Source organism: Microplitis demolitor, chromosome 5 (genome assembly GCF_026212275.2).
Source record: "Microplitis demolitor isolate Queensland-Clemson2020A chromosome 5, iyMicDemo2.1a, whole genome shotgun sequence".
Taxonomy (NCBI): Eukaryota; Metazoa; Arthropoda; class Insecta; order Hymenoptera; family Braconidae; genus Microplitis; species Microplitis demolitor.
In genome coordinates this window covers 7,753,348-7,825,436 of record NC_068549.1, presented here as the reverse complement: position 1 = coordinate 7,825,436, position 72,089 = coordinate 7,753,348, and the positions used below count along the sequence as shown (strand labels likewise).

Genomic DNA, 72,089 nt, shown 5'->3' with positions numbered 1-72,089 from the left:
ATTTATTGAAATTCAGTATTATTACAACCAATTATTTTAGAAGCTTTCACGTGTATATTTAAAACTGATCAATAAAAGCCAATTACTTTATGATAGAAATAAAACAAATAAGTGATACTTATTGAGATGAAAAACTAAGTTCCTAGATTTACAATTCTTATTTCAGAAGTTATAATTTTGATATTTAGTATTTATTAATAAATTAAGGTTCTGGTTAAAAATCAGTAAGTACACAAACTATTGTAATTTTGAGGCATACTAAAAAATATTCAAATTTTAAGTATCATTTTTTTCGTTTACAGATGCAATACTTTTCCTTGACAGTGAAAAACTATCAGCAAAAAGTTAAAAAAAAGCTATTGTTGAAAAAGAGAAATTAACGGGCTTACTCTTTACCAAAGAATAATAATCACAACACTTATTGAGTAATCATAAATAGTGACCTTGAAATAGTTAGAGCTCCTAACGTAAAGGACCATCCATTCAATTTTGCGATTGAAAGAATAAGTACCCACGCGCATTACCAAGCATGTTATCAACGTCACTGAAAAAACTTTAGAAGATTGTGGAAGTTAAAAGTTGTAGAATAGTAACTATACCTAAAGTAATTGATCATGGAGTAGATCCTAATAAAAAACACCATGATGATTATTGGTGTTGATGATATTTTCTTCTAATACAATATTACATATTAGCCATATATTCTTCAATGTATTGTTTATAGTATATTGCTTTTTTACATGAGACAGTGTTAATATAAATACTCCTTGCGCAGAATGATACTTACCTCTCTATTATATTACTAAAAAACTCCATATCGAATTTAATACATAACTTATTGTAATCTATAAGAAAATGTGGGTATTATGCACTTTATAGATTGCTGCGAAAAGATGATTTTCAAAATGAATTTGTAAGAAAAATCTTGAATACTTGGTTACATAATTCTTAAGAACCAAATCCTCATTGTTTCTACACGAAGATAAATTTATAGTAACAATAACAATATATTATAGGAATGGTTCCCATGACGTATAGTAAGCGGTTTTTTCGAATTATCGATTGTAGAAACGGCTCCCGTACAAATTATGGTAACCATTCCTATCTACATAGTTTTCATTCTTATACGATATGAGAATATTTTCTATACCATTATGGTAATACCTCCTATATAATTATAGTAATTATTCCCATCTTTTATGGTAATGATTACTATAACATGATGAATTTCTAAGTATTATGGTAACCATTACCATGGTATTATGTTAACTATTACCATATTTTAGTTATCACACAAAGATGAATAAAGACAAAAAATGTATGAATTTTTATTATGCTGTTGACGAAGCTTGAAACAAGAAGTGGTCAAAAAATTATTATGCTGCACTATAATCATTATTGTGAGCTTCTAAAAATTTTTTCTTTTCTACTACAAATCCTAATTTAGACAAATAATATTAATCACAATTTATCAATAATTTTCAAGTGAATAAAATTTTTTTCAGTGTAGGATAATATAATAATTTTTTGGCAACTCAACTTCTGTTTCAAGTTTGGTCGACAGCATAATAAAAATTCGTAGATTACTGGAGCCTATTTTTCTCCATGCATACAATATAGGAGCTATTACCATTTTAATATAGTGGAAACCTAAAACATGCAAACCTTCTCAATAAGACAATTTATAGATAAATTGAGAAAAATATAGATAGCCCGAACTGGGAATCGAACCCAGACCATGTCGGTATCGCGCCGAGTGCTCTACCAGTTAAGCTATCCGGCACTATACTATATTCCATTCAATTTGATCTATAACTTATTGAGCCACACCGTCCATCGTACGGTATTACACCATTTTAATATAGTGGAAACCTAAAACCTAATTATCGGATTTATTCTCATAGTCATGGAGGCTATTCCTAGAAATTATAAGCCTATATCCTATAATTCCTAATAACTACCACTTAAACGTTATGGGCTGATATTTCATAAACGTACTAAAAGCAGTTACTATAATGTTCTTTCCATGTAGTAACAATTTTTTATTGCTACCTAAAAAGTAGAACCAAGCCCCATACTTACACTACCGCTCGAAAGTATTTGGCCTCTCAGAAGAAAATATTTTGTAAAAGTTTGAAAAAATCAAACGACTTCAAACACGGAAAAAAAAATTCTACTAAAATTTACGATGTTAACATGGTAATCGTGGACTAGGCTTTCATTGCCATCAATTTTTAAATGTCTTATTTTAAAATTTACTGTAGTCTTTGTTAAAATTACGATGTTGAATAGTAAAGAATATAACCTACATCGTAATTTTAACAAAGATTATAGTAAATTTTAAAATAAGACATTTAAAAATTGACGCCAATGAAAGCCTAGTCCACCATTACGATGTTAACATCGAAATTTTGGTAGAACTTTCTTTCCGTGTAGTAATTTCAATTATTTATTAGCCAATTATTAGACGTAATGACAATACGTATTTTGTGCTGAGATACAAACAATGAAATCAATAATAAAATTGTTTTAATAAATGTATTGTTTGTAATATAATGAAAGTTGCAGGTGGCCAAATACTTTTAAGCGGTAATGTATGTTGAGCATACAGTTGTACATATTGAGCAAATAAGCAACTTACGAAAAAATTAATTAGGTTTTTTTTTTAAATTATAAAAACAGTATGAATAATAATTATAGTATTAATAATAATAATAATATTCTCAATAAATGGAAGTACATCTTCCGATTACATAATCTGTAGTTTAAAATGACCTAATTACTGTTACTACAATTAAAATTAATTTATTCTACTTTAACTTCAAAAATTATCAACCAACTTTTTTTAATTAATAAAAAAAATACAATTAATAACTGAGCCAATAAAAAAAATAATGTCAACTATTTAAAATTTTTAAAATCATTTATCACAAGTAACATTGTATAGATCAATCAAAATTAAATTAATTACAAACTAACAGTATATTTATGTATGTATATATTTACCATTGATCTTTGTACGGCCTTTAAAGGTATTATATGGAACTCATGCCGAAGAATACTTCGCTAATTAGCTACAGTCAGCCTCATAAAGTTCTACATTAAAATTTAATCCTTTCTGATTAGTCAAACGTTCAGTTTAATATATATTAAATCACTCATCTTTATATTAAACCACTGAATTTTAGTGAAATGGGCGGAGTATATCTTTACTTAAGAATTCAAGCCAATAACTATTACCTATCTCTCTTAACGGGTCTGGCGCATTTACCCAGTGGGTATTTTGTTAAACGTTTTTTTAAGTTGGCACATGTGGGTTCCGATCTAGAAACATCTGTGAGGTGGGGATAGACTATTAATAAAGTTGGTAAAACAGAAAATAAATTCAAATATTTAAAACATCGAAAAAATTTAAACTAATGATAAATGTATTTACATAAGAACACAACAAATAAATTTCTATACAATAAATTACGATTAATCATTTTAGTAAAATACTTTAAAGCTTAAATAAATAATGGGAAATTCGCACACTGCAAATTCCCAACCGGAAATTAAAATTTTTTTTCAAGCTCTCATCTGAGCTTTAAATATTTATCCAGCCATAAAATAAAAAATGGCGCACTTTGAGCTTGTATTTGAGAAAATTAATTTTCAAACTTAATTATTAATCACTGGGAATTTGCACAGTGCAAATTCCCAGCAATAAAATTAAAAATGGCGCACTTTGAGCTTGTATTTGAGAAAATTAATTTTCAAACTCAATTATCAATCACTGGGAATTTGCACTGTGCAAATTCCCAGCCGGAATAAAAGATGATGTACTATAATTATTAGACTTAAATCATTCATATTTGTAATGTAAAATTAAATATCGAATAATTAATATTTTCAAAAATTTTATACTTTACACAATCGAGCAATTGTAAATTAATTAAAGTAATTTAATATGTAGATAAATAAAATGTATAATTTAATATGTACAATATTATTTTTAAAAAATGGCGCAGTATCATTGGGAATTTGACCTACCTATATTCCCCATTCCATTTCGTGTAAAAACAATTTCCTATCGCCGAATAAAAATTTATAAGAAACAAATGCAAAATGATTTATTTCTTGTCACGCATTAACTTGGGTAACATGGGCCTTCCGAACAATAAAAGAAAAATTCACGCTTCTAATAATTTAAATTTTGATGGCTTTACTTTATAATCGCCATTCAAAATTAAAATCTGTTGAAAAGACGTGGTAAGTAAGACAAACATTATCCTTTATATTTAAAAGAAACTAACTCAATATGAAAAAAAGAATTATAACGAATGTGAGGGACTTTTTGATAAGTAAGTGTGCTTTTCTGTAAATATTTTTTTTCAATAATATTTAAATAATTAATCTAAAAACGGAAAACTTTCGGGCTTCTGTTGATTTCAGTATCATAGTAATTTTATTTTATAATTTAAATTATGAAAATGGTAATTAAAACATTTTACGATATTGGAGAAATACATTATTGTATAAATAATGATTAATTATGCCGAAAATATCTTTGAATATAGTTTAAAAATATTAATTTGGCTTAAAATAAAATTAAAATCTATTGTTGCCTTTCTTGAACATCTTAAATGCTGGTAACAACGGAAATTGATAACACTGGTGTTGAATTCTCATAGTTGATTTATTTTTCTTCCATTTATGAAATTGCGTACTTGAAAAAAAAAAAAAATAGGCGCTACAATTTGGATATTTCCCGTGGAAGCAATAAGATAAGGAACAACTCTCAAGTACTAATTTTTTTTTTTAAAATATAATAAAATTCTAAAATTTGAAAAAAAAATTCAAATTTCGAAAAAAATTTTAATTTTTTTTCAACTTTTGGAATTTTATTATACTAACAAAAAAATAGTATATAGAACGTATTCCTTATCCTATTGTTTCTACAAGAAAAATCCTGTTGCTGCAACTGGATTTTGTCCTGTTGCTCTTACAGGACTGCGTCCTGTTGTTGCACCTATTTTTTTTTCCGTGTAAATTTAAAAAGTTGATTTTACTTCGTTGGTATTATTATTAATATACGACTGACCGATCGTGGCCAATGGTATACAAACATATGTTATCTTTTAGGTACGTAGATTATAATCAAAAAAAAAAAAAAAGAAAAGGAGATGATCGGCAGGAAGGTTGTCGAGCTGCTGGTCACGTCTTTTATCCACCAGACGGCATTCCACCAATTTTTACATTATGTAAAAAACCTCCGAAAAATGAACACAACCACGAGCCGTTCGAATAACAAGTGGCCTTCAGAGAAAAAAACATTTTGGTTCTGGACGCACATCAGCAGCAAAGTTCCATACAAACAGAACTTGGATGGTATCCAATGCTTCTCTGCTGATGTCCTGAAACATCTAATTCCAATTGCGACGCGAGAAATGAAAATTTTTAAGTTAATATTTTCAAATTTATCTCATAAATTTTTCATATTAATATAACACAAATACGTATACCAATAACTTGTTTAAAAAACATAACTTTAATTTCTGTTATAGTTAGTGCCAAGATTGGAGGGGTTATTTTACTCGACTACCCACTTCAAGTAAAAATATCCTTCAATAAATAATTATATAAATCTTAATTATATTATTATAATAATTATAAATCTAATTTATATAAAACTTGAATGCAATATTTTAATAAATAATTATCGATGCAAGATTTGTATAAACTTTATTTGCCCGAGTCTTCCCACCCATTTTTTTACGATTCCAAACTCTTTTTGAACATATATATATATATATATATATATATATATATATATATATATATATATGTATATATATATATATATATCGCGTTTAAGTTGAGATACAGCCTCAAGATGCATTATTCTTAATTAACTGCTAGGAATTTGCACTGTGCAAATTTCCGGTGATTAATAATTGAGTTTCCAAGTTTGCCTTTTTAAATACGAACTCAAGATGCGGCATTTTAAATTTAATAGCTGGGAATTTGCACTGTGCAAATTCCCAGTGATTGATAATTGAGTTTGAAAATTAATTTTCTCAAATACAAGCTCAAAGTGCGCCATTTTTAATTTTATGGCTGGGAATTTGCACTGTGCGAATTCCAAGTGATTAATAATTGAGTTTGAAAATTAATTTTTTCAAATGCAAGCTCAAAGTGCGCCATTTTTAATTTTATGGCTGGGAATTTGCACTGTGCAAATTCCCAAGGATAGATATTTAAAGCTCAGATGTGAGCTTGAAAAAAAATTTTAATTTCCGGTTGGGAATTTGCAGTGTGCGAATTCCCCATTATTTATTTAAACTTAAAAGTATTTTACTAAAATGATTAATCGTTATTTATTGTATATAAATTTATTTGTTGTGTTCTTACGTAAATACATTTATCATTAATTTAAATGTTTTCGATGTTTTAAATATTTGAATTTATTTTCTGTTTTACCAACTTTATTAATAGTCTATCCCCACCTCACAGATGTGTTATGTCCTCAACAGCCTCAGGTGCCTCCACCTGTTAATTAATTAGTAAACTCAAGATATATAAGAAACGCGCATTTAAATTCCATTTGAAATAATGTATTAATATCCTACAACACTTATTGCGTCTTTACAATATGAAGTAAATAAATTAAATCACAAATCGTCGTGGCACATACTCATTAAATTATATATTTTTATTATAAAAAAGTTAAATAAATAGATGGATAAACTTTATTTTATATTTAGAGAAACATAAATACAGTTTGAGTGGTCTTGTAACGTTTTCCGTCACCTGATACTTAAAACCTAAACAAAACACACGCATAAAAATCATGAATAGGCCCTTGTTCTATAGTTAACAGTAAATATGGTTATAAACAAATACATACTCTATAAGCGAACAAGAAAAGGAAATATATAATAAATAAATCTTATTTATAAATGAAAACCATATCACAGGAACTTAACTATTATTGTTAATATATATATTTCTCTATTAAATAAAGAGTAATTCATATAATAAATAAATTAATAGAAATATTGAAATATAGCATTAGAATAATTATAATGATGTTTCACGATAAATGATAATGTCAATTGTAACGAATAACTAAATATAGAATAATTATAGAACACACCTCTGATAGTCTAGAATATTTAACCGAATGATTGTATCCAAGTACGGGAAAATAGAATATAAATAATATAAGTAATAAGAAGATATAGAATGGATAAAATAAAGAACGTAAATGTATAAGCTTATATCTCAAATTCGTATTAGTAGAAAGTATAAATGTATACGTATAATATTTAGTAAAGAACATAGATATATAAGTATATATACATATAAGCATGAGTGTGAACATGAGAGTAGTGGGGAGAAGTTGGAGAGTGGAGGTCCGAGATCTCTCTGCCGTCTGATGTAACTTCACTTCTCTCCGAGAACTTTTGACGAATACAACTGTTATTACTGATCAAGTTCAGTCATACTTTATAATAAAACTCAGTCTTCAGATAAAAATTATTTCATCAATTACATCTATCCTTATCTATAACTTAATTATTTCATTAAATTAATAATAATAATCATCATCATCGTAGTCAACAATAAATTTATCCACTGTTTTCAATTCAAAATTGGTCCCGCGTGACAACGAACTGCCCACTGCCCAGGAGGTGGCGTCAGCTCCGATCCTAGTAACCTCCCAGGACATAACAGATGTTTCTAGATCGGAACCTACATGTGCCAACTTAAAAAGCTTCGAGTCGTGGGTTCACAACCGCGACTGAGACGAATTTTTTTTTATTTTTTAAACTAATTAATAATTAATTATTTTCTAATTATCTTTAATTAATTCTTACAAAAAAAGCTTATTAATATTATTTAAATCAATAACAAAACGCGATTCTTAGACTTTATTTATCGCTTTTTATCATTTTTATGCTACTACACCTAATTCTAATGATTAAGTTATTATTATTAATAATGTTATATTGTTTAAAATAATTATATATTATTTATAAAAATTATTAGACTTAATTCTTACTTAAAGTCTAAAATACGATTTTTATATTACCTCACGTCTTATAACCTTAACATGGGCGAATGGACACGTGCAATCCTTTTGGCCTCACGTTCGCAGAATCGCGTGTTTGATTCCGCGGCTGGATCAGATTATTTTTTTTTTTTCTAATTCGAATTTGGTTTTCTTTGATTTGATAATTTTAATGACACATAGAGCGAACCAATGAGAACATCATAAATAAATAACGTATATCATCGTCAAATTCCGCGAAGCAACGGCTTTAAGACTGCATGGACCTTTGGCGCGCAAACATACGAAACGTCGATTGTTGATCAACATCAGTGTCGAGGATAACTTTCGCGCGCTTTTTAATATATTCGGAGATTTTAATTTCATATTAGGAAAACATTAAAATATAAATAATACGAATAGAAATACACATAACAAAATAAACAATATATTTGTAAATTTAAAAAAAAAAATCTGATCCAGCCGCGGAATCGAACACGCGATTCTGCGAACGTGAGGCTACAAGGGTTGTACGTGTCCATTCGCCCGTATTAAGATTATAAGACGTGAGGTAATATAAAAATCGTATTTTAGACTTCAAGTAAGAATTAAGTCTGATAATTATTATAAATAATATATAATTATTTTAAACAATATAACATTATTAATAATAATAACTTAATCATTAGAATTAGGTGTAGTAGCATAAAAATGATAAAAAGCGATAAATGAAGTCTAAGAATCGCGTTTTGTTATTGATTTAAATAATATTAATAAGCTTTTTTTGTAAGAATTAATTTAAGATAATTAAAAAATAATTAATTATTAATTAGTTTAAAAAATAAAAAAAAATTCGTCTCAGTCGCGGTTGTGAACCCACGACTCGAAGCTCCTGAAACAAAAACATTACCGCACGTCCACAACACCGATATACCGAGTAAATGCAACAGCTTATATAAAAATCGTATTTAAAACTTTGAGTAACAATTAACACTAATAACTAATATTAATAATAAATGACTTTTAATAATAATTATTTATTAAAATTACGATTAATAATCTAAAATTTATTATTAAATAAAATTTTAATGAGAGGATTATATTTTAACATTTATTTATCTATTTTACAGGCATTTAAATTTGTTCAAAAAATTTTTAATTATCAGTTAATTAAAAAATTTGAACAAATAAATATTTCAAAATTTATTACGTTCAAAAATAATAAAAAAAAAAAAAAAAAAAAAAAAAAAAAAAAAAAAAAAAAAAAATCAAATTCGAGTGCGGATTTGAACACGCAACTCTGAGCGGGTATGAAACGACGCATGGTGGGGACAATATTTCTCCTCCGCTTGTCTACAACGCTCGGTTTCTCTCGGCTTCTTTCGGTTTCCCGACACACTGATAGACAAAATTGCATGTGTGCACCGCGCGCATGGCGCTCGGGAAGGGGTAAAAATATCCCACGTTCTGGCAGCACTGTGTTAAATATTATAAGCACTGACAATTTGAGTTCAATCGGTAGGATACGTTTGGAGATATTTCAAAAATAAAATTTTTTCAAAAATGTTTTTTTTGAATAACTTTTAATTTGCTCCATGGATTGATTCCAAAATCTAATCAACTCTTAAACTTTGTAAGCCGCGTCGAATACCTCTTCAACCATCAAAATCGGTTCATTCGTTCAAGAGAAACCGTTAACGAAAGAATTAAAAAAAAAATTTTTTTTTAGTATTTTGGAAATTTTTCAAAAATGTCTCGATAAATCAACTTCAAAATCTGATCAGTTGTAAAACTCAACAAAACGCGTCGATTGCCACCTTAAACGTTTCAATCGGTTTAATCGTTCGAGAGATATCGTTGTAGAAAAAATGATAAACGTTATTTTTCGAAATCAAAGGCATACAAAAGTATTTTCGAGCTCGAAGAGCTCAAAAATGTATTCTCAACAATGATTTCGAGCTCAAGGAGGTCGAAAGCAGCGGGAACTTTTGGGGCTGGCCCGCAGGGTCAACTGACAACAATTTTTAACTTCCCGCTAAGAAAATCGACGATTTTCAAACATTTCGGGAAGTTATTGTTTTCACCCCGATTTTCGAAAATCGAGTTTTCATCAGATGTCGACGTTTTGAGGTCCTAGGAAGCTATTCTGACTATTTTCAGAATGATGTCCGAGTGTGTGTGTGTGTGTGTGTGTGTGTGTGTGTGTGTGTGTGTGTGTGTGTGTGTGTGTGTGTGTGTGTGTGTGTGAACTCTTTGTAACTTTTGAACTAATCAATCGATTTGGATGGTTGAGGTGGCAATCGAAAGAGCTTGTTGGCCATCAACTTTCCTGAAAATTTCAGATTATTTGATCGAATAGACTCGAAAATATTTGCGAATTACGAAAAAAAAAAAAATTTCTTTTTTAGTTTTTTATTGATTTCCCAAAAACGACTCATCCGATCAATCCCAAAATCTAATCAGCTCTAGAACTCAATAAAACGCGTCGATTGCCACCTCAAACATCAAAATCGGATAATTCGTTCGAGAGATATCGCGGGAGAAAGAAATGGTGGATAATGGTTTTTTCCAAATATTTTCGAAATGACTGACCCGATTAATTCCAAATTTTTTTTTTTTAGTATTTTGAAAATATTCCAAAAACGACTTGATGAATCAATTCGAAAATCTGATCAGTTATAGAACTCAATAAAACATGTCGATTGTCGCCTTGAACGTCTTAATCGGTTTATTTGTTCGAGAGATATCGTTTGAGAAAAAATCGTAAAAAACGTTTTCTTTCGAAAACAAAGGCATACAAAAGTATTTTCGCGCTCGAAGAGAAAATGTATCTACAACAATTTTCTGAGCTCAAGGAGCTCGAAATAGGCGGGAAGTTTTGGGGCTGGCCCGCAGGGTCAACCGACAGACCGATTTTTTTTATTTATTACAGTGCTTCCGTCTAAACTTATGATTCCAAACTTATCTATGTGGTCTCATGATATTTATCGATGTTCAAGTCAAATTAGAATGTATTTTGATTTCACAATACTGTGAATTGTGATACTTGAGTAATAAATAAATATCCATTAAAATCAATATTCGTTTTATTTACTCAAAAATGAACCTATTGAGGAAAAAAATAAAATTATGCAAAGAATAAATTATATGAAGCTATAAAAATTATAACAAAAAAAAAAAAATCGTTTTTTGAGATATTTAATTATTACAGTAGATATCAAAACTGAAAATAATCTAATTTATACAAATGAATGGAAAATTTTCTGCAAAATTCAACATATATAAATATGCACGCACAGGAAATCTTCACATACACAACCAAAAATTTGCAGACATAAAATTTTCACAAGTAAATACAATATATATGCACTCACGTTGAATGTAGAGACGTACGCTGAAATGCATGATAAATTAGATTTTCAATTATATTTTCCATCAATTAATATCTAATTTACTAACTATTCAGATTGATGCTGTATATTAAGATTATTCACAATATCAATATAGATTATTTTATATAAATTTCATAACGACAAGTACAATTAAAAGTTCATATTTTGTTTGATTGGATATTCACTTTTTTTTTGTAATAAATCTTAAATTTAAATGTTCCCGGGCATCTGGAAGGAAATCCCACTGCTACACAAGTATTAATGCGCATGCGCGACATAGCTACACTGGTAATGAGATGTTAATTAATTAAAATTGACAATAAAAGGCAATAAGACGTTAATTATGATCAAACAAACGAAGATTATGAAAGAACAAACGAAAATGAATATTTTTTTCTATAAACTTTCCAAAACTTCCATCAACAAAAATATGGCTGAAATTTATAAAAATTTTCATTGCAAAATTATTTTAGCCGGTATATTGGTAGTTTTTCGAAAAGCTACCAGATATTTTTGAATTCAGCAGGTCAAAATTTTTTAGTTAAGCCACCCAAAGAAAAAAAGAAATATATAAATTGAGAACGACAAAGAATACAATGACGAAATGATCAGTAAATACTATCATTCTAAATAGTCATTTTTTATCATTAAATTATAAATTACTACAGGATAAGTATGCAAATTTCTTGTCTATGCGGAAACAACGAATATTTGAACTTTAAAAATTGTAATTAATACTTAGAAAATTGACGACACGTATTATAAAATTTATTTTTTTCAAATGTTAAAATTCCCCATATCGACACCCGGGTTCCCGGTTATAATTTCAAACACTAATTTTTAAAGTTTATTTTTTTCCGTGCAAAATTCTCTTGTCAACCTTTTAAATCATACTGGCGTCCAAACTCTAACCCAAGAAATACACTTGAGTTTGTATTATTTATAAGATAGCAGTTTGAAAGCTTTATTTTTGGTATATTGATGATTGAAAAATATTTAAAAATTGATGCCATCATATCTGCTTAAAAAACTTAACACAAAAGATTTTGAGGAAGAAATCGCTAAGTTCAGAGAAAATCCAGACTTAGACGATTACGAAGAAGATGATAAACCGAAAGAAGATTCAGAATTTGAAGATGAAGAGGATCGACCTCCAGTTGTTAAAAAATCTGGATCAGAAGTGAGTGTACCAGATATACCGAAAATAAAGAAAGCTTCGATGCCAGATGACGATCAAAGCGAAAGTGAATCTGACTGGGGCAGTGATTCTGATAGCGATAGCGAAAGTAGTGACGATGATGGTCAGTATCAGAACATTCTCGAACGTTTCATTAAAAAAGCAACCGATAAAGATGATGATGAAGACAAAGCTAAAAAGAAGGAACAGCGTAAAGAGCGGAAAGATAAAGAACGGAAGAAGAAGCGCGATGAAGATGATGATGAAGGTGAATGGGAAACTGTCAAAGGTGGTCTTGTTGTTCCGTGTGAAAAACCTAAAATGTTTGCTAAAGATGCTGAAATAAATGTACCAGCTGTACTGAAAAAACTTAGCGAAATAATTGCAGCGCGTGGTAAAAAACGTACTGATAGACGTGAACAAATAGAGTTTTTATATGAACTACTATCCATTGCTGCATTACATAATCTTGGCCCAGCAATTACTGTAAAAATTATATTCTCAATAGTATCTTCTATTTTTGATTACAATCCAAAGGTATCAGATGCAATGAAACCTGAATACTGGTCTAAATTATTAGAGCGCATTTCAGAAATGCTGGGTATACTTCTTGCTAATCCTGATATGCAAATTGCTGAACACATTAATGAAGACGCTGAAGAATTTGAAAATCCTCCATTCAAACTTCATGGATGTGTGCTTACACTCGTTGAACGTTTGGATGAAGAATTCACGAAACTTTTGAAAGAGTGTGATCCTCATAGTAACGAATACGTTGAAAGATTGAAAGATGAAAAACAAGTTGCCAATATTATTGATAAAGTTCAAGAATATTTGGAACGTCATGGCAGCGTATCAGAACGTTGTCGTATTTACTTACGAAAAATTGAACATCTTTACTACAAATTCGATCCGAATGTATTGAAACAAAAAGACGGTGAAATTCCAGCAACCGTTGTTACATCTGTCCAGGTTATGGAAAAACTTTGCAAATATGCCTACGCTTATGATGGAACTGACCGTCTTCGTACCCGGGCTATTCTCGCCCACATATATCATCACGCTCTTCATGATAATTGGTTCCAAGCACGTGATCTTATTTTGATGTCTCATCTTCAGGAGACTATCCAACATTCTGATCCTGCAACGCAGATTCTTTATAACCGAACGATTGCACATCTTGGTCTGTGTGCATTCCGACATGCCAACATCAAAGATGCTCACAACTGTCTTGTAGATTTGATGATGACTGGTAAAGTTAAAGAATTATTAGCACAAGGTCTTTTGCCCCAACGGCAGCATGAGCGTAGCAAAGAACAGGAAAAAATTGAAAAGCAACGTCAGATGCCGTTCCATATGCACATTAATTTAGAATTACTTGAGTGTGTGTACTTAGTATCTGCAATGCTGATAGAAATTCCCTACATGGCTGGTATGTAATTAATTTTATTTTCATGTTAACAGCATCGGAACTTCAAGTTTCAGTGTCTTCAGCCAGTCGTAACAAGTTAATTTCAAATAATGCCGCGAACAAATATTAGCAAACGCGTAAATTACGAATGTATTTAGTCAGCTGGCAGAAACAAATATTTTTCTTACCATACCTGCGTTGAAAGTTAAAATTTTTACCCTATTTAGAGGGAAAAAAGTCGTTCTTTTTTTTTATGACAAAATAAATGATGCAAATTAGCGTATGCGGCAGAGGCAAAAATTTTATCTTTCAAATATTAATCTGGTGAAATAGTATATTACACACCGAGGGAGGAAAGTAGATGTCCTCCGTGGTGTGTATACAATTTTTCACCAGATTTGTACCTCAAACTTAAAACATTTTTTTATGTTTTTGGGAAGAATGGCGCATGCCCTAATTTTTATCATTTTTTTTCTTATAAAAGAAAAAAACGACTTTCTTCCCTCTGAATAGGGAAAGAATTGGAACTTTCAGTGGAAAGTAAGACCAGGTAAGATATCCCAATTCGCGTGTCTGCTATCTTTGCCTTCGGCTCAGCTAGACAATTATACATGCGGATTAAAATATCATACTTTCCTCCCTTGGTTTGAAATATATATGACATATGTATAGTTTTCTGCCCGGTGACCGAAAGCATTCACAATTTAGACTCTGATTAAGTTTTATAAAAATAATAGTATTTACAGTTTTTGCTTGATTAAAGATTGCAAATTACATTGTTCACTTCCAATCACACCATTGGTTTTAAATTAACTTGTTCTTGACTGGGCGCTAACACTAAAACTTTAAGTTCCAATGCAGGCAATCAGGAAAAATATTGTGTGTAACTCAAGATAAAACACGATTTCAAACTGTGGGTAATGTTAGCCAACTTTACTCTGGTTCGAAATCGTTTTGTTTCATCCCTTGTCACACAATATACTATTTATTTTATTTAAATTTAAATAATTATAAAAAATATAATATGAATTTATTTTTATAGCACATGAATTTGATGCAAGAAGAAGAATGATATCTAAAACTTTCTATCAACAACTGCGATCTAGTGAACGTCAATCGCTTGTAGGACCACCGGAATCAATGAGGGAGCATGTTGTAGCTGCTGCTAAAGCAATGCGTAATGGCAATTGGTCAGCTTGCAATAATTTCATTATTAATGAGAAAATGAATGCTAAGGTACTTAATTTGATAGATATTATTTTTTTTTATTCTTATACATTAAATGTTTTTATCATTCTAATACTTGAATTATTACTAAATAGGTTTGGGATCTATTTTATCAAGCTGATAAAGTTCGTGCAATGCTCACTCGACTAATTAAAGAAGAAGCTCTAAGAACTTATCTTTTCACTTATTCTCATGTTTATGATTCGATTTCTATGCCAACATTAGCTGATATGTTCCAACTAAAACGACCCGTCGTACATTCCATTATCAGTAAAATGATTATCAATGAAGAACTTATGGTAAAGTTTTTATTTTTATTTACCTTTATTTTAAATAAATATTTGTGTATTAATAATAATTTTTTATATATTATAGGCTTCTTTGGATGATCCATCTGAGACAGTTGTTATGCATAGAAGCGAACCAAGTCGTCTACAATCATTAGCTCTTCAACTTACTGATAAAGTTAACAACTTTGTTGATTCTAATGAAAGAATTTTCGAAATGAAACAAGGTAAACAATATATTCATCAAAAAACAAAAAAAAATGGAAATAAGGACACTTACACAGTAGAATTTCTGTAAGTTTAACTTCAAGAGAGACTTCAAAAATTTCGAGTTTAAGTTTTCGACTTATGGAAGATTTCGACGGACGAATTTTGTAAGGGAATATTTGACTTGTAGAAGGGTTGGAGGGACTCACTGATTATTTCGACTTATAGAGGTTTTTAATTTCATGGTACTGAAAGTTAGCCAACTTCTAATAATTTTTAGATTTTTTTAGAAATGACATTATAGTAAAAAAAATATTTTAAAAAATTGCACTTATAGTTTTGTGAATTTTCTACATGTGCATAGGTTTTTTTTTTTTTTTTTTTTTTTTTTTTTTTAAGTAATTTAATTGTTGAAAAAAAAAAAAAATCGAAAACTTGTTAATTGTTCATTAACTTCAGGAACAAAACATTTTGTCGAGTTATCGAGGTTTCGAGTTATCGAGGTTTCGAGTTATCGAGGTTCGACTTAAAGAAGTTCTCCAGTGGTCACAAATACTGATAAAACATTGGCAAAAAATAAAAAAAATAATAGCACATATATAAGTCCTCATGTCCTATTAATTAATTAGAGATACTGTGTATGGACGTAAGCAACAAAAGTACATATTATTAATCATAAATTCTTTTTTTTAGGCAATTTCTTTTCAAGAGGAAACCATGGAAACTTCCGTGACCGTCAAAATTATAATCGTCAGGGTGCAGACTGGAATCGTCAAAGACGAGACCGTGATCGTAATCGTGAAGAAAATCGTAACTATTAAGTTGTTTTTTAAAAAAAATTAAGATAGCGATGGCCTAAATTATAAATGTAACCCACAAAATTGCGAACATTGACTTTTTCACTGTAATTAGTTTTTTTATAACATAAAAAACTTATTGGCGTAAAAAAGTCAATGCTCAAAATCATGTCATTAATTAATTAACCTTTGTGTTTATTATCTATGGCTTTGTAATGTAATTCATTACCACTTTTATTATTATTTAAATGTATTTAAGCTGCATTTATTATTATTATTAAATATTTATCCATATAACTTTAAACAATTCAATCTTATAAGTTAGATTTATTATACATTATATCAATAGTGTCATTAAATCAATTAAATCAAATTTTTTTTTTTTTTTTTGTAAATATAGAATACTTTATTATTATTATTTATTTTCCTTAACTGTACAACATTATGTTTTTTACAGATTATATCTTATATATATATTATATATTTACAATATAGATTACTTTTTTAACATTAATTTTAAACATTTAAAAAAAAAAAAATAAAAACTTGAAAAATAAACAAAGTTCTTTTATAAACTTGCATTTTTTAATTTATTTACTATTTTAACTCAACATCATAATAATGAATATAATTTTTATAATTATTATTTTTAATTTACTATTATTATTATATCAGCATCACTGTGATAATGAGAAATTACTGATTGGTTTTATTTCTTTTTTTTTTTTTTTCATAAATCAAACAGTACTCTGTACTTCAACTATACACTTAAATTAATTAATGTGATTAAATAATTATAATTTAATCACTTCTTTATATAATTAATATAATATTTAATTAAATTATTAATTTATTTAATTAAAATTATGTAAATTATTACAAGCTCAGTGCTTTGGAGTAATCAGATTTTGAATTTTCACATTTACTCCAGGTCTCTTATTATAAGTTAACAATTATTTATTTATTTATTTATTGTTTTCCTTAATATTTTTCCATAATAATAACCATAATTTTTATTATTATTATTATTGTTGTTTTATCATTATTATTAATACTTATATTTTATAATATAAACTTAGTCACTATTATGAGCAAATGGTGAAATTCTTCAATTTGTAGGTTACATTTTATTCAGATATTTTATTATAGATATTATATTTTTTAGAGATATTCAAAAACAGTCGATTATTTATAGACATATTATTTTTAGAGATGTTTATTTTCACATAACTTTTTTATATACGTGTTTGGTTATGCAAATGTTGGTTTGTAGGATTTTTTATTTTTATAGTAATTTTTTTTTAGTGACTTTTTAATTTAGTTTTTTTTAATTATTCATAATTATATATATATATACACTAAAATTATTTAGTAATTTTTAAATAGTGACCATATTTTTATTAGTGATTTTCAAATATAGAGACATTTTTTATAGGGATTTTTTTTTATTTACTTATTTTACAATGCATATTTATAATTTTACATTTTATTAATTGTATATATATTTTTAATTATTGAATTTTTTTTACAACTTTTTATTTTTATATTTTTACATTTGTATGAAAGTAGTAACATACATTTTTATTTTGAGACATTTTTTTTTTCCCGATTCTATGCTACCCCTCAAGAATTATTGGCCAGTATTGTACCCACTGGGTAAATGCGCCAGACCTCTTTTAACTTAGCTGCCTTATTAACATGACCAAAATCTCTAGACTGCACATGCGCATTTAATTGAATCAACACACGCATGTGCAGATCAACGCCACGTCAACGTCAACTGAATGTGAATGTTATAACCTTAAATATCTCATTAATTGATACGACATAACACCAAAGATGACTTTTTGATGACAAAGTATTCAATTTCATAAAGTAGGGTGAGCACCAGTACCCATTCCCTAATCAGTAGCCAGCCAGTCACATACTTTAACATTAGTTAAAAATATATGTAGATATAATTTAATATAAAGTGGCTGGCTACTGGTTAAGGGCTGGGTACTGATGCTCTTACCCTAAATCTTTTTTAATAATAATAATAAAGTAAATTATTTTCATAACTTTGACTGCATGATGCTGACACTAGACATTTAACGGCGTTTTTCTTCATGCCTTCATTTTATAAACTTTTGTATAAAGTCCTCCCAGAGATCGAGTCACTGTCGGTTTTTACCCCCTCTGTTAAAAATCAAGTATATTCTCGTGTTGTTACTACACATTTATGTTAATGTTAATGTAATGTTAATTAACACTACAAGCCGAAAATTCACGACAATTCTCTATGGCGACTTACCTTCTGAGAGGACTTTACATCTAGTGACATTGAGTATAATACCGATTCCACGTGATGTATGAGATACTATTATGGTTCGAAGTTGAAAAATCAACGATTCTATTCACATAAATATTTTAGTTTGATATGATGTTAATTAAAAATTAAAACATAGAATAGAAATTTCTATAGAAGCATTTTTTACTATATTATCTCGCCCAAATAAGAACTTATTTTTATTGTGTATCTATCAAAGTAACGTTTACACCGTCGGTATTGTGATCATTCTAATTCACACAGCTAAAAATTTAACACCGTATTATATATAATACGGTGTTAAATTTTTAACATATATAGCGTAACTTTCACGCCAGCAGTGTTGAAAATTTTCACATCAAATTATTTACACCACACCGCAGACTGAATTTTTTACAGTTAACACTCAAGTAGACGCTCTGATTAAACATTCCCATAAATTCTTATAAAATTGATTTTTTATCAGAAATCAGCTTCGAAAATACGGTACTTTGTATCAGAATTTAAAAGATACCTTCAGTTAAATTTATCAAAATATTTTACACCCAATTATTGGGACTCAGTCATTTATTGGTCGAGTTACCCTATCCATTATTTTTTTTTTAACAGGAAAGACATTATTTCAATCATTTCAGCTTTGAGCATATTTTTTTATTAAATCATTTTTTAGAAAAATTGAACAATTTAATTATAAAATATGATTCAAGAGCATAAAAAATATATTTAAATATTTTATCTGAATAAAACATATAATATATATTAAAGACATTGTTTTAAAAATTATGTGACTAATAAAAAAGTGAATACTCGAAGGGTTGACAAACATTGATAGTTTAAAAATAATACGGTATTAACATTCAATCGAGTCTAATCAATACGTTATTTATTATTGTATAAATAAATGCTAATAGTCACCTGGTATTTATTATTACTATATATGTATATTCGTTTAGTGGTTTATTACCGTAAAATTACGTAATTATTTAAAAAAATATATATGCTATCACGTGACGTTTGAAGTTAGTTGAGAGTATTCGATATTATTATTACAAATGATCTTGATGTCTAGGACTATATTGAGGTGACCACGCTGGAGTAGTCGTCTGATTGAAATTAACGGATATCGTCACTGGATGAAGTACAACATCAGGTCCTGTATCAGCTACATAAGACATGTGTGGTCTAATAAAGCCAGAATCAACTGTCAGTGGAATATAAAATGATCCAGCTTCATGTAAAGCAAATATTGGTACGCCGTGTGACTTTTCTGAAGTGGGTAATGGGCTCGACTTTATTCTTTCTGCTGAAAATCTTTGTTTTATCGAACTCTTAAATTTATAATTTGACGGCCTGGGAACTGATGAAGATGCGGTATTTGAATGTGTACTGTGATTACTGTCATCACTGACTATTGTAGGAGGTGGAATAATAGGTTGAGGACGCTCTGAATCACTCAATGAACTAACTCCCGAACTTGAACCACGATCTGAATGATTGTTTGGCGGACTAAGTGTTGGAATACTTGTGTGAACGAAATTCGGAACACTTGCATCATTTAACGTTGGCATTTCTGGATGAGGAAATCCTAGTCTATCACCTATAATAATTTATAAATATTAATAATTACACTTATAAATAAATAAAAAAAAATTAGCACCTAAATGACACGCGTCAGTGAAATTAAGTATGCGTCGAACGGTAACATGTAGACCTCGGCACCAAAAAATTACCATTACCCCAAGAGTGCTTAAAATTTCTCTTTGAATAAAATAGAGTCAATTTAACACCGCGCGGTGTTAAAATGAAATAACATCAGAGTAGGTGGTGTAATTTGGCAGTGTTAAATCGGTGTAAAAAAAAATTTCCACGTATACACAGAAAAAAAATTAACTTGGTTCAAGTAAAATATTTTCTTCAAAATATTATTCTTGTTTCAAAACATCTAAACTATTTAATTAAAAAAAAAATGAATCTTGAATAAATAAATTATTACTCTTCAATGGAGAATAAAAATTTTTCTTTCAAAAATGTTACTCTTGAATAAAGCGTTTTTTGTTTTCAAACAAAATGCATATTTATTTCTCCCAATAATTTTTTTCTCTTGGTTTGAGGCCAATAATATTGACTCAGGATGATACGGACTTAGTTTGAGTATGGCGCATTTTTTGAACCAGGATGTTCTTTACTCGATCCAGAAATATTTTTTAAAATGATTAATCAGTTTATTACTACAATAGTTACTCATACTAATATTTGATTTGGAAGTTGAATGCATATTTTTATTGTAAAAAAAATTTATTTATACTAAAAATTTAAAAAATATTTTTGTTTTATGAGCACATTTTTAATAATAGAAAATTTAAGGTTACCCAGTAAATAAGCATTGACAATTAAATACATTTACTGTGAAAATCTTTAAAGTTTGAACACAGTAATTATTTACTACTTTAGGCATTATAATAACGAACTTTGTTCATATTTATATACATTAAACATAAATAATTTTCAACGGTAAAGAATATTTAGACTAGCGACGGTGTTATTTTAACACTGCTTTCGGTGTTGAAATTTAACACGGAAAATTTTAACACCTACACCGCTTGGACTTACCCCGTTTTTTTTACAATGTAGTGAAAAGTATACTACTATTTGAATTAGTGTCATACTTCTCATTAATAAATAGTGAATAGCTAGCATTTTTATTGTCTCAAATTTAAGAGAAGAGAAAAAAAAAAGCGGTAAAAAATGTCATTTTACTTGAATACGCGCCATTTTTTTAAAATTCCAATACTTAAAGCAAAAAATTAGAATTTTGCACCAAAAATTGACTACTTCAAGATAGTTTACGTTCCATAAATGGGTTTACCAAAAAGGATCTTTATTTTGAAGTATCAATTGTTAATCGATGATAGACATCATGGTTATTCCATTTCTGTAGGTTACATTAAAAAAAAAAAAAAACGAAAATAGTCTGAGATCAAAATTTCACACGGTGTCATTTAAGAGTTGATGTATTTAAATATAAATATTTACTTGTAGCAACGATTTTTTCACAGTGCTGTTGCAAATGATTAATTAATTGTACGCAGAGGGAGTCTCGGGCAAAAAAACCTTCTCCCTCAACAAGGAAATGTACCGTTTCACTGAGACACTCTTGGAAGCCCATTCTGTAATGCTCAGCAGCTATTGATCCAGATGCTGAATGTGAAACACTATCAACACTATCTTCTGGGTGATTATGAATAGTCGTTACCGAAGGATGTTTTGTATCTATAAAATAAAATAAATATAAATAAATTTATATTTAAATTCATATAAATAAGTTTTTTTAAATTTACCTTGATGAGCTCCTTGAAGAAATTTCATATGCCGAATAGCCATTTCGATAATTTCCGTCTTTTCAACTCTTCCTCGGCCTTTTTTCAAGTACTCAGTTGGTATGAGTCGACTAAGATCAGCTAAGCAATTATTCATACGATCTCTTCTTCGTTTCTCGATAATTCTATGTGACATTGGATCTTGCTGTAACATAATTTAAAAAAAAAAATAATTTATTTATCAAATTATAAAATTAAAATTTATAATTTTCATTGTATTAAATATATTTTATAAATACAATACAAATAAAGTAATGGTTTTGATTATAAATTATATTGTTATTCGTTTCGCAAAAAAGGTCGCATGCCATCGACGTCATCGGAAATGCCAGTCATTTAAGTTTTTTTTACGTCGAAACATAATTATTAATGACAATGATCTTAAATAAATTTTCCTAAAATATATAACCAACCGTAGTATGACATTTTTCATAAGGGTAATAATTGATATATTTTAACATAATTGATTATACTTTCATATAGAAATTACCTCTTTATTTAAACAACGTTTTTTCCCGCTTAACGGCGACGAACTCAGCGCTTCGTCTTGATTCGTCGGCGTGTAATACTGCATTTTTAAAATATTTTCCATACTATGTGTTACCATTTTTATACATTTAATAATTAATATTAAAATAAATTTACAACTAATTAAATTTAATTGCACACGATCACAAAAAAAAATTTTACTGTCTTTATTTTATTTTATAAAAATCTATACAATCAAAAGTATGCGGGGGTGTGTATTATTATTGTGAATAAAAATTGAGATAATGGCTATTGTATGCTATTATGAATTATTGCGATAATCCATCAAAATGAAATTTTAATAATATTAGTTAATTTCATTTTGTTCCACCTTTGACGAGTTATCAAGTCAGACTGAAGCAACTGCTACCAAGTTACGTCGTTCTGAATGATTGGATAGCTAAGAGTGGTGCTCAACCTTACTCAATAGTCAATGCATTTCTTTTGTGGGCCAAGCAGAATCGTCTTCTTTATACCCCCTCCCCCTTATGTTGTTGTAAATTATATCATCTAATCACGTGTATACTTCTCTCAATAACATAAACAACACGTGAGGATCCAAGTACATAAGTAAATTTATTTTTAATTATTTTGGATTTTAAATATCATAAATGTATATAAATATATTCGTATTTAAGTTAAATTTATTGTAATATTATAAATAAATATTATGTTATTAAAACTTTTGTGACCCGTTTATTTGCAAAACTGATTTTTTTTTAGTGATAAAAAATAAAATGACCCGAAAAAAAAATAAAATGCTGATAAGATGAAAGTTCAAAATAACTGAGCAATTTATGAGTCGGTTTAAACTAGAAATATATATAAATAAAATAAATAATTTATAGAGCTTACGGGTAAATAAATAAATTATTTAATTTTGTGTTTTAAATGTAAATTTTGAAAAAATTTAATTTTAAGTAATTATTCAAATATGCATTTTTTAATTATGGTTTTTTGTATACCTCACGTTTAAGAGTTATGTATCGATGAATTTAAAACAACGTAAGTATATAAACATGACGTGTTGAAAACAATATATGTAATGTTTGACAAGTTAGGAGAATACAGATGCAGATGTTGATGCAACAGGTGCTTTAAAGGGGTCAAAGTTTAATGAATAGTGAGCAGATATGAATATACTCAATGTACATATATACTATAGTATATTTATAACTATAGTTATAAATAAACTTTAATGACAAAGTCTTATTGGGAATACCACTGCGGAATAATAATAAATAATAAATTTATGTTCTGAGAAAAATTAAGAAATCACGTTTTTTTATATTTATTCCACGAGTGGCACGTGATACAGCTCATAAGAGTGATTAAAGAAAAAAAAAAAAACTAATGTTATCAAGGAGAAACAGCAATCCGGGTCGAATGATATCAAATAAACCGGATAATTCTAGTATATTTGAACTATGTGCTTGGTATAAATATTCTCATTATGGTCCGGTTATCTCCGCAAATGACAGTGGAGGTCCCCTGCATGTTTTTCAAACGATAACTGAGATTTACTGGATCTTGCATACGGTCTGACAACAAGACTTCTTCTTTCTTTTTCTCGCTATCTTGACTGCTATACGTGATTCTTAGGTTACTAGAGGTGATCGGCCTCATCATAAAAATCAATAAAATTTTTGTTTATAAGTACGAGTTAATAAATTTTATTTTATAGATAAATTGATTATGCAAAATAAATTTTAATAACAGTTAATTTTTATTTTTTGCTGATTATATTCAGGAAGATAGCGATTCTTAAATGAATGTCATAACTAAAGTAATAATAAAAATAATCATAATTGTTATTATATTTGAGATTTAAACATTTACTGCAATTCGACTATTAGTTGTGAAAAAAATTGTTTGGAAAAATTTGACTTTCTTTTTAATCATAAATTAATGTATACGGATTTAATTGTTTGGTATTTAAAATAATTCACAAGAAAATAGTATATTACACACTATGGGAAGAAAATTTCCCTTATGGGTTTCCACAATGGGAATCCAGGTTTCCATACTTTTCTATGTTTAGTTTCATAGACTTTTATGTAAATCTATACTTCCCTACGTCGATTTATATGGATTCCCGTATGCAAAAAGAATTTTATAGTAGGGGAGGAAGGTGCAAAGTGGGCCCCTCAAAATTTTCTATACGTCAATAAATTCAGACGGATAATAAGCTTATCAAAATTTCTTATGTAATGAGGGCTAAAATAGACCACCAAAACTGTTCATTAAATATAATTTATTAAGAAAGTTAAAGATAGTAAAATTACGTTTTAAAGGTATATCGTAGCTGACTATTAAAATGATGTTTTATATTATTAAAATACAATTATTTTATAGTTATTTGCAAATATCACACGTGTAAAGAATAAAAAATATCAAATCCAAAATTTTTTGAAGGGCCGTCTTTGCCCCGAATTTTCGATTTTTCAATTTTAATGGACACAGCATAATGAAGTGAAAATATAAGTATAAAGGGTCTAAAAAAAAGTACTCTGTAAACATGAATAAGTGAAATTGGTGAAAATTCAGTAATTTTAAGTGCAAACCGAACCACTTTTTAAAATAAGTGGTTTGGTTTGCACTCAGAATTAGTGAATATTCACTTACTCATTTTTATTTCATTTATTCATGTTTAGAGAGTAATCGCGTAAAAAAAATTAATGATATTATAATTATTTTCCCTAAGGGGACCACTTTGCCTCCCTCTCCCCTAAAAGTTATCATGTAGTTATAGTAAAATTTTTAAACTGAATTCGATAGTAGAAAATATCATTTAAATTATTAGATAAATAATCTGAAATGTAGTATCTATTAACTATATGGCAAAATCTACAATTATTGATGATAACAGAAATTATAACTTTTATTATCTCAACTAATTATAACTATTATAAAATTCGTAATTCTCAATAACCTGGATAGTAATAATTACCATCAGCCCAAATAATAATTTCTATCTAAACTAATAAAGAATTTAAACATCGGCGTTACAGTCGGAAGCTTGTCTACATGTAATTTTCTCTTTGTATAACTGTGTATGATACAAATTTCACTTAATACTTGGATAAGTGCTATTATTTTGATGATGATATCCAATCATTTAAAGTTATCAATGGTAGCTTCAATATTCGAAATTTGTTATTATATTCGGACTTAAACGATTGTATTGTTACTCATTTTAATTATTTAAAAGACAAAATGTACATAGCTAAAATATGGATTTAAATAAAGGATTTAAATTTATATAAATTCATCCTATTTTTTGTATTAGAATTTTTACAACCTTGAATGGTAAGAGTTACCTTCTCAGATTGTAAAAATTATAATTTTTAATAGTTACAATTAGCATCTTCGATAGCAATCATTACCGCCATTAATTGTTACTGTTATCATTTTCAATGGTAAAACTAATTATTACTACCACTGAAAAATTTTGCTATCATTTTAAATAGTTCAAATTACAAGTTTAGTATCGTAATATATAGATAGTATAATTAAATTTTCTCCGTGTTCAATTATAAATGGATGTTTTGATAGAGTTTACAGTTATAATAAATATTTTATACTTAAAATATTTTTAAATTTTTAAGAGAAAAAAAAATATGATTTATGTTAGTTTCCGAGAATAATGTAGTTAAAGATTTTAATATATAGCATTCGAGAAAATGCATTCTGAATTTATACTTTTATAATTTATCAGCAGTTAAACTCAGTTAAAAATTTTTTATTTTTACTTCAACTTTAGAAAATTTAAAAATATATGTAATCTCTCAAAAAGTTCAAAGACACTATAAAATATATATTTTTAAGCTATTCAAATTTATAAATACCCTTTATAAAACTTTCGTTTTTGAGCTCTTTAAGATTTAAATAATTTACTTTGATAAGAATCATTATTCAAATCAATTGATTCATTCAAGAGATATCGTACACGGAGAGAATTTTATAGTAAAAGTTATTATCAAGTTATAGTACAATTTTAAAACTGAATTTTATAATAGAAAATGTTATTTACATTATAAATAAACAATCTAAATAGTAGTATCTACTAAATATATGGTAAAATTTACAATTATTTATGATAATCAGAAATTTTAACTTTTATTATCTTAAATAATTACTATTATTTTAAACATCGTAATTCTTAATAACCTGATGGTAATAGTTACTATCAGCCTAAATAATGATGACCATCTAAGCTAATAAAAAATTTTAATATGAGCGTATAGTCTGACGCTTGTCTATGTGTTATTTGTTCAACTGTGGAAGTGATTAATTTCACACACGCACACAAACACACATGCGCACACACCCGCGTACACACGTATACATGCACACCCATTCTTAGTTAAGAATTTTTACAACATTGAATAGTAATGGTTACCATCTTCGATTGTAACAATTACAATTTTTTATTATTACAATTTGCATCTTCGATAGTAATCGTTACCATCATCAATTGTAACTGTTATCATTTTCAATGGTAAAACTTGTTATTTTACCGGTGAAAAATTTTATTACCATTTTAAATAGTTAAAATTACGGATTTTCTATAGTAGATAGAATAATTAATTTCTCTACGTGTACGAAAAAATTTATTTTCATTCATACTTAGGTCTATTTGGATATAATCGAAAATTTCTATACATATTTCGTTAGATCTCGAAAATTTCGGCATTACTTAAAACTCGTTCTTCATATTGCTCTTAGAGCTTCTATTTAAAAAAAAAAACCTTAGATCGGAATAACTATTGCTTGAGACATTACTAGTAAACTTTTGTAAATATGTAATCACTGATCAGCCAAACTGTTAATTAAATTTTTCATAAATAATAATTATCGATCAAATTTATTGTAAATTATTAATTCATTTATGACAAATTTAGATAACTATTGCAGAAACTTATATTTTTTTGTCGTCATGATTTTAAACTATGGAAAAGACTTGAATATAAAAAATTTGTTGATTGGAGAAATTTATTTTATTTAAATGCCATTATTATGTGGGTTATTGATATACTCTGTAAACATGAATATGTGAAATTAGTGAAAATTCACTAATTTTAAGTGCAAACCGAACCACTTTTTAAAATAAGTGGTTTAGTTTGCACTCAGAATTAGTGAATATCCACTTATTCATTTTTATTTCACTTATTCATGTTTAGAGAGTATTACTTGCGAATATATAATTTTCTTTAATAACATCATGAGTGTTGTCATCACAAATATATAATAATCAAATGGTGACAGCAAACCAAAGTATGCTATGCCTGATACTACAGCAAACAAAATTAATTTCCACATCGTGAGGAAATTATTGTAAAAGGATAAAAGAGAAAAAAAAAGCTTTGTATTATAAAATATGAAACAATATTATGACTTAATTGTTTCACAGTGCTAAGCGTAAAGAAATTCAATTTATGCATTCTAATGCTCGCACTGTGTAGGAGAAGTTTTTATATTTTTCGGCCATCTAGCGGAGATTTTGATACTGAACTTATAATTTTATTTTCTGTACAAAGTCTAACAAATACTGACACCCAAACTAATCAAATTTTTATTAAGCTAAGAGAGTTATTTTTATTATTAACATTTTAAAGATATAGTAATTGATTAATATAAACTATTGAAATAATATTTTAATTATAACGTAATTTGATCAAATATATATAATTATTTTTATTCATTATTCTATTTATTATCAAAAATTATACTGTGAACTTTCTAAAATATACGAAAATCGGCGAAGAGTTAGCTATTAAAAATACATTTTTTTACATATTTTATAAGTATTTTTTGTGTATTTATAATGTTTTTTTTTTTATACTAAAAATATATTTTTTTTATATTTTAACATATATTTTTTTTAAAACACGCGAATTTCGAAAATTATGTAGAAAAAAAAAATACAAAAGCCGATAAAATTACAAATAATTTTTTGATCAGTCGATTTTTGATAAGATAACTTTGTATTCATAACTTTAATGACATGACAGTCGGAAAAATTATGAATAACAAAAGAATAATAAATAGCATTTAAAAAGCACACATTGGAATAATACGTTGCACATGGGACTATATAATTGATATTGTTACAGTTGCTCCCAAAACATTGGAAAAATTTTAAGGTTTCAAATAAATTACAGTTTATATATTAATTCGAGAATATAAAAAAAAAAACAAAACACAATAATTTTTATACAAACATGCAATTTTAAATCCAGTTAAAATGATTACTTACTCTAGAAACTTTTTTTTTTGTGTAAACTTCATCATCTTCGGATGCTGTTGTAAAATTAAGATTTCCATCACAATATCCTGCACCAATTCCCATTCTATATATTTCATCTTTGCATGATCTTCCGTCCAAACTGTTGGAAAAAAAGAAAAATTTTTCTTAAAATATATATCCAAGAGCTTCTTGCAAGCAAAAGTATTTTCTTTTTATAATTTAAATCGAATTTTGAATTTCTTGAATTGTGTAACTTAAAAATATATTTAAAATTTTTTCGAACAATGATTATCTTCATGATTCATGACGATAAATTTTATTACCCAACATTGCAAGTATACATTGTCATTTATATTTATTGGGTATAAAGTTTTTTTCTACTGAAAAAAAAAAAGTAATTTTTCAAATATTTTTTATTCACTTGATATATTTTACATGAATAGTTTCTATAGGTTATTTGTCATAATTAATTTTTAATCAATATGAGTCTGCAGGCTCAAGAGGCCATTATAAATTAATTTAAAAAAATCTAGAAAACGGTTGACCCATAGCTTAGCCCCGAAACTTTCCGAACTTGAAAACATTTTTGAGTTCTTTAAATTATAATTTTCCACATATATGTTTACGAAGCATTTTATTGTTGATATTTTCTAATAATGACATTAAAATTTATTTCAACCATCTTAACAATAAATTAACAAAACCAAACAACTTTTAAGAAGAGTAGACATTCTTAGGCTAAAAATTCTTCTATTGTAAATTTGCAATAAATCAATCGCTCGATACAGGAAATACTTTTTTGACGGAAAACAAAATTATAATAGCAAATAGAACACCAACTTGATTCAGGTAACTTGCGCTAGAATGAAAAAATTTGAAGGAAATTTGAATTAAGAGATTCGGCTCTGTTTTCTCTATTATACCTAAGTAGACGATCGGTACTCTCCTTGTTGCGTGGTAAATGGAAACTTTATCCACGCTATTCTCTTAAGCAAATCAACATTTTTTAGAAGCAAAAACAGATTGCTAGATTATAAAGAGATATTTGAATAGAGCAATGAGATCCTCGTTCTTAATTTCGCTTTTGGAGTTTTTCTTTGAGAGAAAAGGTGGGACAAAAAATAACTATCGACCCTCCTTAAACACTTTGTTTACATAAAAATTAATTTATTAAGTTAAAAAACGAATAATTTATTGACCCAAGAAAGTTATTTTTTTTTAATTTTATTTCTCTAGTATAGAATCATATTTCTAATTTTAGTTAGGAAAAAAAGAAATCATTTTTTTCATATTTTTTAACAAAATTAGGATCATATTTTCCAGTAAATTTAATTTTATTTACTGAAACTCAAGAATTTTTCAAGTAAACATGAAATAATAAAATGTCACAATAGTGCAATTCAATCTATTTATAAGTAATTTTTTTGTCTCTTTTCTCCTTACAGAGAAAATTTCAATTTGCGTGAATGAGTAGAGTGACCGGAATTACGTGCAATCAGATTATACTATATCCTTTTTGAATAGAGTATTTCAATTTTCTTCGAATAATCTGTTAAATTACAGAGTATAAAGTGATATTTTTTGTCGATCTCATTCATACATTTAAATATAAATTCTTTCATAAAATATATGAAATAATTTGATTTTGAAATTTTTGCTGGCTGTACATAACATGTTTTATTTTAAACAATCTTTAGTTTTTGAAAGTTCGAATTTAATATTAAAGAAATGATTACATATTTAGTCAAATCGAATAATAAGCTTTCATCAAGTTTTTAAAACAATGAGTTTCGTAAGTATTTCAAAATTAATGCAGCTAAAATTAACATTCAACAGAAACAAATATACCCAAAGAATTTTACGGTATTTTCTACATAAAAAATTTATAGAAAAACTACTACAGTAATAGTAGCATGAGGACAGTATGGGATTATGGTAAAAATTACCTTTAAAATCCCGGTCAAACAAATCCATATGGTAACCCAGCCTAGATTCCTATGTAGGTTCCCACATAAGGTTGTCAGATAGATTCTTATATGGTGTTGTAACAGGGAATTTTGAATTTTCCGCGCTCAGTTGCCATGATTTTCTATCATGCGCACGGTCGATATAATCTATTACTGCCCCAGGGTTATCCGGGGTAGAGTGCGACTGTCGTCCCGAGCGGAAATCGTAGGGGCTAGTCTGTCAGTCCCACTTAGTGATAAGCAGGGGTGTCTAAGTTTCCGGAAGTTGCCGAATTCGGTCGAGTGGGTGCACAATGGTAAGTGCAGAGAGAACCTAAGACCTAGGCCGAGACACACAACCGGACGAGACGCCCGAAGGTTAAGATGCTTTCCAGCAATACAGGTGAAGGAGCTAGCAAAAGAAACAAAGGAAAACAATAGGAGGATAAGACGTAACAAAACAAGGAACCTGACGAAACGGTGGAATCACCCAGAGGAGCCGTACCAAGAAAAGAATCAGGTATTAATTAAATTAATTATTTTAGGCCGAAGCCAGAATATTAATTTAATTTAATTTAATAAATATTTAGTCGTTCGTCGGGGCAATCCGCGTCTAGGCCCGTAGTTAATGATTAGTTATAAAGTCTATTAATAAAAATTAAGCCAGGCGGTTGTCTAACCGGATCCAGACCCAATTGCCGGGTCTAGGGCGTCGTCTTATAATTCCAGGCCATTGCCGAAATCCTATACGTCGTAGAAATCTCTAGGCTGATTGTGGACAACACAAGCCAGAAATTTTCATGTTCTAGTCCGCGTTGTGATAAATTAAGTATTAATTGAAATAATTAAATTAACAAAATTAATAATTTATAATTAAAATTAGTTAATAAAATTTCGAGAATAAAATAAAATTGTACTCAGTAAAAATAAAGATTGTAAAGTAAGAAGTTGAGTGGTCGCGAGAAAAGATGGCGGAACTCGAATGAGCCGAGTATTGGGTAAAGAAAACGGAGATGAGATTTTTTACTGATCAAAACTTAAAATATTAAGTCTCGTGAATTCGGATCAGTATTATATGAAGGAATTAATGTTGGTCGCCGAAAGGAGTTGAATTAAAATTAATTAATTAATAATAATAATTATTTATCAAAAATTTATTTATTTATTAAAGTGTGGGGCGGGAACAGCCATTTTAAAATCAGTGTGTGAGAATAAAAGTCCAGGGGACTTGAGTGCGTGTGTGTGTGTGTAGGAACGATTTTAAAATTAATATTATAAGTAATAAATAATTCGGGAGGTAACCGATTTTTAATTTGTAAGTCCAAAGGTAGTTGGCAATAATTTTAATCGAGTGTGTGAGTGTGTGCGATGCCAAGGTAGTGGCTAATTAGTTTTAAGTCGCCAAAGGTAATTGGTGAATTTTATATGGTCTATTGTTATAAGGTTAAAAGGTATAAAGTTATAAGGTCATAAGGTATAAAGGTCAAAGGTTATAAGATTTATGGAAAATTTATAAGGTTCAATTTACAAGGTTTATAAAATAAATAAAAGTGAATATTGTTATAATAAACAAATCTAAATTATTTATAAAATTATCCTTCCTCTTCTTTCTCTTACAATTAAAATTTACACCGACCCTGAGTATTAAGAACCGGTTCTGGAAGACCGTTTAATCCTTCCAGTGGCGCCCTTAAAAGGTAATTTAAGGACGACCAAGGTAACAGTACCCCTGTTATAGTGTCCTATAGAAATATTTATCTGTTCTTTTATTAATATAAACATATTCTCCTATATGGGTTTTCTAAATGAGAATCTATAAGTACCCAGTTTCCCATGTGAGGTTTCCTACATGAAATTCCAGATATCCAGTTTCCTATGTGTTTTTACATGGGCATCCCAATACCCACAGTTTCCTATATGGATTCTTACATAAATCCATACTTTCCTACATGGATTCCTATAGGATCCCATGCAATCGCACATTAATTTTTTTAATAGAGATAGAATCTTTTAAATGCATCGAAAAGAATTTACAGTATACATTATAATTTCACAAAGCGACAATTTTATTTTACAAATTTTTATCAGCTATATTTTAATTGATTATGCTAAATCAAAAGATTTAATAAAATAATCGTAAACAATAAAATAAAAACAATAACCTAAAAAAAAAAAAAATAACTGGTAATTCGTAACTAATAGTTTGAATTAGTTGTTGTATTTTTTTATGACTCAATTATTGTCATTTCAATAAAATATAACTTTTTCATAATCAGAAATATACAGGACAGTCTTAAACAATAAAGTTTGGCAAGTTTTGAATAAGCGAAAAAACCTACAAATTGAATTAAAAAATCAAAAAGTATATAAATAACTTATTATTTCTATTTTTCGGGTTATATTTTCGTTCACTGTGATGCCATTTGATAGTGAAAAAATCGAGAAGCTTCATTATTAATATTTAAGGGTCGCTCGAAAACGTTCAAAAGACAGTACTCGGAAACATTCAAAATTCTTGAGCGAGGTTTAAAAATTTTAATTTTGGGCTTAAAAATTCAACGTAGTCATGATTTCACAAATATAAACTATTGCTGCCATGAGAATGAAAAAAATTTGAAATAAATAAGTCAAATTCCGATCATTTTTGATATCTTCAAAATTCGTGAGCGACCTCTTGAAAGTTTTTTATCGAGCTGATTTTTGGAGAATCTTCTTAAAACATCGTAAAGCAACAAATTTTCATAAGAGACTGGAAAAACAAAAATACTCGGTTTTTTTTGCGCCACCCTAATATAGATATATACTTAGCATGGATTAAATCATTCTTTTTAATAAAGGTTACTTTATAACAATACAAATTTTATTAAAAACTACTGAAACAAATAGTATAACTCTCAAGAATATCGCGTTGTCCTACCGTTAGCTAAAATTTTTGGGTTAGTTTTATTGTAAAATTCTCTGCGTATACTTTCTATAATTTTTGACATTGTTATATAATATCAAAAATAAATAAAAGTATAATATTTCAAAAGTATTAAATAATAGTAAAGAATTCTCGACAAAACTAATAGTTTGTTTAATTTACAAATCTAGAGCACAATTTTTTACTGTTTGTACGGAAAAAAAAGTATCAATAACGATTAGATGCGTCCTTCAATGGTCTCTCCTCCCAACATTCATCTCGTCCTCACATTCATACTTTTACTTTCACATTTTTTTAGCAATGTGAGTTATTTGCTTTTTTGCATTTAGTTTTTTACACATAAATCTCAGTATTTCTTCAATTTCGCTATAAATTTTGGAGTACTTTTGGTAAAATAATAATTTATCTCTTATAAGAAAAATATTTTACTAAATGTCAAAATTAAAAGTATCTACATATTTTAGAGATATGTATGAATAAAAAAAAATAAATATATATAATAAAATATGACAATTTAGTTCAATGGAGTTCCTTCTGATAATCCATAGAAGGATATCCAATCGGTCAATTGAAAATACATGAGCATTGAAGTAAGTTGCGCGAAACATGTCTTATTAGCAAAAGCGTGATAATATCCACGTGTTTCAGCTTACTTATATGTTAAAATGAAAACTCAGTTGACTCATAGTTAATTCACGTGTATGCCAACGTGTATACCATGTAACAAATGCAGTACATATAACATATAAAATTTTTATGAATTTCTTATATAAAAAAATCTTTGACTGGTTTCCAAATCTTTATTTAAATTCATAGTAACTACTTTTCATCCTACAATTTATTAATACCTTCAATTATACAAACAATGATAATAATAATTTCCTCCATGTCCCTGAATATATACATCATTATTATTATTATTATAAAGCTAAATGCTGTCTGATGAATTTATTTTATGTAATCGCTTCATTGAAAATAAGAGAAATTTTGAAAATTCAAATAACGATCATTTCAAATAATTTTTTATATTATTCATGTATTAAATAAATCATGTAAAAAATAATTTCTAAAATAATTTTATGTTCTTTTTTGGAAGGCTGTAAATTAAAAGACCCTGTAGCCGATCAGGAACCAGTACCCGATCACTACATGTATTTATAATAGAAATATCTAAGTATAGATATACAAATACTTGGAGTGATCGGGTACCGATTCTTGATCAGCACTAAGTCTTTTACTTTACATAGTTATTATTTTTAAATTAATTATTATTTTCATCAAGTAGAAAATATTTATTTAAAAGTTATATTCATAAGCTAAACATTAAAAATAAGAACAATTTCATGATATTGCTAACGTAACAAATGACCGCGTGGCAACCAACGTGACTTAGAAAATATAAACGAGACTTGCACATAATTCCCGTTCATAACCTACACTGTTTACTCATGCATATCTTTCATTTTAAACTACACCTCGTAATATAAATATATATACATATACATAGATTATGGTCGTCTAACTATTATACGCACGTAATCTACTAATGGATCTAAGTTTTTATTTATTGTACCTGAGATACAGCTTATAAAATTACTATCATTTTTTTATCATTTTATGAGATGATCGACGTGCATTTCATATAAAAAAAGTAAAATATTAAAAATATGAATTTTAACGTGAAATATAATTGATAGACAATAACCAAACAAAAAAGTTATAATAGTAACTAAAAAATAAAAAATTGACTAATATTTATATTTTATAGAAATTACGTGAGTTTTATATATCTTATCTAATTATGCGTGTGAAGTAATATCTACTGTTGAGTTCAGTACTTTTTGATAGTTCAGACCTCTGTTAAAATATATACAATAAATTTTATTTTATCGATTCAAGTTGACAAACGTAAACTTCTATAATTTAATTGTTTAATAAATAAAACGTTTGTATAATTTTAATTTTCTGATATGATTTCAAGTACAACTTATACGTTTTATTGGAAATATTTTTTCTCAGTCTACACTGGAAAAAAAAATAACTTGAATCAAGAAAAATTTATTTGAGCCAAGAATATCATTATGAAGAAAAAAATTATTTTGGTTTGAGAATATGTTTTTTTTTTTAATTTAATTTTTTGATCAAGAAAAAATAATTAATTAATAATAATTAATTTAATCAAAGAAAAAGTTTAATCCTGTCAAAAGTTATTTTTTTTTAAAATTATAATTGGAAATTAGAATTATTATTTATCCCTGACATCATGTCTTAAATAAAAAGAAGTTGACGAGAATATTGCGCTCTCATTTAAGAATGCAAATCTTGGATCAAAATAACATGATTCTTGATGCTAAAATAAATTTTCTTCAACTAAAATTAAAATACTTAAATCAAAAATTTTCTCGTTTTTGATGTAAGTGAATATTTTCAAAAATTAAGAATCCAGAATTACTTAAAACAAGAATTCAATTTCGGAGAAAGTAAATCAATTTTACCTCTAATTTTAAGTTAAATACTTGAATCAATAAAATTTATTACACATTAAGTACAAATTAACCATGCTCCGAAATAACTTAAAATCAATAACTATATTCATGTAAGAAGTCTATATGTAAATAAATAAGATATATTTTTTTTAATAAAATGTTTCATTACTAGTATTGCGAAATGACCGTCATTGTTATGCTTAGTCAGATCACGAGAAATTGACTGATAATTGCTCGTCAATTGATGTCAAAAATGATTTGATTAACTTTTCGGTCATTTTTTTTTTATAAAATAAATTCTTAGACAATATTAAATGTACTATCACTTGCAATTGTAAGTAAACTGCGAGTCACATCACTCAACATAGCACGACCGATTTATTTATTCTAAAAAATTCGTAAAAAATTTCTCTTTACATTTATTTAGATGTGAAATGACAGTAAAAAATTTTTCGTTTAATTTTTTATAAAATATTTTTCTGGGCAAAATCAAGTTCGCGTTGGAACCACCACTAAATTCAAAAAATGATCATTGGTCAATTTTTCGCTGGTCAACTGTCTGACAATCGTCCGGACGATTGTTCGATAATTTCTCTCATTTACGTCACTAATCATCAATCATAAATAATCAAATTTTCTGTAACAATGTAACTGACCTAATAGGTAGTGAAACGTATGAGATAGTTTATCATATATTTTTATCTAAATTTTAAACACAAATAAAAGTTGGAAATATAAAATAAAGAGCTTGTCATAATGTATTCCACTATGAAAGAATATTTCCATATTTTTTTTATTACTTGGACAATGTTAAGTATTGTGTAAGTATAACAAGAAAAGAACCACTTGTTCACTCAAGAGCGAAAGAGATATAAGAATAATACGATTATGAAAGGAATACATTAAAAAATAATACACTTCAATTAACTGATCTGAGAAATACGTAAATTTTAGTATTTGTATATTTATATATGTATATATCTGGCGGGAAAAATGAAACGAACGGTGACATGTAAATATACATATTTAACAACCAATGTCGTTCACTGTACCTAGTGATATCGTTCTTTTCCATGACGTATATAGTCGCATTACTTACGTCAGAGCTCCATGAACGATGTACGACTGTTACATATATGACTATTAGATCGTAAATTTTACTCGATCCCAGTCAATCAATGACAGCGCTCCAAACTAAATTTATACGGCATTAACAACTTCTAATAAAAAATAAAAAAAAATACCGTAGAAAATGTAAAATTTTGATCTATTGATCTGTTATAAAATAAAAATTAATACATTTCCTTAAAAAAAAAAAAACTAAAAAAGTATGAATTTTTTTTATATACCATAAAAAAATATTGAATTTTTAGTGTATGAATTTTCATAGACGGATAGAACTTCAAATTACTAAATACTTATAGCAAATAATTTGTTAGTAATTAGAGGAATAATTCTGTTGGTATTTTAACTTTTTTTTTTTATAAATGATCATTGTAAGATTTGCTTAGTTATTTTTAAATTCCAGAACAATACTATTGAATTTCGAAATAAGCTTTGAGTGTTTGAAAAAATTTCATTAAATTCAAAATAAGTTTTAAATCTTTTTTATTTACAATAAAAAGTCTATAATAAATATTTACAAAAAAAAGTACGAACCTTTGTTAGAAACTGAATTGTTAATTACGAAATCTAATTACTATCGATGACAAAATCGTATAAAAAGAAATAACCACAAGGTATCATATTATAAACAACTCATTTATTCAAATTTAATTTATTTATGTTAATTTTTAAATGAATATGAATTTTGTAATTTTTCCGAGAGCTAAGGTCTAGGACAGACGTGTTTTTATCAAGGTTCAAGTTGTGTATTTGTGTTTTAATAATCATTTATAAAATTATTATAATATTAAATATTATTAATTAATTCTTAATGACATGTAAGATTATTTTTTATGTGACAGTAAAAGTTGTTATAAATAAATTGCAAAATTTGAAAAAAATATAAATTTACAGTACAATTATATTTGAATAAAGTTATTTATACCAAAAGAATTTTTATTTTTAGATTAACTTTTTTAAAATGTCAATTGTTGTACATCCGGTATCAAAGTAAGTTAAGATCGATGGAACAGTGTCAATGGCTTGCATGATACATTTGTCTTTGACAATACATACATACATAAAAGACATGAAATCGTGCACGTGATTTAGATGCAATCAGTCACAATACCCTTGCCTCTCTTTCTTACTTGTTTTTTTTTTCTGTATGATTATTTTTAAATTTAAATAAAAAAAAGGTCATTGGCAGTCGATTTCTCAAAACAAAAATTTAAAAACCTCAATATATATGAACTTTAATAGTGAAAAGATGAATTCTTTTTAAAATCGTGAAAATTTTTAAACAATCACAGCTCCTAAAGTAATTGACCGACTTAGCCCATCTTCGAACTTGATCAAGGTAATCGCCTATAAAATGAGTGTTGAAAATTTGAGATCCGATAAGAATTGTAAGCGCTTTGCTGGCGACAAGGCTGGTCATATTACATATGTATTTGTTAGACTGCCAAATAAAATCGATATTTTTTTTTTGGTCCCATACGAAATTACGTTGAAAATAAAAAAATTGAGTACTAAGTTAGGCTCTGCCTCCAACACAATTACGAAACGCAAGCTCGCTTAAATATAATTTCTTAATTAAATAACATGGCAAAATTTGTTTTTAATTTTGAAATTTTATAACTCGTTAACGAATCAATAAATTGACACGACCATAACATATATTTATAGGAAATCTAATGCTCTACAAAATATGGCATTTTGCGATAAGACGGATAAGTTTGCTGGAAAAGTAGAAAAACTAGAAACCTACAATAAATTTGAATTTAAGCTTAAATAACTTTTGAACGGTTAGATTTATCAAAAAATTTTTAGAGACTTTTTTTGTAGAGCATCTAATTCTCTACAAATTTATATTATCATCGTGTCAATTTATTGATCTGTTTCGGGGTTTTGTAATTGAGTAGAAGGGCTTAACTTGGTATCCAATTTTTTTTTATTTTACATACAGCATAATTTTTTTATAGGGCCGAAAAAAAAATTGTTGATTATATTTGGCACAGTCTATTATGTATATATAAATATAAATTTTCGAACTAATAATATTTTTGGAACCTACTTCACTAAAAATTATAGACTATGATAAAACTCTGAAAAATTAAAATTTTCTTAATTTTTAATAAATTTGCATTTGCAATTTAGTGACAAATTTTACAAGGTTTAACTACCAAACACTTTAATCTCCCGAATTATTTATTATTTATTGTATTGAAGGACAATTTTAAGTGAGAGTGCACCACGTGAATGGGATGACCTTGAGACTCATTTTCATTTGAACAAAAAAAAAAAAAAAAAAAAGACTAGTTGTTTTTTAAATGTTACTTTATATTCAATAAAATATAAAATAAAATTTATTAATCTAATTGGTAAATATATATAGAAGTAAGACTTTATCTTTTTTGGTCGAAAAAAATTTTTGTTGCAACTTTCAGAAGTTTTATTTTTTTTTTTTTTATTCTCTCAATATTTTATTTAACTGCTGATTAAATAATAAAAAAAAATCAAATTGAGAAGAAAAATGACAGGAATAAAATACATTTTTAATAACAAAAATTAATTTAGTGCAAACTTGTAATAAAATTATTTTTCCATTAAAGAAATAACAGTTTCTTTTTAATAATTATTTTAAATAAAAGTATTTACTAAAAAATTAAAAAAAAAATATTTTATGTTGTAATAAGTAATTTTTTTCTTAAATTACTACAAGAAATTATAACTTCTTAAGCTAAAAAAATTTACGGCAAGTTTTGCAATAAATTAATTTGTTTGATAAGAATCGATTATTTTTATGAAAATCATTTTTTCTCAGTGAACTGACAAATCAAAATTTTTTCAGTTTTATGTAGATACGAAACGTAAAACACTCAAGGTCTGATTCCCCAAGGATTTTTTAAAAATTGTATTATTTTTCAATCTTTCGTAATTAATTCAAAAATTTTCTAACTTCCTTATAATTTTTATCAATCTAAATTAAATGACCGATTGAAAAAGAAATAATGATTGCAAAGTTTTATGATACTGGTTAGCCGGCGTTTGATAATTTTAGAATTTTTTTTAAAACGACAAATTTGAAAAAAAATATTTTAAAAAATTGCACTAAAAATTAAAAAAATTTTCTGCATATGTATATTTTTAGTTAGTATTGTTTTTTTAAATTGTTAAAAAAAAATTGATAACTGTCTGCTAACTGTAAAATCATAAAATCTTCATTTCTGAAAACTACGAAAAATGCAGCCTCACTTATAGATTTTTACCATTTAATCAATGAGATAAATTATATAATTAAATAATAAAATATTTAATTCACCTTTCATATTTCACCTGCATAGAATGTGCAGAACTTTCATCCCAATAATTCTGAGTATCCATCATTTTGATATTGAACTAAAATAAAAATCTTTCAGACAAAATGGACACGTACAAACACACTTTTGAGTTCAATTACAGATTAATAGTCTTCTTAAATTTTTGTATCTTTGAAAATACTCATATACAATAAGAGCGTGTCAACCACCACGTAACGAGTACAATTTGTGTCAAGCTCATGTTAGCATGAGAGTTTATATGAGAATGTGACTTAACAAATCAAAGAATGTGCAATAAAAAAACAATATCTATATATATGTAATTTTTGATTACACAGTCTGAATATTCATTGATAATTTACACTCAAGTATTAATGAATTAACATTAAAATGAATTATTTAGTTATCGAATCGCTAGACAAAATTAATTTAATTCAATTTGAATTGTTTTTGTCATTAGAGTTTTTAAAATGAGCTCGTAAGTTTTCACTAGTTGTTAAAATTAATCAATTTATCGGCGAAATTGAATACTAGATCACTGTCACCACTAAAAAATCAAAATAATATTTTGTTTAAAATATTAACGTGTTCATATATTTAGTTATATTATTTGTCTCTTATGAAATTAATTTTAGTCTATCTTTATTTCTTAAATCTTATGCTTCTGTTCTCGCGTGTTACTCCTGCATCAACCACACGCCCTTCCACGTGATCATCAGTTATAAGTAGTGGGAGGAAGCCTTCAAGATTCACGATACGGCCATTGACTTTTCAAAATTCCTCACAACTCACAATTGTCAGGTGATCTGTGAATGCGTAGAGTAAAAACACTCATTATATTGACAATTACTGTAACTTTTTATTTAATTTTTAATATTATGTACACATTTGTATATATATTTATATATATACATATATATATTTTTTTTTAATAATTAATCTATGATCACATTAATAATAGTCAAATTTGGCGACAGTAGAATACTACCTCTGTGCTTCGCGTTCGCGGTGTGCAATATTTTGACAGTTTAATTTTTTAAAATTCAAATAAGACGATTTAATTAAACAAATAAGGGCGACCCCGATAAATTCGTTTGGCACGCGTGTCGTTGCCCGGCAGGTTGCAATACGCGTATAAAACGTGTAGTCGCGCTCCGATCTTCGCGATGTGGTATAGACATATAGAGTTACGTGGTGGGAACAATTGCTGACTAGCGCAGGTACGGCCCGACATAATATTAGGCCACAATCAAATCACTCGGCAAATAAAAAAAATTTTACAAGAATATAAACATAAATTTAACAAATAAAATTTTTTAAATACACATAGACAATGTAAATAATAATTCAAATTAATATTTTTTTATTTCATTTAGTCTAGATAATATAATTAAAAAAAAAAAAAAAAAATACACGTCATTGATAAAAATTTGTTTACTACGATTGGACATTGTAAGTATTTATAAGTGAACATTGCACTTGATGATGATGCATATTGGAGGTACATTAAGTGATCACATTATCAATTACAAAGAGATAAATTAATTACAAAATTATTTAAAAGCTCATATCCAACTTGATGAAAGAAATGATCTCATTTCAATACAAAGTAAGCATAAATAAATGACTTATAATATATATCTATGTATTCGTAATCTTTTATCAGTAAGTTATGAAAAAAACAAAACAAAACAAATAAACATCTGTATACATATATTTATGTATATATATATATATATATATATATATATATATTTAACTTAAATATATTAATTATTAATTATAATTGAAAAATCAACATAAAAAAAAATTTATATGATTATGGTTTATCTGCACTTTGAAATTTTTCTACATATATATATATATATATATATATATATATATATATATATATATATATAAATTCAAAAATTTTGAATGATCAAGAAGATATAGAAAAAAAGGATTTTTTGGCGGGAAAAATTTTTATTTTCTTCAAAAAAACTTTGATTTGCTCCAATAAATTTTTTGCATTATGAATTAAAAACAAATATTTTTTCGAGTTTTAAGAAAATTTTGGTTTTCAATTCATAATGAAAACTAATCTTTTTTGCGCTAAAAAATTAATTTTTTCTGTGTAATTTCATACAGACTACTTTTTAAAAAAGAATAAATATATGAAATAGTTGCAAAAAAATTAATTTTCAAATAATATTGAATAAGATTAAAATATATGTTTATGATATTTTTAAAAATGATAATAAAGTAAAATTAACATTCACATAAATATAAAATATGTAGAAAAATTTTTAAAATTTTTGTGAAGCTTGAGACGGTACTGGGAGGGAGTCGGGGTGGCGGCATCGCAACTTCACTAGAACCACGCTATGTGACACGTGCAAGTGACGTCACGAGTCCGGTCACGCGAGCACTGTGTGCTCCAGGTCACGTGTCCTGTCACGCGCTTACACCGTAACCAAGTTCTCTTCCCCGCCACGTTAATGTTCTTTACCTCTCTCGGTACTCACAAAACTGGACATTGTACCAAAGTAAATATACTGATTATTTCAAAAATTCGGGGCTTTATGGCTTTTTAACTCCATAATATATTATTTTATTTCTCAGAGTACATTAGTCCTAGAATTTTTTTTATTTTTAGTTTGCTGATTTATTTATATTGCATATGATACATATGGTACTTTTCATTTATGTAAAACTATTAAGAGGATTTGTAGCTTAGAATTAATTAATTTAATTGCGGATCAAAATTAGCTAATTAATTCATAAAAATTAAATTCAGTTAATTGTATATATATACATTTTTTTTTTTTTTGCATTTTAGACATTAAAATCTTGTTATAGTTCTTGTCAAGAAAATACTTAATAATCTTCTTATCAAATTAATTAAATTACTGATTTAGTATCAAACGATTTTGCAAGACTGGCAGATTTTTATTTTTAATAATTAAAAATATTAATTGTTATATATAACGATTGTATGCAATTAAATTTATTCGTCTTTGTGTGCAGTAAAAATAATTATTAATATGTTTAATTATAGATTAAAAAAAACATGAAACATAGTATTACTTTTTATTATATACTTATAAACTGAGTACGTAAATAAGTTCGTAAATATGCACACGTGTACGCGTGCCGAGACGAAGTTTAAATTGAACGAAGTATTTTCTGTCCGGCGAGGATAAAAATAAACTTTGTCTGTTTGATAACTTTGTCTCAATTTAGTTTTATATTCTGTTAATATAAGCTTTTACGTAATATTGATTTACAAGAAAACGTCAATTACTTTTGAGGAAAAATTTAAGAACGATATTGGAAATAGCGATGAAATAATATCATTTTATTAACATCACTTTTCGTATGACAACAGAAATATGTTTATTAACTATTTATACCGACTACTCATTATTATATTGAACAGACATTATGACAATTACAATCTGTTAAATATATTTTTAGATTTTAAGATTCAATTTCTGGCGAAAAAATTAAAATAAATTGTACCATCTACTATTCATTTTACACACCTCAGAAAAATACTCTTGTGTGTACAATTAAAAATTTCTATCATTTGATATTTTTGGAACAAATAAATAATTGATATTCATAAATTTCAGAGTTGGTGGAATTTCTTTTATAGTTTAGAACGTCGTCGAAAACATTAGTCAAAGTTTTTTATTACATGTCAGTACACGGAAAAAAAGCAAGTGTGCGCAAACCCATTCATTTCATACTAAAATGCATGAGTTTGCGCACACTTACCCACTGCCCTTACTTGTCCACATGATCCTATGGGTTTCAAAGCACGTGTGAAGCTAGTGTTGCCAACACACGAGAGTATAATACTTGATGTCATTAGATTAGTAATAATTAAACGAGGAAAAACGCCGTAGAATGTCTAATTTCATGCAGTTGGAGTTATAGAGATAATTTACTCTATTAGTATTAAAACAGATTTATACTTAACGGAATTGAATTAATAGAGACATGTAAGGTTATAAAATAAAATTCAGCTGAAGTCGCATTGATTTACACATTCGTATGCTGATTTATTGAATACGCATGTGCAGTCTTGAGATTTTTATTTCAATAAATTTCATGATATACTACAAGTAGTAGTAATTTAACATATTTTATATCATACTTTTGACCAATCAGAAGATTGTATCTTAATATAATATTTTATGAAGGTCAGTTTAACCAGTTAGCGGCGTATTCTTCGGGCATATGAGTTACAAAAAATGATTTTTGTTTTTATTCATAACATTTAGTTACAAATTGTTATGGCGTATTTCACTAGTATAGATAAAAACTGCAGTCTGCTTATGAAAATAAAAAATTTTGAAATAGAATCGTCTTATTTTATTATGATATTTAATTAAAAAAGTAATAAATATAAAACATAGACAATTAATTGATTAATTATTGATATTGCATGCGTGACATGTCTTTATTCCGTATTCGCGATACATTATATAATACATAATATGAAATTTAATAACTGCAAATAATATCCAACTATCATAATATAAGAGAAAATGACATTTTTTTTAATTACATGATTAATGATATTTATTAAATTGTAATTTTAAACTAATACTATATGCTGTTATTTTATAAAAATAAAATTTTAATTTTAAAATACAATTAAATAAAAACGGATTAGTGAATATAATGAAACTTATTCAATAAAAAAAAAAAAAAAAAAAAGATTTATTTATAGACTGCAATAAATTTTAATTTCTGAATATAAATTTTATGACACATTGTTTCGCAAAAAAAAAAAAATGACTTGTTCAAGTCAATAAAATCTGTGAAATTATTGATGTGATTAAGACAAAATAACATTGACAAATGATTGATTGATCAATCAATATCTATATAAGGTCAATTACTCTACTATAACTTTCCGATCTCGATAGCGTTAAATAAACCTTACCTAATCCTTAGTGCAACGTTTAATCATCGACAAATTATTTTATTTATTGTTAGTATGTTGTTTCTTTTCAATTATTTATGCATACCTATAATATATAAGTATTTGAAAATGAGAAAATAAAAATAACAATATAAAACTTATACGTTTCGCGAGTGTAAACTGATTCTGAAGTTAAAAAATTTTTTTTTTCGGCTGTTATTCAATTATAAAAATTCTCAGATCTAAAAATGACGATATTCATGTAATTTATACGCCGAAATATTGAGTTTGCGTCATCACGTTATTTTTAGTTGGGTTAATTACCGGAAATATGAACATCCGAGTGTCTTTTTATACAGCCACAATCGCATGCTTTATTCAGCTTATTTATTATTGAATTTATAAGCTTATTATTAACTTAATATATATAATTGTAAATTTTTATGTAAACAGTTTTGAGTATTGCCAATTACTCAATATAATTACTTCAGAGTATATTTATATTTTAAGCATTTTTAAAATAAAGTAAACAAAATTTTGCACACCTCAAGCGTGAAAGCGCTGAGGGTGCTTTATGATCGCTCTAAATTTTTCAAGAGTATTCTCAGACAAAATTCTTCATTTTTCAAAAACATTAAATGACTTTCAATTCTCATAACCGTATTAAAATTTTTTTAATTAATTAAAAAAAAGTTAAAGCATTAATTTGAAAAAAAAAAAAAAAAAAAAAAAAAAAAAAAAAAAAAAAAAAAACTTAAGTTACAATGTCGCCAAGATATAAACTAAAAAAAAATTACTTCCCTCTGTTATAAATTAAGAGGGTTAAATGTTAAACGTAATTCGGTAAATTAATTTTATCCTACAAACTTGATATTTCGAATCATAATATTGACACGAAAATTTTCCTAGAATTTATTTACCGAATTTAACTCCAAAATAATAACAACCACACAGAAAAAAGTTATCTTGAGTCAAAAAAATATTTTGAAAGACAAACGTTATGATGAACCGTCAAGATTTTCTAGAGCCAAGAGAATTTGTATTGGTTAAAAAAAATTCGTCTTGGTCAGAGGTGATTGATACTTTATCCGAGGAAATTGAGTCTTTCAAAAAACTTTTCTTGAATCAAAAATATTTACTTTCAGTCGAGAATTTTTTTTTCTGTGGATACATAATTTTTTTTTTTTCAATGCTATATATCTCAGCAAAATTATAAGTTGCACTTTTTTTCAATTACTTTTTCATTTTTTTTTTAATTAATAAAATTTTAATATTGTTATGACACTTCAAGGTCATTTAATATTTTTAAAAAGTTATGTCTGGGTTATCTTAGAACGCCATCATTAATAATAATTTTTAAAGCTTATACCTTTATTTTAATTAAATTATTTAGATAATAATTTAATTATTTACTATTATTTGTTTGTATATAATTGTATTTTAATTGAAAACGGTTACCATACATTGTAGGAACTATTCCCATAATATATTTTAATTATTGTAAAATTGTTGTAAATTTCAATGGATGCAACATTTTATTTGTACAATATTGTTAAAAAACGAATACTGTTAGTAATAATATAACTTATTTGGAGCAAAAGTCAAAGAGAAAGAAAGAGAGAGAGAGATTAATTGAAAAACAAAAATAAAAAATGTGTTTCAACGAATAGTAAACATATTAGATGACTGTCTTTGTTTTACTCCTCGTAATAGTTACAATGAAATCTCACTTTACAAGTTTCTATAATCGGATGATGTGGCCTTCAAGAAATTGGAGCGTTCACTTTTAATTACATATTTCCTCACTATGATTTTTTTTTTTAATTATTCCTGATATTCTGTATAGTAAAAAATATATTGTCGATGTGTTAAAAAGAAGTACGTGTTAAAATTCGAGTGCTGAATATTTTTAATTTTTATGTGTAAATTTAACATTCAGTCATTATTTTGTTTTATCAGTTTTAATCGATTTATTTCTTGTTCCATATAGATTTTAATTTTATACAAAATAGATACTTTTTAAATATTAACGTTAAATAAACATAATATTTTAACATTCCTTTGTATTACTTTTAACCTACATGTATGCAACTTTTTTTTTACACATCGATAAATGTAAAAATATCATATAAACTAGTGTAACCCGTTTTTTACCCACTATTTGTGTTACTTTTGACAAAAAAAATTTTACCATACAAATGGGCATTTTGAATATCAAGAAATAATTTAGAAAAATAAAAAAAGAAAAAAACATAGTATCAATTAAATTTATTGTTGGTACCCGTATATTACATGAATATGGAAAAAAGTCAGTTCTATTGCCAGTAATGTAACAATTATACAGTTGGTTCATACTGATCGCCAGCACTATTCTCAATCCCAGTTCATAACTGATGATTTAATTCTTTCTTACATGATTTTGAGTTTCACCTTTAACAAACGATAACTACATATTTATATAAATTTTCTACTTCTAGTTAATCATATAATGTGTGAGAGTATTAATGTGAATTTCTTTACTTAAGAGCCTAATGTAAATAACTAATGTTTTACACAACAGTTTTAACGTTCCTTTTTACGACACGTGTTGAAAAGGGTAAAGCGTGGTTAAACGCGTGACTTGGCGACCAAGACATACCCTTCTCTTATACCTCAAGTCACGTGGAATGTAACGCGGTCGCTTATTTATGTTTTTTATCTTTTTCTTTTCACCGACAACGATGTAATATTATTCATATCGCTCAGAGAATTTTAAGGTATTTTTTAGGTAAAAAATTTATAGAAAAAATACTATGGTAACAGTTGCATGTCAGTCTGAAATCATGGTAAAAATTACCAATAACATAGAAATTTTTCAAATACTCCGAACAGAATTTACAATGTGCATTGTGATTTTCACAGAGCAACAGATTAAGGCTCGGCCGTACCTACCGAAATCTCGAATTCAAGAATTCTAATTACGTTTTAAATATTTATGGAACACGAATGATGAAAATCTTCCGAGGAAGTTCGTCTCTGCTTTTTGTCGGAAGCTAAAAAAATCGCTGTTATGATAATTATTTAACAAATAATTAGAATTCTTAAATTCGAGATTTCGTTAGGTGCGGTCCAGTCTTAAATTTCATTTGAGAAATTTTTGCTAGCTGTATCATAATTGATTAGGATAAATTTTAATATTTGATAAAATTTAATAATTATGCCAAATTTGATAAAATATTCGTAAAAATGAATATTCGGAAAAACAAAAGCAATAAATAGAAAAAAAAATTCTAATTAAGATAAAAACAGAAAAAAATGAGTTAGATGCATTCAATAACTCAACATACATGTGCTCACTTCGTAACAACAAAATATAAGCATGTTAATTTGGTAAAATAAACTAAAATTTATTTATTTAAATAAATCGACGTTAACGATAATAAAAACAGCCAATTTACGGATTTATTTCAAATTTGATACGTATGCAAGTGCATATCTATAATTATAATACGAAAGGAATAAATCCTCAGGACGTTATGTATAGATATGCTCGCTTACGCCTCGATACATCTCATTATTTACTCTAACCTATCAGTACTAGAATGAACGAAAAGAACCGAATATTTCCGACAAAACTCAAATTTAAAATTATTCATGTTCATAAGTTCAGTTTCATAAGTCAATACATTTTTAATACTATTAATTTTAAAGCTGATAATTAGTTAAAAACCATAATTTTGATTAAAAAAAATTTTTTTTGTATAATTAGTTCTTAAATACGAAAAATTTCGAAGCAAAACTTTAATAAACTCACAGTTATTGAAGACTAGTTGAGGTTTTTAAAAAACAAAGTTAGTACAATGTTTTCTTCAATTTTTCGAATTAAACTCCGACTCAATATCTTGATTAACTACATAGAACATATATTTTTCACTAGTTACTAGTTATCTATAAACAACAGCTAAATACGATCTTCATTATACGCAGAGAATTTTTGAGTAAAATTTACCCATAAAGTTTGGTACCGTAACGACATCTAGCCAGCAACTAAATTTTTACTATGTTTTTAGGAGAAATTGCACTCTATTTACATGCTATCGAGTAGTATTTACAATGTACATGGAAAAAATTTCGATATTTACCACATGTCCTCACAGTATCAAAATTTTTGGGTAATTTTTACTAAAAATTTCTCTGCATGTATCGACAGCAGTTTAATTAATTGATATGATATGTTTATTCGTAACAGAAAAGTATTGTCGAGATGACTATATATTAGTAAATTTAACTCTTGTTAATTTAGTATGATCAGGAGCAAATTATTACAACAATTATAGTTTTATAGCCAGCAAGTCCAATGCGATTAAATTATCATCACAATATAATTGCAAAGACCACTATTATAAATTTATGGTTTCAACTATACTATATTAGAATAAAATAGTTCGAAATTATATTCATATAATATAGAGTTATAGTCTAACATTATATTGCTATAATTATAATTCTCCTTGAGGACTGAATATAAATTAATTATAATTATAAAACAAGAGTCAAGAAATACTATATCTTAGAGCTTGTAAATGATCATAAGTATTATTAATCGATCAAATAAGCTTCTCTGTTCACGTAGTAATAGTACTCATGTCGATAATATCATAATTTTGTTTGAAGTGATTATTAAGTTTTTCAAATTTTCTTTCGCGATTAAAAAAACAATAATCGAGTAAAATAACATAACAGTAACATACTCTCTAAATCTGATACAGTGAAAACCACTGAAAGGTAGTATATATATACACACTGTTTCAGATTTAAAGAGTAGCGCTTTAAAATTATGAGTTATTTGCAGTCTGTTTTTGTAGTTTGTGTGAGATATTAAATCGGCTTTTTGTTCATTCTTTAATTTATGTTTTTAATTGCTTTTGTAATAAATTAACGTGAGATATTTATTAACTGAGTGTAATATACTTTTGACCTATCAGAAAGAATTGTATTTCAATATCAAATTTTATGAGGCTGGCTTCAACCACTTAACGACGTATTTTTCGGGCATGAGTTACATAATAGTATCTTATACACTCGTCATTAAGGAGGTTCGATACCGATTTTCGAAATAATACCAAAATTCAAAAATATTTTTTATCGAAAGAGTTCTAAGAAAAGGGATCACTGCTAAAATTTCAAATCGATTCACTACATCGTTTTCGAGAAATAAATTTTCAAAATTCGTTCTTTGACACAGGCGTAAATGGGAATCATTTTTTAAGGTACTATTGTTTTTGCCAAAATAATACCATCGCTATAAATTATTCGGTATCAAATAATTATACATTTCTGAACACATTAATATTTTTTTTAAGTTTAATCATGGGTTTGTTATTAAATTATTAATGAAATAAGAAGCGAATCTTAGTTAATGACGTCACATATGTCGTGAAGCTAAGAAACGACGCTAACAACGTGAAATGACGCAACCGCGGGAAATTTGAATAATTAATAAGGTTGTAGCATCAGTATCATTTTGACTGTGTTTAACCTCTAACACGTCTAGCGTGTAAACTTCTTTTTTCCGTTTTTTTTTCCTTTTCTGATAGTTTTAAAGGTTTATTATAAACAGCTTCTGATACTAATTTACCTTTCCAATATTTCCTCTTTTTAATATTACTTTCTTCCGTAATTAATGAAAACAAAAATCAGCCGACATTCTTTTCTGTTTACTCACTTATACACACTACCACATGGTACTCGTGTTAGTCGTGTTAGACCTGTGCTCCAGCTAGTAATAAACCTTGTGACCAACAATAGAACACAAAAAAATCACTAAACACTAGCGCACTATTGCCGTTCTTCCGCGTTTATTTTTTAATCACTTATTCATTAAAAAAAAATCGGTCTGTCGGTTGACCCTGCGGGCCAGCCCCAAAACTTCCCGTCCATTTCGAGCTCCTTGAACTCGAAAAATTGTTGTGGATACGTTTTCGAGCTCTTCGAGCTCGAAAATACTTTTGTATGCCTTTGTTTTCGAAAAATAACGTTTTTTACCATTTTTTCTACAACGATATCTCTCGAACGATTAAACCGATTGAAACGTTTAAGGTGGCAATCGACGCGTTTTGTTGAGTTCTACAACTGATCAGATTTTGAAGTTGATTTATCGAGACATTTTTGAAAAATTTCCAAAATACTAAAAAAAATTTTTTTTTTTAATTCTTTCGTTAACGGTTTCTCTTGAACGAATGAACCGATTTTGATTGTTGGGGCGGTATTGGACGCGGCTTACAAAGTTTTAGAGCTGATTAGATTTTGAAATTAATCCATTGAGCGAATTAAAAGTTATTCAAAAAAAACATTTTTGAAAATATTTTATTTTTGAAATATCTCCGAACGTACCCCACTGATAAAGCTCAAATTTTTAGTGTTTATAGTAAATAACAAGCCGCGTCGAATGACAGCACAAAGATCAAAATCGGTTCATCCGTTCAAAAGTTACAGAATATTTACATACGTAGGTACGTACATACATACATACTAGGGTGTCCATTATTTACCAAACTGATTTTTTTTTAGCGACGCCCCCTAAATTTTTCGTTAATGGCCTAAAAAAAATTATCAGACCCATATAAGCCCTTAATATTCATATTAAACCGTGCCCCAAAGACATTTCATTTCCCATTTAAATAACATGGGGTTTCGGCGCGTTTTACATTTAATTTTTTTTCTCCTAAGCTAGTTAATCTACAGATATCAGATACATATTTTTATAGAAAATTGATCACTCTACGAAAAAGGTCTCTTATGGTTTTCCAATAAATTTATTGGTTTAAAAGTTATTCAAAGTTAAAGATAAACTTATAGTTAATTTTTGCTTTTTTTACTTTGACCGCAAAATTATCATTATTTCTTTAAAAGTAAATTGTTTATTGAGAATAATCTTCAATTTTAACTGTGTTATAGAAAAAGTTACTGTACGATTTGAACATCTGGGTCAAAAATAAAAATTGATTCAGGCTCACTTCACCTTATTTTTTTTTTGAAGTTATCGATTTGCCGATAGCAGAATAGCTTCCTAGAATCCCAAAACGTCGAGATCCGTTGGAATTTCAATTTTCATAAATCAAGGTGATACCAATAACTTCCCGAATTTTTAAAAATTTGCAATTTTCTTAGCGGGAAGTTAAAAATTATTTATAATATAATTCCTATAACAAAAGTTGTAGAAAATTTAATTTAAAAAAAAAATGTCTCTTATAATTTTTTTATACGATCAATATTTTTACCGTAATTTAAAAATTAAGATTCATAATTAATTATTCAAAATTTGGGGAGTTAGGAAAATCTAAATTTGAAATTACGGCTTTCTTCGTGGTCCTACGAAAAAATTATAATCGACATTTTTTTTTAGAAAATTAAATTTCCTACAACTTTTGATTCAAAACTTTTTTCATAACACCAATATTTCCTCCGTAATATAAAAAACTTCACACCACTTATTATTAATTATTTTTAAATTAACGCAAAAATCCTGGCCCTAATTATGACTTACAGATATATTTTAAAAACTCAAATTAATTAAGCAGTTTAAAAAATTTCTCATTAAATATCCATATCAATGTTGTATTTCTATTCATTGATAAGAAATTAACATACAATATTTCTAAAAAATTAATTTACTGCCTGAGCGACGCGGATTTAAATGTTATTAGTAATAACTCAAATTAATAGATAATATTGATTTTTTTATATCATTACTATAGCTTATAACATATATATTGTTATTAATGACATAATGACTTACAGAGAATTAAATATAAAAATAAATGTGCTATAAAATATAACTGCGTTTGCTATTGGAATAGTTAATGATATCAAGAAAAAATTAATTAGATTTAATATTTTACAATCTGTATAGGGACAAATAATTATGCTTACCTTAGTTGTCTACCTCACACTTATTTATGTCTTACGTAATCACATGACTATTAGAATAATAATAATTGCCAAAATAATTTTCTTTGAATTTTAAATTAAATTTACGTTTATTGATAATTTTCTGCTGTACTCAATTTATAATTAGACATACTATCATGAAAAAAAAACCAGTTTTATATACTTACTTCGATTTATTAAATGTATTGTGTTATCAAACTAATTTTTAATCGTTTAAAGTTATGAAAGTCACGTTTCTTCCAGACGTACATAATGTACGATAACAATAAAAAGATTACAAAGTTCGTAAATAACATTTCAGTTATTAATTATTTTAATATGGAAAAAAAAAAATCTTTAATAATAATATGTAATCCAGACGTTTAATTTAAAATATGGATATTATTAATGCGTATATTTTTTTCATTTACATAAAATAAAGAGATATATGTAAAAAGTTATTGATTATATTGTTACAAATAGTATTTATTATTGTTTAAGATTTAACTCCATAAAATCATCGTATGAAAACTGGTTTTTTCTTGATTTAGCTTATCGCTATTTCAAGAGTTCAAGAAGGCAAAATTGATCTCCAGAAAATTCATCATTTGTGTCGTGTATTTATTGAGAAAAGTTATCAGCTATAAGTTAATTTTTATTTCTTCTTCAATCAAAATATAACCGACTATGAAAATTTATATTTTTATGATCCTGAAGTCAGCCAAAAATTTCAATTTTTGGATTTTTCTTTTTCAACAAATTAATTACAAAAAGAAAAACCTAAAAATACACGCATGTAAAAAATTTAAGAAGCTGTAAATGAAATTTATTAAATATTTTTTTATTTTTACAATTTATTATTTTTAAAAAAATTCAAAAATTATTAGACGTTGATTAACTTCAGTATCATCTATATTATTAAGAGGATAAGGAAAATTTTATTCCCGCCATATCTATATGATTGAATCAGTTAATGTTATTATAAATGGTATCATCAAAAAGGTCTTGATTTGAATTCGTGTCTTTCCATAGTTTCAACTCTTTTTTATCGTTAAGTATTGACATGAACCGATTGATCAACATCGTTCGAATTACATTTAAATTACGCGGGAAAAAAGACGCTCGTATTTATTTTCTTGAAATAAATGAATATTTTAATTATTCTGTCACTAAATATCTCAGAATGTCACCGGATATATATAGCTGTATTATTTATATCGGGTTACTAATATCAAAATCACATATTTTTATACTTTTTTTTTGGTTTTAGAAAGCTTCTCAAAGCCAAAGGAGCGTACACACAAAAATAGGATTGATTGAGGCAAAAAATCTTTACGGGAAGACGTCCATTGGACAGGATCCAATTAGAAAATAACCGATAGGACATATCCCAATAACCCAAATCTCTATTACCTGAATTACCAATTATTGATAATGTCGGTGACGCAAATTTCCAATCACTTAAAATCCCGATCACCGGTAATTTCAATTACCAATACTACCAATTACTCAAATTTCCAACAATCAAAAGTTCGATAGCTTAATTTTTCGTTAACTAGAAACATTTGTGACAAGACATTCCGATTGGACAGGTTTCGTAAGCTCAAAGTCAATTTCTTTGTTATATCCCTGATAGCCAGAATTTCTGATCAGAAAGTTGGTGTACAGGAGTTGCGACCAACTTGTTAGCAACTTGGCGGCAATTTCATACTGTGAAACTGTTGGCGACAAGTTGGCTACAAGTATCTAAGCAACTTGTAGTCAACTTTTAGGCAACAGTTACACGAGCTGAAAGTTGTTGACAAGTTTCTCGTAAAGTTGCCGTCAACTTATGGAAATGCACGCATTAATTAAAGCATTGACATATTAATAAATCATTTATCGATTTAAAGGCCATCTTCAGCCAGTGTTCTCACTTATTAAAAATTTTTAATAACTTAGCTATCATAAATTTATCAAAATTTTATCGACTAATGAAAAAAAAGTTAAAGCATTGATTAAAAAAGCGGAAAATCATCGCTGAGAATTTGAATTTTCAAATTTTGTACGCTAAAATTTATTTGACATATTTCGTTCAACTCCTAATTAATAATAACTGTAATTAATTTTTTTTAATTTTATATTATGGAGAAATTATAACTACATTGTTTTTTTCCAATTAAGGTTTAAATTTTTTATGATTAATTAATAAAATTTGAATACAGTTATGACAGTTGAGTCATTGAAAATTTTTGAAAACTGGGGGTACTGTCTGAGAATGTCCTTAATAATTTGTTCTCTAGTTTATCAGCGGATATATTTAGCTGAGGTCGATATTATCGAGATATTTATGTGCGTTTAATATAAAAAAAAAAAAAAAAAAAAAGTCAACCGTTGAATTGATGCATGAGGATTTTGATTCTATTTATTATTTTAAAAATTCATTGAAAAGTTCTATAATTATTTAAAAAATGTACGTATTTAAGCCGCATGTTTTTACTGAACTTTCACCGAAGAGTATTGCGAAACCTACAAGAAGAATGAACTCAATTATACGATGTAATGGTAAAAATTTATATATTGTCAATGGTGAGGATCCAACTGTTGCGGATTTTCTAGAACTCTCAGATGAATTTCGTGATTTCTGGGTGTATAATTTAGCTGAAGCACAATGGAGATTAATGAGGAATGAAAGTAATTTACCAGATTATAATGATTTAATTTTTGGTACGATTTTTGAATCAAATTATTTATTTATTTGTATAATACCAATTCCTTTTAATAACGAACTGTCAAGTCGCAAATGTCGATTACATATTTGTGATTTAAAAACCGAAAGTATACTTGTCCAGGAGACAAGTGGACAAATTCCATATCCTACATTTACAATTAATTTAATTCGCCATGGAAAATATTTTTATACGGTTGGAATCAAAAGAGATAATGGAAAATTTTCCGATGTATATAAATTAAATATGGAAAATGGTGTATGGGTTCTTATAAGTTTGAATAACTAATAAGTTTGTAACATCAGTATCATTTTGACTGTGTTTAACCTCAATACGTCTATCGTGTAAACTTCTTTTTTTCGTTTTTTTTCCTTTTCTGATAATTTTAAAGGTTTATTATCAACAGCTTCTGATACTAATTTACCTTTCCAATATTTCCTCTTTTTAATATTACTTTCTTCCGTAATTAATAAAAACAAAAATCAGCTGACATTCTTTTCTGTTTACTCACTTATACACACTACCAAATAGTACTCGTATTAGACCTGAGCTTCAGCTAGTAATAAATATTGTGACCAACAATAAAACACAAAAAGAATTACTGAACACTAGCACGCCGTTGCCGCGTTTATTTTTTACTCACTTATTTCATTAAAAAAACATTATTTTATTAAAAAAAAATTTTTTTTATGATTCAATGCAATTATAATGAAAATATATTGTGTTAATTCCTTAAAGTATAATTCAATTCATAACATACTCTACTAATGAAATTTTGGTGTGAAAGAGTTGTAATCTTGCAAAAATACAATAGAAAATCCATGAGATCCCCTAGGAAGATAATCGGTATCGAATCTCATTCATGTGCGTCTCATACAAAAATTAAAACGAGTGAACCTTTAACGTATACACTAAAAAATAAAATAATTTACTTTAAATAATATTCTAATTTATGAATAAAAATTGCACGAGGATTTGAATTTTATTTATTATTTTAAAAAGTCATAAAAAAGTATTATAATTCTTTTAGTATTTGAAAATGTATGTATTCAAACCACATGTTTTTACTGAACATTCGCCGAAGAATATTGTGACACTTGTAAGAAGAATGGCATCGAAGATACAATGTGATGGTAAAAACATATATATTTACAGCGGCGAGCGTTTGACATTTTCGGAAAGTTTAGATTTATCGGGTAATTTTTTATTCGCTACATCAGAACCAAAAGTTCGAGATATCGAGGTGTACAATCTAGCTCGACAACAATGGAGATTAATGTGGAATGAAAATAATTTACCAGATAATAATGATTTCATTTGCAGTACTATTTTTGAATCAAATTATTTAGTTTTTTGCACACTCCAAGTACCTTTTAATCGCGAATTGTCAGACCGCATATGTCGATTACATATTTGTAATTTAAATACCAAAAGTGTACTTGTCAAGGAGACAACTGGACAAATTCCATATGCTACATTTTCAAAAAATTTAATTCGTCATGGAAAATATTTGTATGTTGTCGGATTCAAAGCACTTCTTCAAAAATTTCCCGATGTATATAAATTGAATATGGAAAACGGTGTATGGGAAGTTGATTATATTTGCCCAGGACCTAATGACTATACATTAATTTTGAGATCATTACATACTTTAGTTTATGATAAGAATATGATTTATGTATTTGATGATAAACGTATTGACTCCGAACTTGATACATTTCATTTACACGTAGGTACTTTTACTACGCTGACAAATTTTTTGACAAAAACAAATATTTATGTAATTTTTTATTTATTTATAAACGCCTCTCTTTAATTTTAGGAAATCTTGGCATTTGATTTAGAAAAGCACTGCTGGATAATAGGAAAAACTCTTGGTGATGAAAATCACATACCGCAGTATCCAACTCGAAGAAAAAAGTTTGCGTTAACGAGTTATAGTGATCCAGATTCTGGTGAAATAAATGTAATAATATCTGGAGGAATGGGTTATTATGGTACTAGAGATATCTACAATGATGTCTGGAGACTGAGTCTCACAAGTTTGAAATGGACGAGTCTTGGTAGATTTGGTATTGTCTTACCTTGCCAGGTTTATAGTCATTCAATGACCGTTTCTCCTGCTGGAAAATTATTCACATTTGGTGGATGGATTGCCAATAAAAATACGAGATATTATGTAATTATTAAATTTAAATATAACTGTTAATTTTTAATATTATTAATGTTTGAGTAAATAATACTGGTAATTTATTTTAGCCAACTTTTATTTCTACTTTACACTCAACTTGGCTCAGGATTCCTAAACTCACAGACATTTGTTGGGAAGCTGTTTTACATTACTATCCAAACTTGATATCAATGACTGACGAGGAAATTATGTCCCTCGGCCTTCCATTGCAGTTACTCAAGTCGCGTATTAATTAATAAAATACTTAATTACTTCATTGTATTCATTTTTTTATTTATTACACACTAGCATTTAAAATCATAATATTCATAAATTCATTTGAAACCAAATTTAGAATTTTTTTTTAATTTACTGTTACTTTTTTATAATAAAAAATGTACTAAAAAATTAAATGTCTTGTTCTTTTATTCTATAATAATATATGTCACGAAGTAGACAGTTTTTTTTTATTTATATTAAAAATTATCTTTTTTTTTCTATAATTACTATTTTTCTTACGTATTCTTCATCCAGATCTTAAATCGTTTTTTTTAGTTCCTAATCACACAATTCACTATTTCACCGGATCTGTATCGGAAAGTTTAAATTTTTCCCTCTGTCTGAAGAATTGCGCATGCGTTAATTTCTATCATTTCCTTTTTCTCAGCAGAGAAAAGGAGGACTATCTTCCCTCCAAACAAGGCAGTAATTTGCACTTCCGTTTCAGGTAGGGTGAAAATGAGTTAAAAATTTTAACAATTAATTTTCGAGTTATACGGTCCATTCATCTTACTGAGGTCGCCATTGCCGAGATATCCTTTGAAGTGATACATAAAAAAATAAAATTAATTACTTTACATAAGATTTTAATTCATCAATAAAAATTGCACATTTTTGATTTTCTTTATTATTTTAAAAATTAATAAAAAAGTTTAATAAATATTTTGAAAATGTATGCATTCAAGCCGCACGTATTTACTGAACACTCTTTATACAGTATTACAAAACCTAAAGGAAGAATAATGGACGCAATAATATGCTGTGATGGTAAAAATTTATATTTTAACGACGAGTTTGTAAGTAATAGGGAATTTCATAATATCTGGGAGTACAATTTAGCTGGACAACAATAGAGATTATTGATAGCAATAAGGCGTCTAAACAAATCACTATATACTAGTGATTCAACTATTGGTATCATTTTTGAATCAAATTATTCAGTTATTTGCATACTACAAAGGCAATACACATTGCAAAGATCTTACAATGACGAACTGTCAAACCGCACATGTCAATTACATATTTGTGATTTGAATAGTAAAAGTAGTCTAGTTCGAAGGACAAGTAGACAAATTCTACATCATTCACTTCCACATAATTTCATTCGCCATGGAAAATATTTGTATACTGTTGGAATCGTAAGAGATTATTATCAAAGCTTTTTCGATGTATATAAATTAAATATGGAAAATGATGTATGGGAAGTTGTTTACATCTGTTGAGGACTTGATGCTAATGAACCAGTTGGTGGATCAGGTCATATTTTAGTTTATGGGAACAATATGATTTATGTATTCGGTGATTGTTATCTTCGTCCCAGAGAGGATTCATTTTCGTTTCTCGTAAGCACTTTTATAACGTTGATAAATTTTTTTATAAAAACCAATATTCATATAAAATGTTTTATTTCAGAAAATACCGGCCTTTGATTTGGAAAAATGCTGTTGGAAAACAATAGACACTTATGGTGATGAAAATCACACACCGCAACATCCATCTAATAGAGTTGGATTCGGTGTAACGAGTTATACTGATCCAGATTCTGGTGAAATGAACGTAATTATATCTGGAGGAGCATTTCATAAATATGAATATGATAATGACGGTGAAGGTGGGGAAGGATTCCGTGGTGTCTATGTTGAGTTTTATGATGTCTGGAGATTAAATCTCACAAGTTTAAAATGGACGTGTCTCGAGAGATTTAGTATTGTCTTACCTCGTCGCATTGAGTATCATTCAATCACCATTTCTCCTACTAGGAAATTGTTTTTATTTTATGAACAGACTCCTGATTATGACCTGGAACAAGTATTTATCATTAAATTTATTTACAATTGTTAATTGTTGATGCTATTAATGTTTGAATAATTAAAATTGGTAATTTATTTTAGGAAAACGGCACTTCTGCTTTATACTCAACTTGGATCAGGATTCCCAAACTCACATACATTTGTTGGGAAGCTGTTTTCCATTACTTTCCAAACTTGAAATCGATGATTGACGAAGAAATCATTTCCCTCGGAATTCCATTGCAGCCATTCAAGACGCATATTGATTAATAAAATATTTATAAATCAATTCTTTGTATTTAGTTTTTTATTTAAAACACCCTAGCTCTTAAAATTGTAAGGGTTATGAATTTATTTGAAACCAAATTTATTACTCTCTAGTTGACCAATTGCTGATAAATTTTTGATGAGTAAAGTACAGATTTTTTTTTATAATCAAAAATTTTTTCTACAAATATTAAAGATAAATAACCTAATTATCGAAATTTTTCTAAAATTTACTATTAATTTTATTATTTTTGTTATTTTGTTATTTTTCTTGACAATATAAAAACAACCCATTGTACTCTGACAATAAACGTCTGTAGGCATCTAGGCAAACGGAGTGTTTGTTCCAATAATTCTCTCCAATAAAGTTCTGTCTTAATGGACTGTACCTTCCTATGGTCACTTGAGTACTTATGAATTGGAGATGGAAAATTAAAGCAGTATCATTAATTAAAGCCATGTTCTGATATTGCACTACGAGCACTGTTCAGTGCTTTTAATGCATGTCGGAGGTATATGGTAATATCCTTGTATTATTAAAATATTCTAAAATGAGAAACGTTCAGAAATAGTTCAAAATTAGTTTTTCTGATCGTATTTTGCGCTGAAAAATGGTAATTTGTAGTTTTAAGTCAATTGTTTTTTTCTGTGTATTTTCAGAAGTTTGAAAATCGTTTAAAAAAAGGTTGGTCATTGTATCACATTTTGATGTTTAGAATAATCAACACGGTCAGCAGTTTATTAACCTTTTTTCAACAATTTTTTTTTACGTGGGTTAGCGTCACTTCAAATGGCGGGATTTTTTAATAAGTAAATGAAGCGATAATTAATGATATGAAAAACTTTATTATACTTTATGAAATTACATCAATATGTTTTGTTAGAGAAATATAAAATTTTTTTAATAACAATAATAATAAGAAAAAATTGAAAGGATAACTGAGTAATTATTAGCTTTTATATTAAACTGTTATTATTATTATTATTATTATTGGTGGGTTGACGTGTGTAGCCTCTGTAGACCTTTTACACTTCTGTCTTTAAACCCTTATTGAACAAAGCGATTCATTCAATGATATATATTGAGACAAATCGCTTTTTCTCTTTGCGATTTTTACCAGCAGCCTCCAAAATTCGCGGGTTGAACCCTGGCTTAAGCTGGCCCCTAACAATATTTGATTTTACTTGGACAGAGCAGTGGGCTGGGGTTCTTGCAAAGCAAAGACCCGCACTTATTCAAACACAGCAACGTATGTAAAACTCACTAACTTACCTCACGGCTTATTACTTATCAATAGATTTCTTATTGTTGATTGAATTATCAATTCTTACTTAATCAATAATATTTTTAATGAACTACTTAATAATTCTTACCAGTAACATAGGACAGAAATAGGATGAATAGTGATAGACAGAGTAAAGGGAATTTATTAGAAAAGTACAGGTTTATTGCCAATTATAATAAGGTTCAAGTACTTACAGTAAACGTCTCTGCAAAATACAATACAAGAATTTGTCCTGGTTTATACCGCTGGAGATTCAATAATTATCTACGTGAACAACGTAATTACAGCACTCTGAACTTATTATTTGACTTTAATATTATTTATAATGCGAGTATACCGTCGGTAACGAACAGTAATATTCAATTTACTTAAACTAACTTTATTTATAATAATTAATGCGAAACAATAAAATAATGTCGCAAGTAGAATTTCCAGATTATTAACAGAGTATATTGTAACTTAATTAATGCAGAATAATTATCGCAATTTGATAATAAAAGAAAATACGTCTAAACGCTAATTGATCCAGGATCGAAGTCATTGACCGATGAATTTGGGTGTAGGACTAGCCTCGGGACTCTGTCCCCACTTCACCCTTACGGTTATGCGTCAACGTGAAAATTAGTCATATGACGACGGTACTATGACTTATGTAGTTTCAGACGGTAACAGGACGGGGAAAAATGGGAACCGCAAGGCTGAGGACGACGAAGACAATTCACATTGTCTCAATATATATATATATTAGTAGTAAAATAGAATCGTTTCTTTTAATCGGGAAACTGTCTTCTTCCTATTCTCTGCCATATCCTACTATCTGCTCTTTTTACCTAACTTTCATAGCCTGCAGCCCGACTTGTGTCTACTGCACTGCATCATTACGTGATATCATACATCTCAGCTGACGGTGGAAGTGCAGCGGTATGGGGAAACCACAGAGAAAACCCATTCCAGTACAGCCGGTACAGGCGAAGCTCCAGTGATCGATAAAATTCCCATTTTAACGGTCACTAGATCTTTATTCCGTACCTAGCGCTCAGAAACCTCCATTCGAGCCCGATGCGTGGCTAACCGGTCACCCAGCCAAGTAGTATTCATGCTCAATGCTCCTTGACTTGGTGATCATCCGAACTACACGCGTACCAAACGGCAGCTGCTGCTGCTATATTATATTAAAATAATATTTAAGGATAGAAAATAGAAAAGACTTGTAATAATTAATGAACATGTTAATAAAAGTTATTGAATGATGAATACTTTAATATTTTAATTATAAAGTGTTGTCGAACACCAAATTATTGTACTGAGTTTCGATTCTTTTTCTTGATCAACTTGTTAGTTTGTCTGAAAATATGAAAAATAAAATAAATAAACAAAAATAGCGTTGAGTAAAACATGAACCGAAGTACGTACCCGTGGGATATTGTATCAGTTAATTTCACTAGTTAAAAAGTCCAAATTTTTCCAAGAATTCCATTACTGAAGGAGAATTTGATTTTTTAAATTCTTTGAAGTTTTGAGTCCTGATAACCCTTTCGATATTTGCTGTGACGATCAGCTAAAGTCATTATTGTTAATGCATTGTCGACAGTTAAAGTTTTACAGAGTGATTCTTCACAAATTTCTTTAAGCGATGGTATCTGATACTTGTCTGCAGCTTCTTATAGATCATCAGCAACATCATCTAGACCAGTTACTTTATCAGTGTGGATGTACTCAAGAACATTTTTAAATATCTCTGGAGTAATGTCTGGTATTGATATTTTACTTTCTTTTTTCTCGGCCATTTCATGTGAAAACATTGCGGCTAGAACAGGACTTCGCGCCATCAGAATAATTCTATGAGCTTGGAATTCTTTATTACTCACATTGATAATAACATCATAACCCATTTTAGTGTCGAAAAGTTCTGCCCGTGTAAAAAAAAAGTTCGAAAAAGTTCAAAAAAGTTCGACAGTCGAACTTCGAAATTTGTTACAAAACCCAACTTATATTAATTTATTTAATACGAATAGCATTACAAACTAAAATCTTGGATGCCTTTGAAACTTTGAGGGTAAATTGGACCGCCAAAATTTTTAGGATGAAAAGTAGGGAGGGAAATGGCCCAATAGAGTAAAATAGACCCACGGGGTCAAAATGGTAAATCCAAATTTTTAACATTAAAAGAATTGGGGGGGGGGGGGGGGGGGTGGCACTAGGGCAAAGTTGTCCCCGAGGAACAAAAAAGTGTTTCCAAAATTTGTGACATGAAAAGTGGGAGGAGAGTGGAGAGGGGGGGGGGGGAATCATCGGGACAAAATGGTCCCCCCAAATTTTTAGATAACTCAAAAAATTGGAGGCAAAATGGTACTCCCCAAAATTTTAGCATAAAAAAATTGGTTTTTGTGAGCAGGAACTATCTGTGACCAAATTGACCCCCCAAAATTTTTAGCATAAAAAAATTTTTGGGTGGAAGAAAATAGACCCCCGAGGAAAAAATAGTCCCCTACAAATTAAGTTAAAAATTTCTAAAAAAGTTCGATATTTTCAAAACTTTTTCGATAAATTGTAGCAATTGTGGAAAAATTCGATATTTTCAGAATTTTCTTGATAATTTTTATCACAGAATGGTACGAAATTTTTTGGATGATTTTCACGAAAGAAGATCTGAAAAAGTTCGATATTTTCGGAACTTTTTCGATAATTTTTATTACCGAAATTCGAATGGTTCAGAACTTTTTTGATGATTTCCATTATCGAAAAAGTTCTAAAATTATCGAACTTCGGTGATAAAAATATAACTGAACAAGGAAAACAGATTCAAGTTAATTTTTTTTTATTAAATAGTAATTTTAATAAATCATTTATTTAAAATTTTTAAGACATTTCAGTATTATCACGAGAATTATCTTCTTTAATTTTAGTTGTGAAAAATGGAAATTAATAAAAATTAATATAATTTTTTTTATGATCTTATATTGATAATTATTAGTTCTAATAATAAGCCTCTAAAAAAAAAAAAAAAAATAATTGCATATATGACCAAAATTGATTAAATTACAATTTCATCAATCGGATAGATTTAGCCATAATATTTACAATGGCATTGAATTTAAGATAAAATTTGAATAACAATCATATTCATTTGATGTAATATTAATTGAGGAATGCAAAAAACCATAAGAACTGCAAGCAGATAATAATAATTAAAAATAAAAATTACAAAATTATTAATCTCGGTCTCCTCTTTCTTCAGCGCGTTCTTCTGCTCTTGCTTTCATTCTTGTAATAAAAGCTTGTCCTTTACTTTTCCGGAAGTTTTCATAAGGGTCATTTAAATTAATACCAACACCTTTGTACTGATCATTTTTATCTCGAATTTCTCCACCGGATATAGGTGCTTCGATACCTTGTTCATTGGCTCCTAAACCAGCACCACTCCAACCCATTTTTTTTAATAACTGATGACCTTTATTACTTTCATCTAATGACGATTCTAATGGAAGTTTACTGTACGTTGTGCCACTAAAATTTGAATTTAAAATACCAATTAAGATAAGGAGAATCGTAAATTATTTATTTATTTATTTTTTTTTTTCAAAAATTACTTACAGAAAACTGGGCGGTGTAGGACTGCGATCTTGCCGGTCATTTCTTCTGTCGGGACTTCGTTCTTTATTACTATTTCTCCTGCGTCTATTCCTATTATTATGAACGACGCCACCATGTGCATTGCTACTATTATTACGATTATTACGTCGGTGATTGTTTGTTGCAGGAGATTTAGATCGACTTCTTCCTCGTGATCTAGATCGCGATCTACTTCGTGATTTACTTCTGTATCGTTTTTTTGGTGGACTAGGACTTTTTGATCGTGGTCTCAAAATTGGTGACGGTGATCTAGATTTAATTCTCAATCCTGCTAGAATATCTTCTTCTTTGCGTTTACGTGCAGCATTTTTCGCTTTATAATATTCATACAAACCCAATTTCTCCCATCCATCGCTGAAAAAAAAATTAATATGTTTACATCATAAATAAAAACAATAATTATACTGTAAGAAATTTGCGGAGTGAGCGCGGATTAAATCTGGAGTGAATCCGAGGCAGATGAATTTGTATTTAATTAATTCCTTTGGAGTGAAATTCACTACGAAGGGGAGTTTATTTTAATATGGAAACTCCGAATTGGAATGAATGCAGATTTAAATAAAATCCAGTTTACTTCAAAATTACCCCGTTGAAAAAACAAACTCCCTATTTACTCAGTTTGCGGAATGATATTTTATCAAATTTCAGAACTCTAAGTGACGGAGTGAATTCAGATTTGAATAAAATCGGTAATCAATTCGAATTCAGTCGCGATTTTTTACCGACTAATACTTGAACAATTAAAAAAAAAAAATCTGAAAACCGTCTGACCCTGCGGGCCAGCCCCAAAACTTCCCGCTGTTTGCGAGTTTAGGGAGCTCAGAAGTATTATTACTTGTGAATTTCGAGCTTAAAAATTTGTTGGGCCGTTAAAACATACCTTCACTGAAAAATTATAATTTTTGTTCGACGATATCTTTGAAACGAACGAACCGATTTGAACGTTCTTGATGGCAGTCGAAAGAGCTCAACAAGACTTAAAACTGAATACATTTTGAGGCGGATCGGGCAACTGATTTATAAGTTATACGCAAAAAACCAAAAAAAAATTTTTATTTTTATTCTTCGTATAACTCGTAAGTTACATGACCGATCTACCCCAAAATTCAATCAAGTCTAAGTTTTGGTAAACCCTCTCGATTGCCACCAAGTACGTTCTAATCGGATAATTCGATCCAAAGATATCGTCGGACAAAAAAAGTTTACACACACACTCACACACATACACACGGAAGTCCACCTGGGAATAGTCAGAATAGCTTTCTAAGACCTCAAAACGTCGACATCTGATGAAAACTCGATTTTCGGAAATCGGACCGAAACCAATAACTTTCCTTTTTTTGAAAATTTGCAATTTTCTTAGCGGAAAGTTAAAAAAAATCAGAAAAACAGTTGACCCTGTGGGCCAACCCCAAAACTTCCCGCTGTTTTCGGGCTCAGAGAACCTGAAAACGTTACTATTGGTAAACTTTTGAGCTCTTCGAGCTCAAAAAATGGCTGGACTGAAAGTAAGTAATTTTTGTCTGATATCTTTGAAATAAATCGACCGATTTGCACGTGCTTTGCGGCAATCGAAAGAGCTTGTTGAGACTTAAACATAAATCAGTCGAGCGATTCACGAATTATGCAACAAAAATTTTAAAAAAGATCTGATTTGAATATTTTTGAAATTATTTTAATATTTACACTACACTTTTTGCGTAAGCTGGTAAAAATTTTATCGATTTTCAAGGATAATTGTCATGGAAATTTATTTATTTCACATTAATGCCGATTTGTTGAGATAATTTTAAAATTTAAATCTCAATTTTTAATAAAAATACAATTTCATTATTTAAAAATATATATTTTATGTGATTAACCAAGATATTCAGTTTGATTTTGGTTTAAAAAATTGTAAAAATACAATACTAATTTTTTTTTTAAATCTTAATTAGTTTTTGATAACTATGAGTTTATTAGTAAATATAATTTTTAATTAAAATTCAGGTTTTCAAAATAACTATTGGCTTTAAAATAAATATTATTTTAAATTCATTTACTTATGAACATTAAAAGAAACAAAAAAAGTTCTTTTTATTAACTTTTATTTTTTGTATAACTTGTAAGCTACTCGACCCATCGACCTCAAAATCTAATCAGTTCTAAGTCTTGGTGAGCTCTTTCGATTGCCGCCATTTACGCTCAAATCGATTCGTTCCAAAGATATCATTGGACAAAAAAAGTTCACACACACACACACACACACACACACACACACACACACACACACACACACACACACACACACACACACACACACACACACACACACACGGACGGACGGATGTCTGTCTAAAAATAGGGCTTTAATACGTCGACATTTGATGAAAACTCGATTTTCGCAAATCGGACCGAAACCAATAAATTTCCCTTTTTTTGAAAATTTTCAATTTTCTTAGCGAGAAGTTAACAAATAATAATAATAATAATTTTTACCTATCTCTCGGAGAATCATGATTGGGTGGAGCATAAAACGCTTCAACAGCAGCAACTAAACGGTCACTTGGTGGAGTAGGTGGTGGTAATCTTATAGCTTCAGGATCTAATGGTCTGTATTCGCCATCTTCTAATTTAATTAGAGGCACCATAAGTCCAGCAGGAAGTTCAAAATAAGGCATACTAGGCATTAGATCTTCAATGGAAGTTTCATGTATGACAGGTGGTGGTCCAAATCCAGGAGGTGGTTTCGAAAAATCTGGCAAAGGTACTGTAGTAAATGGTGGGGGTTCAGTTGTTGGTGTAACACCCCAACCAGGAGGAGGCTGTGAAAAATTTAAATCGCCTGCTATCGGTGGTTGTGGTGGTGGCGGAGGTCCAGCATGTGCTGGTGGCATATTTAAATTTTGTTGATTTGGAACCTAAAAAAAAATTAATTTCCTGATTATTAGACACAAACAAAATAATAATAAATTATACACTTACGATTGGCGGAGGTGGTGGGGCAGGTGCTTTTAATTGTTGATTAATACTAATTTTTTGCTGCTCTATATTTGATATCTGTCTTAACGCGTGATTGACAAATGCCTGGTGCTGAGCTTGATAATTATCAAATGTTTGTTTAGTCGAAGTTGTTATTGGAGTTATCGCATTTGCAAATTGAGCCACCAGACTCGCTTGATATTCTGACCATGATTGACTTGGTATTTTTAATTTTTCAACAATACTTTCATCAAAATAATTATTTTTTGATTCCCATAAGCTTAGAAGTTTATTGAGCTTAACTAGTTGATCACTTGATGCCGCTAACGAGGTATTGCAAAACATGGGAACAACAACATTTTCCATAGCTTGTCGAAGATCCATTGACTTTTTTCTGGCGCTGAAGAATCATCTCAACTTATTTTTCCCTTTCATTAATAATTACATGCTCTGACTTACCAATGATGTAATACGTCATTGACCAAGTAGATAACGTGAAGTTTTTGGTTGAATGTACCTCCTTGTATTACTCTGAAATAAATCATTTACTCATAAATTTAAACGAATATATTTAAATAACATATACTTTTGACATACTTTTTTAATAAATATTCAGCAATTACTTCATTACTTTGAGCAGTAATGCTGTTTTGTAGTATCCAAGCTTTGCCAGCACTTATACTGTCTTTTGTACAGCTATCAACAATTGGTTGCAAAACGGTATCGAATGCTGCTAAATCAGTATTAGTACTCTGAGCATTATTTTGAAACGCTGTTTCTTGAGCCTGTCTAACAGCATCCTCTACTCTGCCCTGTTGATCTCTCATAAGAGACGCATGTTGTGCTGCTAAATTTTGTTCAGATTGTCTAACTTGCTCTTGAAGAGCCGATTGTTGTGACTGAAGATTTGACAATTCGTTTTGTAGCCACCCAGATGGACCATTGATATTTACACTTTGTCCCGAATTACCGATTGATTGATTCACGGGCCCGATTACGTTAGGAACTGATCCTATTACTGGTGCTCCGGCATTGCTGGGTACGCTCAATGATCCAGGAACGCTGGGTAAAACTTGACCGGAATTTCCTACGGGTCCGATCCCGACCACTTGATTTAACGTATTGTTTTGAGTGCTTAAACACGGCGTAAGATTGATATTATTCATTGGTTGTGCGGCAGGTACCGATGATTGTTGTTGTTGCGAAACATTTAAACGTGGGTCCGCATTTTGCATTGGATTTATTCCTTTTTGTTTTAAAACTGTAAGTAAATATTTTAGCAAATTATTGACAAATCCTTTTTTTTCGACTCAATTAACTAATCTTCAGTAAATTTTAATATTAAACATTTTGTTGTATGCTTAAATTAATTTTAAAAAATATACTTTTTTCTTTTTTAATAAAGAAAAAGACCCATTACCCGCATACTTTTAATTAGAGTGAGATTAAAACAGTCAATATAAATTGGTAAATGAAATGAAGAATTTTTTTTTTTTTTTTTTTTTTTTTTATAGTTATTGTTTGTAATTTTAAATACATATTATAAAAAAATTTTAATTTAACGAATAATGTTGATAATTAATTATTATTAATGTTTTAAATAAAGTCGTGGGGTGTACAGTCGCTCACTAAAAGTTATGATATCCCATTACTAGATTAATACGTGGCCTTATACTCGATCAAAGACAATATTAGTTAAACTATGATAAATTTATTGATTGGGAGAATAATTTATAAAAAATATTATCTTATTTAATTTACACAAATTTTAAATATATATTTAATAACATATAATTTCAACATTTATAAAAGAATTTAACTAAACTTATACTTAATCTAACAAGCGAATGTAAAGTTACAAATGGTCGACTGAGTACGATTTTGAAAACAGTCACTTAATTTAAATTTATAATAAATTGTAAAATAATTTGATACGTCATATTCTAATGTAGGGGAAACCGGGGCATGACGGTCCCCTTAAGCCGGTAATTATTTTTTATGGCTTGTAATCTATAGGTCAACCTAATTTGGTCCTTTCTTAAGCAAATCTATTAAGATTTAACCGGAACTCAAAAAAAAAAATTTTTTTCTGGGACACGACGGCCCTCCTGAAAAAAAAAAAGCTTAATTTTTTTTTTTTTTTGATTGAAAAAAAAGATTTTAAGCACAGATACAGTACAACCTCGTTATAAGTTACTCGGTTATAAGTTACTTCCCCTATATTTGTTTTCGCTCGTCTCGAAATACTACCCCCACTCCAGTTCTGCTAAAGCAGTTTTTCGGTTGTCGTGAAAAGAATGCTTCTGTAGTCCTTTTATAAGTTAATAAAGTATATGCGTATAGATAAATGAAAAACGGCAACTAACTTATAAAAGGGCTGCAGACACAAACACGAACACGACGTATACATATGCAGAAACTGAGCAATTACCGAGTAAATGATAAGAGTAGGGGAAAGTCATTTCCAAGAAATTTTTCTACTACAGCCCCTAACAATAACTTATAACCAGGTTGTACTGTATACTATTTCCGTCTACGGAAAAGTATACCTTTATAATCCTATGGACTTCAAATTTATTGAAAAAAAGATTTCATTTAGCTGATATAACCAGTTTTATTGAAATTACTTTTTTTTTATTTTAACCACTTTATAATATATAGACCTAAAAGAGCTTTAATCGATAAATTTTTCAAATTCATTTTAATTTAGAAAAAAAAAAAATTTATGTAGCAAATTTTTTTTTCAGGTGGTCCATTATGCCCCAGATATCGCAAATCAGCCTAAAATATCTTTAAAACATCAGAGATAACATGATTTGACTCGGCTTCGCCTCGGCCAACTACATGTGATCTGAGACATTTCTTATTTTACTTCCCTAGATGTGTAATATACTATTTCTGCTCGACGTAGCCGGAAAGTTGCAATGTCGTCTAGGGCAGCGGCCCGAAAGTTGCCACTTTCCGGTTGGAGGGCAAAAAAATAATTAAAAAATTTCCTGACCATGTGTAGTAACATTAAATCATCGAAAATATTCATTTAATTCAAAATAAAATGGTATAAGTCAGTTCAATAAATATTCAATCATTGTCGTTAAATTAAAGTTTATTTTATTATTTGTCAATGATCATAAGTTTTTATTATTTATTAAATGAATAATTTTTTATTTTTTATTTTAAATCTATGTTTTTATATAACTTACTCTATAATAAAATATAAAGAAATTGTTCAGTTTCACCAGAATACATTTCATAAATAAGAACGTTTTAAAAAATATTGATCAATTACGCGAATAATAAATATCGTAAAACTTATTAGTTCAATACTAATGTATACTTTTAATGTTTTTGGTTTTCTAACTTGTCAATATGTATGTTAATAGCTTGAAGATTA

General features: G+C 28.0%; 4 protein-coding genes and 1 long non-coding RNA gene across 8 annotated transcripts in view; 2 read left to right on the top strand and 3 right to left on the bottom strand.

The window, feature by feature from the left end:
- Nucleotides 1-12,433: 12,433 nt before the first annotated feature.
- Nucleotides 12,434-16,602, top strand: LOC106693917 (eukaryotic translation initiation factor 3 subunit C-like). Its single transcript, XM_053739329.1, has 5 exons — nt 12,434-14,036; nt 15,058-15,251; nt 15,338-15,541; nt 15,618-15,756; nt 16,430-16,602. Exons 1-5 carry the CDS (start codon nt 12,434-12,436, stop codon nt 16,555-16,557), a joined length of 2,268 nt encoding a protein of 755 aa, XP_053595304.1. The 3' UTR covers nt 16,558-16,602.
- Nucleotides 16,603-17,257: 655 nt separating this feature from the next.
- On the bottom strand, nt 17,258-53,729 carry LOC103569513 (transcription factor cwo). 4 transcript variants are annotated; one of them, XM_008546847.3, is made up of 6 exons: nt 41,767-41,944; nt 40,781-41,584; nt 29,006-29,135; nt 22,180-22,363; nt 21,875-22,111; nt 17,258-20,438 (listed from the first exon to the last, which is right to left on the bottom strand). In XM_008546847.3, exons 2-6 carry the CDS (start codon nt 40,843-40,845, stop codon nt 19,888-19,890), a joined length of 1,167 nt encoding a protein of 388 aa, XP_008545069.1. In that variant the 5' UTR covers nt 40,846-41,584; nt 41,767-41,944; the 3' UTR covers nt 17,258-19,887. The 4 variants fall into 4 exon arrangements, with proteins under 4 accessions (XP_008545069.1, XP_008545072.1, XP_053595128.1 ...); XM_008546850.3 differs by lacking the exons at nt 40,781-41,584; nt 41,767-41,944 and adding an exon at nt 53,608-53,729; XM_053739153.1 differs by lacking the exons at nt 40,781-41,584; nt 41,767-41,944 and adding an exon at nt 51,314-51,400.
- Nucleotides 53,730-57,047: 3,318 nt separating this feature from the next.
- Nucleotides 57,048-58,826, top strand: LOC103569514 (kelch domain-containing protein 10 homolog). Its single transcript, XM_008546851.2, has 3 exons — nt 57,048-58,041; nt 58,135-58,491; nt 58,572-58,826. The coding sequence occupies exons 1-3, from the start codon at nt 57,352-57,354 to the stop codon at nt 58,737-58,739; spliced, it is 1,215 nt and encodes a 404-aa protein (XP_008545073.1). The 5' UTR covers nt 57,048-57,351; the 3' UTR covers nt 58,740-58,826.
- A 116-nt stretch (nt 58,827-58,942) lies between these two features.
- Nucleotides 58,943-60,878, bottom strand: LOC128667761 (uncharacterized). The gene is made up of 3 exons (XR_008403714.1): nt 60,683-60,878; nt 60,479-60,561; nt 58,943-59,299 (listed from the first exon to the last, which is right to left on the bottom strand). It is a non-coding gene; the product is annotated as an uncharacterized LOC128667761 (long non-coding RNA).
- Nucleotides 60,879-65,077: 4,199 nt separating this feature from the next.
- The window catches only part of LOC103569515 (calcium homeostasis endoplasmic reticulum protein), a 9,140-nt gene continuing 2,128 nt past the window's right edge, over nt 65,078-72,089 (bottom strand). Inside the window, exons 3-8 of the mRNA XM_053739057.1 lie at nt 69,296-69,959; nt 69,158-69,229; nt 68,702-69,098; nt 68,216-68,637; nt 65,699-66,091; nt 65,078-65,611 (exon numbers count right to left, since the gene is read on the bottom strand). Of these exons, the coding sequence (XP_053595032.1) occupies nt 65,317-65,611; nt 65,699-66,091; nt 68,216-68,637; nt 68,702-69,098; nt 69,158-69,229; nt 69,296-69,959 (2,243 nt within the window). The 3' untranslated portion in view covers nt 65,078-65,316. The remainder of the gene's footprint in view (nt 65,612-65,698; nt 66,092-68,215; nt 68,638-68,701; nt 69,099-69,157; nt 69,230-69,295; nt 69,960-72,089) is intronic.

What these genes read in the sequence shown, in the direction of transcription:
- LOC106693917 (XM_053739329.1), top strand. Translation starts at nt 12,434, where the DNA reads ATGCCATCATATCTGCTTAAAAAACTTAACACAAAAGATTTTGAGGAA. An exon ending in AGAAATTCCCTACATGGCTG is followed by an intron (nt 14,037 to 15,057) that starts GTATGTAATTAA and finishes TTATTTTTATAG; the next exon opens with CACATGAATTTGATGCAAGA. An exon ending in AATTTTCGAAATGAAACAAG is followed by an intron (nt 15,757 to 16,429) that starts GTAAACAATATA and finishes TCTTTTTTTTAG; the next exon opens with GCAATTTCTTTTCAAGAGGA.
- LOC103569514 (XM_008546851.2), top strand. Translation starts at nt 57,352, where the DNA reads ATGTATGTATTCAAACCACATGTTTTTACTGAACATTCGCCGAAGAAT. An exon ending in TTGATACATTTCATTTACAC is followed by an intron (nt 58,042 to 58,134) that starts GTAGGTACTTTT and finishes CTTTAATTTTAG; the next exon opens with GAAATCTTGGCATTTGATTT. An exon ending in ATAAAAATACGAGATATTAT is followed by an intron (nt 58,492 to 58,571) that starts GTAATTATTAAA and finishes AATTTATTTTAG; the next exon opens with CCAACTTTTATTTCTACTTT.
- LOC103569513 (XM_008546847.3), bottom strand. Translation starts at nt 40,845, where the DNA reads ATGATGGATACTCAGAATTATTGGGATGAAAGTTCTGCACATTCTATG. An exon ending in CAAAAAAAAAAGTTTCTAGA is followed by an intron (nt 22,364 to 29,005) that starts GTAAGTAATCAT and finishes ATTATGTTACAG; the next exon opens with CAAGATCCAATGTCACATAG. An exon ending in TCTTCAAGGAGCTCATCAAG is followed by an intron (nt 22,112 to 22,179) that starts GTAAATTTAAAA and finishes TTTATTTTATAG; the next exon opens with ATACAAAACATCCTTCGGTA.